This window comes from Coregonus lavaretus, assembly GCF_964263955.1.
Source record: "Coregonus lavaretus genome assembly, chromosome: 9".
Lineage (NCBI taxonomy): Eukaryota > Metazoa > Chordata > Actinopteri > Salmoniformes > Salmonidae > Coregonus > Coregonus lavaretus.
This window is the reverse complement of record NC_139996.1, coordinates 45754939-45827027: the sequence shown is the minus strand read 5'-3', so window position 1 is coordinate 45827027 and position 72089 is coordinate 45754939. Positions and strand designations below refer to the sequence as shown.

The 72089-nt window shown below is 41.9% G+C and overlaps 1 protein-coding gene across 3 annotated transcripts; it reads right to left on the bottom strand.

Annotated features, from left to right (window-relative positions):
• Nucleotides 1–14855: 14855 nt before the first annotated feature.
• On the bottom strand, nucleotides 14856–44848 carry LOC311135154 (ceramide kinase-like). Of its 3 annotated transcripts, XM_084169052.1 has the most exons (14): nucleotides 44569–44848; nucleotides 36672–36716; nucleotides 28578–28712; nucleotides 28328–28450; nucleotides 27997–28122; nucleotides 27258–27324; nucleotides 26522–26667; nucleotides 24888–24962; nucleotides 24012–24164; nucleotides 23799–23904; nucleotides 23539–23624; nucleotides 23216–23421; nucleotides 22623–22834; nucleotides 14856–20928 (listed from the first exon to the last, which is right to left on the bottom strand). In XM_084169052.1, the coding sequence occupies exons 1-14, from the start codon at nucleotides 44717–44719 to the stop codon at nucleotides 20841–20843; spliced, it is 1719 nt and encodes a 572-aa protein (XP_084025178.1). In that variant the 5' UTR covers nucleotides 44720–44848; the 3' UTR covers nucleotides 14856–20840. The 3 variants fall into 3 exon arrangements, with proteins under 3 accessions (XP_084025178.1, XP_084025179.1, XP_084025180.1); XM_084169053.1 differs by lacking the exon at nucleotides 36672–36716; XM_084169054.1 differs by lacking the exons at nucleotides 36672–36716; nucleotides 44569–44848 and adding an exon at nucleotides 43802–43838.
• Between the last annotated feature and the right edge of the window lie 27241 nt (nucleotides 44849–72089).

Genomic DNA, 72089 nt, shown 5'->3' with positions numbered 1-72089 from the left:
GACAGGTGTTTTCTCCATCTACTTAGCTATCATACTCTAATTCCACTGATTTCAAAACTCGAACTCTCGGCATGTCCAGCCCACTCATTATCTCAGACAATCAAGGCTAGCGGGAAGGTTGCTGTCTTTTTCTGTGGCTAAAATCAACTATGCTCGTAATTTAACAATTTCACATATTTACAGATGGCATACAAGTTTGTTATTAAGGCACATGAAAGTTCACATGTTCCAGAAGGCGTTTCTGGCAAAAAACGCATTCTGATAAAAAAAAGTTTACGTTCAAATGGCTCTCCTGTGAAGTAGTGACGCGCGACATATGCCTAGAAATTAGTCATATATGTGTGTGTTTGTGTGTACATGTATATTGCATATAGAAAACAATGTGCAACATATCTTCCAGCTTTCCTCTCATCTGCTTCTGGTAATGTGTCTGTGTTTATTTCTAGACTATCACTATGATATATGTCTGGCCCCTTGTATCACTTTAGAGACCCATATAGTGAACTCCCCTCAAACGCCTGCAAGATAAATGGACCACAACCCCTACAGGTGTGATGTTCCCTTGTTTCCCCCCCAAATAGCTCAACTAATGTGGGTGTACAGGAGGCATGGTGGATGGGTGAATGTATTGCTCAGGGGGGTGTACCCAACCTGCCTTAGTGTCCCCCAGGTGATTACAGTACTGCAAGCCCACCAGGTGCTCAAATAGGAGAGAAGAGGGGAAGAGAGGTTGTTCTCTTTGATTTATATCTTTATCCTAGATTATAACTTTGGTGTTAGAACAGTTCAAACACAGCAATCTGTGATCAGCGTGAAGGTTATAAAGTGGGGGTAATGTACATGGTAGGAGGCTGCTGAGGGGAGGACAGCTCATAATAATGGCTGGAACAGAGCGAATGGAATGGCATCAAACTATGTGTTTCATGTATTTGATACTATTCCACTAACTCTGCTCCAGCCATTACCACTAGCCCGTCCTCCCCAATTAATGTGCCACCAACCTCCTGTATTGTACATGTAGTTCCATGGAACATGCACTAACATGTCACAATACCTGGTACTTTGGTTCTGGATCATGGACCAACCACTCAGGCAGGTAGCAGAATTTGTTTGTGCCAGGGTTTATACAATCTTGGAACCCATAACCAAATCTAGCTAGCTAACTCAATTTACTTCTGGGGGTGTGAAACATTAAGCATGGATCAGGGTACCAAACACTCCAGGATCCAAATTAGAAAATGCCCTAAATGAATATATTTGCTTCTCTCTTGTCTAATCAGTGTTCCCTAGGGGTGCTTGGATTGCTCTACCCAATTGAGCAGCTTCTTCCTCCAAACCCTGTTGTTTATATGTCCTCCACATGAGTCCCCATCAGACTGCAGCCAGCCTCCTAGCTGCAGGGAGACAGTCTCCACTAGGTCCTGGAACACTGTGTGGTACATTACATTTTAGTCATTTAGCAGACGCTCTTATCCAGAGCGACTTACAGGAGCAATTAGGGTTAAGTGCCTTGCTCAAGGGCACATCGACAGATTTTTCACCTAGTCGGCTCGGGGATTAGAACCAGCGACCTTTCGGTTACTGGCACAACGCTCTTAACCACTAAGCTACCTGCCGCCCCACCTCATCAAGGCTCCATCTGTCACTCACACTGCACCACTGTGTCCACAGAGGCCTGAAGATAATAACTGGGCGACCTCCTTTTCAGAAACCCTCGCTCGCTGGATGATGGAGATAACTGGACCACAGCCTCTGCACTGTTGTTTGTTGTTTAGGGCCTCATCCATTCAGGCAACAGATAGAGACAAAATGGCAGGCAATCATGGCAGGCAATGATGTCTTTCATAATTTCGAGTTTTTTAGAATTAGCCGTTAGCTAATGGGCTGGTGGCTGTTTTTCTCCTCATTCTATCGCCGTGGTTGCAGAGGCTGGACTGCCACCTCCTGTGGTTTTGGACTAAATGGCAGGTAAGTCAGGTCACTTAAATGTGCCCAGCAAATGTCCCTGGCGGCTCCCAGACATGTGATTCAGACTGCCATTTGGCCACGCTCCTAGAACTTTTCTGTGACACTGCCACCAGGGCCGGATAGGGAGGACAGCTGGTGCCAATGACAAGGGGTGTTTTTGTTGTTGTTGTTCCCCGACATCGGGGAGCTACTCTTCAGCATCTGGACGAAATCCCAAATTCTCCTCGCTTTGGTTTTGGCTGACTCCGGTTGACCGCCTCTGCCACGTTCCAACTATTCTACATACAGCCAAGAGAAACAGTCATTTCTTCTTAATCTCTATTACTCCCCCCCATTAGGGACTCTACTTTCCCTCCCAACACCCTTCACCTGGAAAGTCAAAATAATCTGTGTGCTCTTGGATTGCAATTGGAGTTCATATGGGAAAGCTGTTTGGTTTCGCAGGCTTGTGACATTGACAAAAAAAATGGTGGCTAAAAGGCATCACTCCCTGAGGATGGTTGTGTGAAACCATAACGTGAAACCATAACGCTTTGGCCATAGATGGAGATATGATCGAATGTGCTTATACCTATCCTATCATTTCAAATCTAGTGCCTAGGACTGGGGTGTCAAACATACAGAGGGGGTCCAATCTGGCCCGCGGGTGGTTTGAGTTTAAACAAATTAATATATACTGTACATACTGTATATATTTTATTTATATTTGTGGGTTGGTGCAAGGAAATATAACACATTTTCAGTGAAGACCGAATGCGGCCCCCGGGGCAAAATCTGTTTGACACTCCTGGCCTAGGAGGTAAGGACCGGGGGTCGATTTTAGATTGAGTGACAGCGATTGACCTACAAAGATGATTGACGACCGATGTCTGCCTGGAAACACACAGGATGTATGACTGAGATCTGAGGCAGGACTGCAGTGATATGTGAGTAGAAGATAAAAGAGGGGAAAGGTGTTACGGCTCCAGGGAGGAGACCATGGGTCGGACAGCATGGAGGAGAGATGGAAGAGGGGGTTAACAGCACAGGTCTCCGCTGTCAGAAAGGGTCAATTTCCCGGTTTTTATAACACTGAAGATGAAATAGCAGACATGGAAAGACGTCAATGCAATGCAGTAGGGAACATGTGTCACTGAATTGGACAAATCATTCCTTCCCAGCATCTCCTCTATCATGTGAAATACTCCTGCACACAACTGACAAACTTGATTTGGGATTCCACAATCTTTATCTGAGCTGAGTTAAGCAAGGCTTCTGTTTGTGGGAAACATGTTCCCTAATAACAATTTCAGTTAGACGATTTGAATGAATATTCAAAAATGTTAGAGTGAAACATCAAACAGCAAATTATTGTAACCCAGTTAGCACAAGACATTGAAAAGACATAAAAGATATGTTGTTTCAACGTCTTGTGCTCATAGGCTAAGGATTACTGTGGTAATTTAGTGGCAATAATCAAACTGTAAATGACTTTGCTATTCCTACTACATGTAATAGAAATGCTACATGGCCACTTCATTATTTGTAGTGGCAGTTTAGACCCGAAACAGACACTTATCTTCGCCACACACTAACTTCTCAGAATGTTAGCTAACATTAGCGAATGTTCGTAGCTAACACAAAACAAATGGAATATGTAAGGTAACGTTAGCTAACATTCACAAACTATTTCCCTTGTTGAACTCACCTCTGGAGTTCAGAGGATGGAGGTTAAAGTGTCTCTCATACTAAAAAGCAAACAGAGAACCATTTCAGTAATTCCCCACTAGACCAGAAGAAGTCACAGTGCTGGAGTCCCTAAATGGTGTGTACAGTATGTGTGTGTGTGCATGCATACACAGGCTTGTGAGTGGGCATTCACAAGTACTAATCAGTTTGCACACACAAATATTGAATCATGAAGGGCTCTCACTCTTGCAAGCTCTCCTTTGTAATTGTATTGTATGGAGATCAAAGACCTTGAGTGAAAAATGTTCCATTGGGGCACAGAAGCCAGAACTATCCTTGTGCTGTTCGACCATAGAGGCCAGGTGGTGGTCTCACAATGCTCAGGCGGCAGCACTCCTTTGTGGGTTTATCACTAGCATTAATGGGGTCTCCTGGGCAGCCCATTCACTCTCCAATGGCACTGTCGACCGCTGTAGCTATGGCTAATGGAACATCTGTGAAGGTTATACTGTATTTTGTTTACTGTCCTTCTAAATGAGATTTGTGTTGAAGTTCAGAAGGAAATCGACTGGCTGTATTTAATACAGCACTGTGGGGGTACTGTGTGGTGAGCAGGTTTAGATTTTATGGCTATGTTCCAATTCTCTGAAATGTTTTCTTACATGAAAGGACTGGGACTGTTTTTCCCCTGTTTTTCCCCTTTCCCAATACATACCCTTATTAGGCTGGTTTACAATGTTTCGTTCCTGTCACGATCGTCTTGAAATGAAGCGGGCCAAGGCGCAGCGTTGAATGCGTACATATTATTTATTAAACAGATCACACGATCAAAACAACGAACGAAACGAGAAGTCCTTCGATACACACAAACCAAAAGGAACAAGAAACCACAACCACAAAGTGAAAACAGACAGTTTAAATATGGCTCCCAATCAGAGACAACCAGAAAACAGCTGACACTCGTTGCCTCTGATTGGGAGTCACTTAGGCCAACACAGAAAACAACAACCTAGAAAACCCAACATAGAAACAACCCACACAGAACGAACACACCCTGGCTCAACATACAGAGTCCCGGAGCCAGAGCGTGACAGTACCCCCCCCTAAAGGCGCGGACTGCGACCGCGCCTCAAAAATAGCAAAACAGGGGAGGGCTGGGTGGGCATACTTCCTCGGTGGCGGTTCCGGCTCCGGGCTTGACCACCACCCCTCCATAATCCCCCCGTAGCGCCCCTGGTCCGGTCTGACCCCGCTGGCTGGATCTGGACTGGACATCGACGGAGCAGATTGCTTAAGCTCCGTTGTGGAGCAGCTGACCTGTACCTGATCAGGCACCGGACTGACGACGCGCACCCCTGGCTTGGCGCGTGAGGCAGGAACGGACCGGACCTGGCTGACGATGCGCACCCCTGGCTCGGTGCGTGGAGCAGCAACGGACCGGACCGGGCTGACGATACGCACCCCTGGCTTGGTGCGTGGAGCCGGAACGGGCCTCACCGGACTGACTACTCGCATCCCTGGCTTGGTGCGAGTAGCAGGAACAGGCCGGACCGGGCTGGCGACGCGCACCGTAGGTTTGGTGCGAGTGGCATGAACAGGCCGGGTCGGGCTGGCGACGCGCACCGTAGGTTTGGTGCGAGTGGCAGGAACAGGCCGGGTCGGGCTGGCGACGCGCACCGTAAACTTGGTGCGGGTGGCAGGAACAGGCCGGACCGGGCTGGTGACGCACACCGTAGGCTTGGTGCGTGGAGCAGGGACAGGCCGGGCTGGGCTGGCGACGCACCCTGTAGGCTTGGTGCGTGGAGCAGGAACAGGCCGGGCCGGGCTGGCGACGCGCACCGTAGGTTTGATGCGAGTGGCAGGAACAGGCCGGACAGGGCTGACGAAACGCACCACAGACTTGGTGCGGGGAGCAGGAACAGGCCGGACAGGGCTGACGACACGCACCACAGGCTCGATGCGAGGAACAGGAACAGGCCGGACCGTACTGGGGACACACACCACTGGCCCTACGCAGGGATCAGGAACGGGCCGGACCGGACTGGTAACACACCCCAGTACCTCTCGCCGTGCCTCCACACTTTCCCTCTCTTCTGTGACCGGTGGCCCCCTTAACCTGGCGGCCCTCTCTGCCAACCTTCTGCACCACTCTATCCCGTACTCCTGCTGCCCCGTCGTCCACGGCGTGAGCCCCCCCCTAAAAAATTTCTGGGCTTGTCTCTCCCCCGTGGACCAGGCCTCCATGGTACTCGTCCAATTCTCTCTCCACTTTTCGTAATTCCAGCCTTTCTCCTCATCACGCTGCTTGACCCAGTCGTGGTGGTTTCTTCTGTCACGATCGTCTTGAAATGAAGCGGGCCAAGGCGCAGCGCTGAATGCGTACATATTATTTATTAAACAGATCACACGATCAAAACAACGAACGAAACGAGAAGTCCTTCGATACACACAAACCAAAAGGAACAAGAAACCACAACCACAAAGTGAAAACAGACAGTTTAAATATGGCTCCCAATCAGAGACAACCAGAAAACAGCTGACACTCGTTGCCTCTGATTGGGAGTCACTTAGGCCAACACAGAAAACAACAACCTAGAAAACCCAACATAGAAACAACCCACACAGAACGAACACACCCTGGCTCAACATACAGAGTCCCGGAGCCAGAGCGTGACAGTTCCCTGAAACGGATCTTTGCCTGACTGATCTTCGCTTAGAAACTGTCGTTTCTTAGAGCTACAACATTACAACTGCAATACACACATTTAGTTCTGAGGGCCCAAACTAATAGTTGAAATAAAATAAATAAAGTAAACAGATACATCTAGATACAGAAGAGAAATTATAGAGGAAAACCCAAAAGCACTGTGTAATTAAACCTAGGCAATACTCTTTAATATTTTTATTAGGGGTTAGAGCAGCTTTAAAATTGCATATAGATTGTGGGTTCTATCAAAGTAATTGTCTGCATAATTTCCAATCCCTCATATACACTACCAGTCAAAAGTTTTAGAACACTTACTCATTCAAGAGTTTTTCTTTATTTTTACTATTTTCTACATTGTAGAATAATAGTGAAAACATCAAAGCTATGAAATAACATATGGAATCATGTAGTAACCAAAAAAGTGTTAAACAAATCAAAATATATTTTATATTTGAGATTATTCAAATAGCCACCCATTGCCTTGATGACAGCTTTGCACACTCTTGGCATTCTCTCAACCAGCTTCACCTGGAATGCTTTTCCAACAGTCTTGAAGGAGTTCCCACATATGCTGAGCACTTGTTGACTTCTTTTCCTTCACTCTGCGGTCCGACTCATCCCAAACCATCTCAATTGGGTTGAGGTCGGGGGATTGTGGAGGCCAGGTCATCTGATGCAGCACTCCATCACTCTCCTTCTTGGTCAAATAGCCCTTACACAGCCTGGAGGTGTGTTGGGTCATTGTCTTGTTGAAAAACAAATGATAGTCCCACTAAGCCCAAACCAGATGAGATGGCGTATCGCCAATTCTCCAATTTGGACTCCAGACCAAAGGACAAATTTACACCGGTCTAATGTACATTGCTCGTGTTTCTTGGCCCAAGCAAGTCTCTTCTTCTTATTGGTGTCCTTTAGTAGTGGTTTCTTTGCAGCAATTCAACCATGAAGGCCTGATTAACACAGTCTCCTCTGAACAGTTGATGTTGAGATGTGTCTCTTACTTGAACTCTGTGAAACATTTATTTGGGCTACAAGACCGATAGTGTATATAAAAAAGTCCTTCTTTATTATTTTCCCCTAACTCTACCACCCCTCCCCTAATTGGAGTAAACTAATGGACAACAGTACTTAGACTTCTACTTACAGCTTATACATACCATATACATTTTACAGACACTGTATATTTTACATTATAAACTGGGTGGTTCGAGCCCTGAATGCTGATTGGCTGACAGCCATGGTATATCAGACCGTATACAATGGGTATGACATTTTTACTGCCCTAATTATGTTGGTATACAGTTTATAATAGCAATAAGGCACCTCGGGGGTTTATGATATGGCCAATATACCACGGCTAAGGGCTGTGTCCAGGCACTCTGCGTTGCGTTGTGCATAAAGAACAGCCTTAGCCGTAATGTGCTGTAATGTTTCACAAAAGGTCTGAGTCTTTCTATTCTCATAGTTTCTACATATTGTAAATTAAAGATTAACATTTTTATTAAGATAATATTCTATTATTGATCGATTGACTATGGTTTTTCAAGTCACTCAGCAGTGCTATTTGCAGCGTTAGCTCCAAGTAAATGTTGCAATTCTTCAGCCATTCCTGAACCTGCGACTAAAAACAAGCTATATTTGGGCAGTACCAAAACAAGTGATCTAATGATTCTGTCTCTTTGCAGCAAAATCTGCAGAGCTGGGATGGTTGGATCCCCCATATACATAACATTATATTGGTTGCAGGAAGTTTGTATAATAATTTTAATTGAAAAAATCTTAAGTTTTGAATGCGGCGTTGTTTTGTGTATCAGTTCATAAACCATGTGCCATGGAATCGACACTTTGAAAATCTCTTTACAACTTGTATGGCGCAGCTGTCCATTTTTGGTCCTTAAATGAAACTGGTATACTTTTTTATTTAGCACAATTGTCTTTTTAAAAAATGGTTCTTTAATGTAGGGCCGACAGACAAGTTCCTTACCTTCTCCCCCTTCCACTTGCCGCTTCCATTTTTGTGGTAATGCTGCAATCAGTTGGTTGTAATTTTGGAAAGAGCTGACTTTTCCATATATTTTTGTTAGCTACATGTGACACAACTCCACCAGTCCTATTTATGATATCATTAACAAAGATTATAAAATATTTAAACATTTCTTCCTAAAATATATACACTGCTCAAAAATATAAAGGGAACACTAAAATAACACATCCTAGATCTGAATGAATGAAATAATCTTATTAAATACTTTTTTCTTTGCATAGTTGAATGTGCTGACAACAAAATCACACAAAAATTATCAATGGAAATCAAATTTATCAACCCATGGAGGTCTGGATTTGGAGTCACCCTCAAAATTAAAGTGGAAAACCACACTACAGGCTGATCCAACTTTGATGTAATGTCCTTAAAACAAGTCAAAATGAGGCTCAGTAGTGTGTGTGGCCTCCACGTGCCTGTATGACCTCCCTACAACGCCTGGGCATGCTCCTGATGAGGTGGCGGATGGTCTCCTGAGGGATCTCCTCCCAGACCTGGAATAAAGCATCCGCCAACTCCTGGACAGTCTGTGGTGCAACGTGGCGTTGGTGGATGGAGCGAGACATGATGTCCCAGATGTGCTCAATTGGATTCAGGTCTGGGGAACGGGCGGGCCAGTCCATAGCATCAATGCCTTCCTCTTGCAGGAACTGTTGACACACTCCAGCCACATGAGGTCTAGCATTGTCTTGCATTAGGAGGAACCCAGGGCCAACCGCACCAGCATATGGTCTCACAAGGGGTCTGAGGATCTCATCTCGGTACCTAATGGCAGTCAGGCTACCTCTGGCGAGCACATGGATGGCTGTACGACCCCCCAAAGAAATGCCACCCCACACCATGACTGACCCACCGCCAAACCGGTCATGCTGGAGGATGTTGCAGGCAGCAGAACGTTCTCCACAGCGTCTCCAGACTCTGTCACGTCTGTCACGTGCTCAGTGTGAACCTGCTTTCATCTGTGAAGAGCACAGGGCACCAGTGGCAAATTTGCCAATCTTGGTGTTCTCTGGCAAATGCCAAACGTCCTGCACGGTGTTGGGCTGTAAGCACAACCCCCACCTGTGGACGTCGGGCCCTCATACCACCCTCATGGAGTCTGTTTCTGACCGTTTGAGCAGACACATGCACATTTGTGGCCTGCTGGAGGTCATTTTGCAGGGCTCTGGCAGTGCTCCTCCTGCTCCTCCTTGCACAAAGGCGGAGGTAGCAGTCCTGCTGCTGGGTTGTTGCCCTCCTACGGCCTCCTCCACGTCTCCTGATGTACTGGCCTGTCTCTTGGTAGCGCCTCTATGCTCTGGACACTACGCTGACAGACACAGCAAACCTTCTTCCCACAGCTCGCATTGATGTGCCATCCTGGATGAGCTGCGCTACCTGAGCCACTTGTGTGGGTTGTAGACTCCGTCTCATGCTACCACTAGAGTGAAAGCACCAGCATTCAAAAGTGACCAAAACATCAGCCAGGAAGCATAGGAACTGAGAAGTGGTCTGTGGTCACCAACTGCAAAACCAGTCCTTTATTGGAGGTGTCTTGCTAATTGCCTATAATTTCCACCTGTTGTCTATTCCATTTGCACAACAGCATGTGAAATGTATTGTCAATCAGTGTTGCTTCCTAAGTGGACAGTTTGATTTCACAGAAGTGTGATTGACTTGGAGTTACATTGTGTTGTTTAAGTGTTCCCTTAATTTTTTTGAGCAGTGTATATTTTCTTATGAATAAAAATGAGTTGTAATATTTGTTCTTTATTTTCTGGTGGATAAACTGACATTTCAACCAGCTTTCTATGGCTTGTTTTAGAAATAGCGATATTCTGGAGATTATTTCATTTTCAAATAACCGAAAGTGAGAGGTTGTGCTCTGAATAAAGGGAAAAGGGCCATTTTTGAACATGAGGAGCCATTCTTACTAATCTGCTGGAAAACCAGTTTGGATTTAAGTACAACTTTTGAATGACTGATGCCTTTAGTGAGAGGTTGGTTCAATGCTTTAACATTTAATAATTTCAGCCCTCCTTAATCCTATTTATTATATAAATAGGCCTGTTTAATTTTATCTGGCTTGCCGTTGCAAATAAAGTAGAATATTTATTTGCTCATATCATTAAATAACAAGTTGTTCGGTGTAGTGAAATAAATAGGTAAACTGGGATATGACTAAAGAATGTATCAGGGTGATTTATCCACAAATAGCAAGATCTTATCTATTTTTGCTAACTTTCTAATAAAATGTATTCTAGTGAGATCGTTTCTTTCTTTCGGGATATGAATACCAAGTATGTCCACTTTGCTGTCAGACCATTTTATTGGTAAATGACATGGTAATGTAAAAGTTGTGTGATTTTGCAATCCGATACGTAATATGGTACACCTATCATAGTTCGGTTAGAGAAATTATCTAGATCCTCTATGAGACTGTGCTGGGATCCAAATTGCGGATTTGTTTTTAAGCCCCGGATTTCTAGCCCATTGATATTATTGTTGGATATAATTTTAATAGCTAACATTTTGATGGCCATAATAAATAGATATGCCAATAATGGACAACCTTGTTTCACTCCTCTTGACAATTTAACACTTTCTGAGAAGTAGCCATTATTTTCTATTTTACACCTGGGCAATACTCTTCGTGATGTCAGTCTGGGGCGCTCTCTGGAGCAGCAGAACTGAGATTGGCTGTTGGGTTGAGACCCACACAAGAGGAAGAGGAAGTGGCAGAGAATATATTACCTGCATGTTTGGCATGATACCCTCTGCAACCTCGCAGATTGGTGTTTGCTGAAAACAGAGGGTTCCACTGATAATGGTATGTGTGTGAGGTTCAGTGATGTAGCTGAGGGAGTTTTGTTTCATTGCATTTTGAGATTTGTGGTGAAAGGTTCATTGCTACAAATTATATATATTTCTTAAGAGTTTATTTCCAAAATGCTATATAGACACATTTTTCACATTTATGTTTTTTCATCTGAAATGAATGCTTATGAGTACCTTTGTGTCTTTAAAACATTACTGTTCTCAGATTTGTTATTTATTGGCTATATATCCATTGTTTAGCTGGAATGGAATGTGCGTATCCTGTGTATTTTATATACAGCTCTCATATTACTGAATGGATACATTATTTTAAATATTAAAACATATATATTGATGTCACATGATTCATTTGCATAGTTCTTTATTAAAAATGTAATTGTCACATTTGACTGTGTAAAACCATGCAGTGCTACTTTTTTAACTGAGAGTGAGGTGGATACATAGCGTTTTGCAACAACATTTGATTGTTTGTCTCTCTGAAATGAAACCATTTAGTGATAGATTTCAAACAAATACATGTCTGTCATTTAACAACCCCATGCCATGATTAGCTGGCAAAAAACACCAATCTCTTTCATAAGTAAAAACAAAAGTAAGAAGAAATTAATAAGAAAATTGATATATACTGTTTCGGAGTGAAACTCTTCATTTCTATTTAGTTACTGCAACTTCTATGGGTATGTTGTCTTCTACAGCATTTTTTACCGCATATTGGTGAGAGTCAGAGGGCAGAGAGGAAATCTGTTTTTCATTGGCTGAGTGGTGAGAGGATGAGCTTTTGATTGGTCTGGGGTGAGAGGAGATGGAGAAAATTGATCTTTCATTGGTTGAGAGGAGGTGAATTGACCATATAGCTTATTCACAAGCATCTCTTCAGCAGAAACAGACCCTTTAGCAGTTTCAATGAGAAAAGGAGTAAATGGCAGCACAGGCTTTTCATGAACACTGTTCCCAGTGGATGATCTCCCCAAAAAATCTTGGATCCAGTCGATTAGACCCGCAGTGGGACACAACCCATTACAGATGCGTATGAGTATGTATGCTTAGCCATATAATTTACAGGAAAGTGTGTGTGAGTGTGTAACAGCAAGCATTACTGGAATATCTTACAGCATCATTAGCTGTGCAATACCACCTGCATTTAGCAGTGAAACAGTCCAGTTGCTAATTTCTCAGCATGATGGTCGATTTAGCATATCCTGGAAATATTTTCACTGAAAAATCCATGTAATAACAGTAAATGGCAAACAAAACTGTTTACTCATGTTCCTGTTAGCGTACGTGGATTTCTAGATAAGCTCTGCATTGCAATGGCTCAGTGGGTTGACTGATTGTATGGAGGGATAGTGATAGCAGGAGGGGGGTGGGGGAGAAAGAGCAAGAAGGAGAGGTAAGCAGGTTTCTGACTGAGTTGAAAGACAGAATTCTGCCAGTTTCTCCATGTGACCCCCGCCAAGGCTGGCGGGGAAGTGAACTGCTGCTTTTTCATCTGCCTAAACAGCACCAAACACTAACTGCAGCCTGGCTGGGATATCTTGCTCTCTCACCAGGCACACTCTGAATCTCGCCATGGCTGTTACAGTGAGTAAGGGCTCTATTCAATCTGTATCGCTGAAGTGTTACAGATTGCGCAATGGAAATGTAAAGGTCATTTCCGATTGAGCCCACATGTGCAGCGCTTACCGTGTTTGCAGTCTCCGCTAACGCGGGAACATTCAATCATGCAGTTACGCTTAACTTCCGCGATACAGATTGAAGAGCCCTTAGTGTGGGGGTTGTGGAGTGGATTATGCACACACAAACACACACATGCTTGCGTGTGTTTCTAGCTAGGTTGTGTGTGTGTAGTGAGTGAGATTGGAACCCATTTTGCAGATGCCACAGCGAGTGGAAAATGACCCAGCTTCATTGTTAGACTGGTCCAGATAGTGCAGTAATGTATGGCCGGTATCATAACAGTGAGAAAAGACGGCGGCTGGGAGAGGAAGAGAGCAGAAAAATCTCCCCATCATGCCAGGGGCAGTGGCATAAAAGCGCTGGTGTAGCTTTATATTTCTCCCTGCTGTCATTTTTATGTAACGACCCATTAAACCGGGTGGCGTCTCGTTTGTCTACTCCCTCACAAATGTGTGTTCGTCAACAAAATGGGGAGTGTGCCAACGTTTGGTGTCATTGAAGGTCCAAGATAACAAGAGGGCACACACTGGCTTTGAGTCACATATCTGTATTGATAATAGAGCTGTGAGCTTCAGAGACAGGCTGCTAGCTTTCATCGACTTGGTAAAGCCTTGTATCGAGGAACCCCCCCCCCCCCTAAGTTTGTAGACCTGCCATTTCAAACATATTTTATCACTAACAAATTGCTTTTAATTTGTGGCACAAAATACCTTTATATTTGTTGTGATATAAACTGTAGCCTACATCCTTTCTAATAGTAAAGGCTTATTGATTTCCCCTTCTTGTGTAAGCTTCATTCCATGGCACTTGATACTGATTCTAAACGAGCAAGTAAACCCCAAATGAATTTGGCACATACTGTAATACATTTCTCAGATATGGCCCAAATATAACTTGTGTTTTTCAGAACATTGCTGGTGATTTTGCAGCCGAGGCTCAATTCAATTCCCAATCCCTGAGGACATCTAACCACATAACCTGGTCCACAGCAGGGCCTGGGGGTCCTGAACCCTCACAGGTGAAATTCCCCTACATTGACTAACTCCACAGTCTTGCTTGACAGGGCATCTTTTTCCAGAGGCAGCTCAGTGAAAAAAGTGGCTCATTATATTACCTAAAGGTCCATGTCATCACCTTTCAACTGCCCTGGTCCCTCCACCTTATTAGGTTAGGCACCATTATTTTAATGCAGGTATCCATTTTCTCCCAAGTGTATTAAAGTACCCTAACCTTTACTTCCTTCTGACCTTGTCAGTTAACTGGAAGTTAATCAAGTTCAGTCACAATGACACGGATAAGACAAATCTCTTCCGACCCAACAGCATTTCATATAGTTGAACATCAGTGATCACCTGCATTTCCAATGTATTTAAATTAAAGTGGCAATATGTAACTTTTTGAGCGACGTGACCAAATTCACATAGAAATTTGTGAGTTATACATCTATCATTCTACTTGAAAGCAAGTCTAAGAAGCGATAGATATGTTCTATGTGCGCTATTTCTATGCTTCACATTCTTAAGTTTTGTTTTACTTTCGGTTTTGTACACCAGCTTCAAACAGCTGAAACAACAATATTTTTGGTTATGGAAAATATATTTCACAGCGGTTTAGATGGTAAAATGATTATCTACACTATACTAGCTTATTTTGTCACATAAACTGAAATTAGGCAAACTATTAGAGTTTTAGCAAGCAGGAAATGGTGGAGCGATATCTGCAAAGAGCAACGTTAATAATCATAGGTTCCTGTGTGTGTTTTTGTGAATTTGTGGGATTTGATAATGCCGCTGTGTGAAAGAGCCTATAAGTCTGGTATGCAAAACGACCTCAACCCTCTGACAACTAATTCTGACTACTGAATAGACAATGTATTATTGCATTATAGTGTTGGAAATGAATGTCCTGCAAACCATCATTACATTGGCCGATTGCAGCAGGCATAACACAGTCAATAACATGTCCACACAATTATTCCGAGGTTTAAATACTCTTTATTTACTTAGAATGTTCCACTTTCAACCAAAATAGACAGACCTCCACATAATTCTTCATACATATCTGTAACATCTTGAAACCTGCAAGATCACAGAGGGGGTTTCTGTTGTACGCTTGTTTGGGGTTTTATTGGTAAAAACGTACAAATATATCAGGATCTCAGTTGTAACCTAACGAGAGAGTGCTGTGTGTGTGTGGTGTCATTACTCTTGCACTGAGAAACCTTACAAGAAAGAGTTGATCTGTGCTACACAGTGCCGAGCCTCATTAAGCCTCATTACACTGCACTTCCCACAGCGTTGTATTGACACCACACACGCACACACACAACACACTCCGTAGGGGTGACGGCTAGGGCCCCACAGCTTCTAGTGGAGTAATGGCCTTTCAGACACACACACTGCTCTCCCCTCCATAGGGGAGCCGCACTCTGCTACAGTCAGCAACTCTCAGCACTCCTATACTGTAAAGTGGGTCGGCATAAATGAGGGGGGCACCTCCAAGATTAAGAATGTACCATTAAGAGTGGCCCCGCTGATACAGAGAGTTCTAATGGGCCTGGAAGTGAACCAAACTGCCGACACCAGAGTTCAAGAGTTGAAGGGGTGACTAGTGTTGGTGGAGGGGTGGTGTCACAGTGGATGATGAATCAGCGTAATTCTGTTCTGCCGAGCTAAAGGATCTTGGATGGATGGACGACCATCTGTCTGATAGCTGCCTGGTAGAAAATTCAGAGAGGTGAGTGCATGGTCAGAAAGGAATTGTGAATGCAGGCAAGATTCCTCACAAATGAGGATGCCAAAGTAGATGTTCTAATTTCAAAAGGAGAGGGGTAGGGATTGGTCAATGTGCCCCCTGGCTAAAATATTAGTCCTTCTGCCACTCGTTTGTCTCTTTCCTTGTCCTAATTTAGGCCAGACTGCATGTATGATATAAAAGAGCGCTCTCATCTCCAAGTAGGGGACGTGTGACTGCATCTCAATCTGCAGCAATGTCCTACTTATGCACACCCAGATAATTTAGAGTGAGTGAAAAAGAGGTCCCACTCAAACATGACATATAGCTAACTAGGGGCAAATCTTTTCACATCACTTTAACCTAGTGGATAAGGCCATCTACCCATAAAAAATATCACTCAACCTTACAACCAGCACTCAAACTACAGCATATTCCATACTACTCCTTTTCAATTCAGGAAATGAATTGAGAAACTAGCATGTTAGGAATTATTCTTGCACAATTGTTCTACTGTACCTCTCCTCATAGAAAATGTAATTCAAGAGGCTGACAATGTACACTACTACACTTTGTACCCCCATCCTCAAGGATCTCATGAAAATCTCAAACTACCGTTAGACAAACTGAATGTTTAAGGATTATCCTTTATCTCAGCTGCATGAATAAGACCATTCTGAGACTGGATTTGAGGGAAAACTAGACAATGAACAAACTTTAACAAAGCTGTGTCTTTGAGGAATACACAGAGGGAGACAGTGGATTGGGGATTGGAGTGATGGTGTCATTTGCTTTTGAAATGACAAATCAGGATGTCTCTTAGTCCCTTGACAAACATGCACAATCTGACAGAACGCAGCCTGAATTTTTGCACGGATGCCATGTCAAAACTGTTCAAACAATGTTATTTCACACTAGATAAAGTCATACTGAGAAATGGCTCAAGAATATGACAGTGATGAACTGACCAGCTTTAGTGACACAGCTTCTGAAACAAACAACTCTAACCACACTTCAAGGGAGAATTCTAAAAGAGTATGCTACAATGTACTCAGTCTTTGATTCAGTTTTACAGCAGCTACATTGTTACATATACATAAACATATACTTAAATATGTTTCTATGTGGCACAGCAGAAGTAACATGTCCTTAGATTAGAATACAGATGGCTTGTAATTCTATCCTTCCAAAATCAAGGAAGAGTAGAGTTCTTCAAAAGCTAATCTTCTATTGTTCAAGACACGTCTCAGATCAGCATCACAATATTTTACTTTCAGGCAGACAATGGGGATGCTATGTGGGCTCTACTACTAACTGCGATGTTAAGTCAATGGCAAAAGGGAGTATAACGGATGTTTTAGTCAAAATCACTGCACAATGAGTCTAAACCAAGCTACATCACCGTAGCATACAGCAGAGACTCGTATTTTGGTCAGATGGGGGAAAACAACAGCCGTTTGCTATTCACTGTTGTCACAGCATATTCATGTTCAGCACCATGAACTGCTACAATTTTCCATGAACGGAGCAGCAAGACCAGCGTGACAGTGTGGAGGGAAATGACACCCAGCATAGTATGTGCAGCAGGGGATTATATGATATGCAGGGCACCAAGCGCACACACACATAACTGTTTTCTGATAGCTTTTCCATTTTTTGTCATTTTAGCAGACGCTCTCATCCAGATTTTTCAACTAGTCTGCTCGGGGATTCGAACCAGCGACCTTTTTGGTTACTGGCCCACACTCTTGAAGGAAAACTCCACCCAAAAATGATCTTTTAGTATTTGTTTCAGTAGTCCATTGTTTGATATAGTCCCAAAATATTTTGCATGTCAGCAATCAAGTTAAGATATATAACTTTCAAAATACAGAAATACAGCCGTTATGATGCAAAACGCAGCATGATTTGATGCAAAATGCATCATACTGGCTGTATTTCTGTATTTTGAAAGTTATACATCTTGAAAACTTGATTGCTGACATGCAAAACATTTGGTACTATATCAACAATGGACTAATGAAACAAATGCCAAAAGATAGTTTTTGGGTGGAATTTGCCTTTAACCTCAACCTGGAATGACATTGCAGCAAATGGCAGAGATAGCTTGGTAAAATGTGCCTATTGCTACTTTTTTCATGCTACCAAGTCACACGTTTTAGTGCATAAACAGTGTTGATGCGCTACATTGTTGAGTTTTCAACATCCCATGTGAATCTAGCCAATCTGGACATTTTGTGTACCATTAGATTTGGTGATGGTTTGTTTCAATGTCACATTAAAGGAGAATGTAGTTTTTTTTTGTCTCAATTTTTTACCCCAACCAGCGATTCAATTCCTCATCCTTGTTGTGCAGTACGGGGGCTCTGAAAAAACATGAACAAATGCTTAAAAAACACCCAAATATGTCCTTTTAGAAACTGAAAAGCTCCCAGTATAGTGATGCAGGTCTTTAGATGTTGTTAGGAATTGAAAACTGTTCAAGGTGTGGATAAATGCTGGATGCAAAAGATGAGGCAAACAACTTCTATATTTAAAGGTTTAATAGAGAGACATATGGATATGAAGAGACGGACACGTTCTTCTAAGAGATTCACAGCAAATCTACCACCAGAGGGGAGGGCAGACCCAAATACTCTTGCCTTATCTGTTCGCTGTTTCATCCTTCCATGCCTGGTGCCAAAGCATTAAATCAAGTCTGAGACCTTGGGGTTGAATAGACTATATACATTTGAAACATCTTAAATCGCTTAAGGACACCCATGGCCAATTTTATGGCTCAAGGGCCCAGATAACAGTTACTAAGACCTGCTTTACGGTGACCTCTGGCCTTAGTGAGGGTACCTAGAAGCCAAATTCCAATATTGTACACATGAAATTGTGTCATTCTGAACTTTATCCGCAACGTTATATTCCATTTTGTTGCGACTGGAGTGATACCTCTCCGTCCATTCTAGCAGCAGGCTACATGGAGAATGGAACAGCTGGATGGGGGAAACTCGAGTCGCACAAAAAGGAATATAGCGTTGCGGAAAAGATCGGAATGACACAATTACATGTGTACAACATCTAAAGACCTGCATTACTATACTGAGAGCATTTCCGTTTAAAAAATCACGTATTTGGGTGTTTTTGGAGCATTTGCTCATGTTTTTTCAGAGCCCCCGTATTGCAAAACAAGGATGAGGAAGTGAATCGCTGTTTGGGGTAACTTTCTCACAAACACGTGAAATCGCAAAAAAGTGTCTGGACCCTTGTAGAACATTCCATTTACATACAAAATACAGATTATGTTTGTAAAAAAGCTAACTTCTCCTTTAAGGTGAGAGTCTGGATGGTATCTGGTACCCCTGGAGCAGTGTTTCCCAACTCCTGTCCTCGAGAACCCCCAACAGCACACATTTTTGTTGTAGCCCCAGACAAAAACAACTGGGGCCTCATTTATCAATGTGCGTGCGCACAAAAAAGACTAAACCTTGCATGCAGCAGTTTTCCCGCAAAGATTGGTATTTACCAATTTTGAACTTGATGGGAAAGCGTGCATAGCTCCACGCAAATCTCAAACCATACAACTTCTAGTGGTTGATCTAGTGGTATTGCAAGCAAATTATGTTATTTTGGGGGAAATGGAGGTGTTTGATGCACAGGAATTATAAGAATGTTAGGATAACAAAAACATTAAAACGTTGGTCTAATGATAAAACAGATGCATTTGCCGTTGGTAAGAAGATCGCATAGCAGCATGTTGCCTAATATATTCATTTTACTTATATAGACCTAAATCATATTGCAGGACATCTCTCCTTTTCTGACGACTGGTTTATTCCCGCTACGCAACAAATATTAGGCTACCATTTATCCATCACTTATTCAATAACCAACCATGCTCGAAAGTAAATAGGTATATGACAGTATGGGTAGGCTACAGTATTAATGTGCGATAGGAGTGAGACATAATAGCCTATTAATCTCAGAGCCTATACCAAGGCAAGAGATAGAAACACAATCATCTATTGATTAACAGAATATTGAACAACAATTAGTATTTTGCATAGAAGTGTGGGCTGTAGCATTTACTTGTAAATTGTTTGAATGGACAATCAATCTTGCAGTACGCGCGGACAGTGTTTGCACTCGCTATAGGTGGCATATGTCACTGCAAAAGATTGAAATGTGATAGAATTTGCTATTGCGATTTATTTTAGACACGATCATGGCCCAGCTCCAACATCTCAAAATCATACAGCAAATGAGGGCATTGTTGTTACCATAAAAGGTGAATGGAGGGTGTTTTCCAGGTCGGGTTGTAGTGCTCGTTCACAAGCCCACAAATATAGTATGGCTCTGATTAAAGCATGAAAACATGCGTATATGTTGCGTGCGACAGTTTGATACATTTGTTGTGCACGCAAATCCTAGAATCTCCACGTACGCCAGAACTAAGTAAGAAATGCATGAACGGTTGATAAATGAGGCCCCTGGTTCAACTTGTCAAGGGCTTGATGATTAGTTGACAAGTATAATCAGTTGTGCTTGTTCGGGGCCACAACAAAAATATGTACTGTTGGGGGCACTTGAGGACTGGAGTTGGGAAACACTGCCCTAGAGAGTTCTCTGGTTCACCCAATATCCGATCATCCATACAAATGTATTCAAATTCATGCTTTTTAGGTGCAGGGAAATAACTTCCAACAACGCATTACTTAAAAGGTCAAAATGCATAGGGCCTATTTGAAACAAAAGTGCAAGCAGCTAGTAAAATTCAAACATCCTCTAATTAAATGTTTTCTCCAAATGCATAAATAAACAAAATGTTGTAACAGTTATTCATAATTTGGAGCATCATACACTGTAACACGTGCAAAGAGGAGTTCTACAAATGTTGAGCAGCATGTTAAGTGCTAGGTTAACATCGCTCTATTGCAAAAGGAGAGTCGAAAAGGGGGAAAGGCTACATTCAATAATGTTTAGTATTTTCATGATTTCTTCTTCAGTATAGTGGATGTGGATAGTGAACCTCTCTGTAAGTGTACCAGCACCAGCACTCTTTGAACTGTGAACTTGTGAACTCTAAAATGTGGCGGAAAAACAAAAATGGCTCCAGGTAAAAAATGTCTGAAACACCTAAAAGTACATCAGAAAAAGGTAGTGCACAGGGCGACATCCTTTTTTAAAAATGCAGTAGGACTGTTCCAGTGACTTTGATAAGGTAGGGCAGCAGAGGGGGATCTATATTGCACACGGGTTGGCAAGGTCCTCAAACACAGGCTGCTCTTCGATCCCTCGCGCAAACAGCTTGATCAACTGGCAGTGCACTCTGTAAGAGCAGAAGACAAAAAAGAGATTGTTTGCTTAAAACAAAGGCAAGAAATCAAAATGTTGATTTTTTGCACTGCGCTTTCAGAAGTGGGTTACAGTGCATTCGGAAAGTATTCAGACCCCTTCACTTTTTCCACATTTTGTTACGTTACAGCCTTATTCTAAAATTGATTAAATCGTTTTTTCCCACTCAATCTACACACAGCACCCCATAGTGACAAAGCAAAAACAGTTTTTTTCTTCTAAAATAAACCAAATAAAAACTGAAATATCAAATTTACATAAGTATTCAGACCCTTTACTCAGTACTTTGTTGAAGCACCTTTGGCAGCGATTACAGCCTCAAAGCTTGGCACACCTGTATTTGGGTAGTTTCTCCCATTCTTCTCTGCAGATCCTCTCAAGCTATGTCAGGTTGGATGGGGAGCATCGCTGCACAACTATTTTCAGGTCTCTCTAGAGATGTTCGATCGGGTTCAAGTCCGGGCTCTGGCTGGGCCACTCAAGGACATGCAGAGACTTGTCCCGAAGCCACTCCTGCGTTGTATTGGCTGCATGCTTAGGGTCATTGTCCTGTTGGAAGGTGAACCTTCGCCACAGTCTGAGGTCCTGAGCGCTCTGGAGCAGGTTTTCATCAAGGATCTCTCTGTACTTTGCTCCGTTCATCTTTCCCTCGATCCTGACTAGTCTCCCAGTCCCTGCTGCTGAAAGAAATCCCCACAATATGATGCTGCCACCACCATGCTTCACCGTAGGGATGGTGCCAGGTTTCCTCCAGACGTGACGCTTGGCATTCAGGCCAAATAGTTCAATCTTGGTTTCATCAGACCAGAGAATCTTTTTCTCATGGTCTGAGAGTCTTTAGGTGCCTTTTGACAAACTCCAAGCGTGCTGTCATGTGCTTTTTACTGACGAGTGGCTTCCGTCTGGCCACTCTACCATAAAGGCCTGATTGGTGGAGTGCTGCAGAGATGGTTGTCCTTCTGGAAGGTTCTCCCATCTCCACAGAGGAACTCTGGAGCTCTGTCAGTGTGACCATCGGGTTCTTGGTCACATCCCTGACCAAGGCCCTTCTCCCCCGATTACTCAGTTTGGCCAGGCGGGTCTTGGTGGTTTGGCTGAGTCCTGGTGGTTCCAAACTTCTTCCATTTAAGAATGATGGAGGCCACTGTGTTCTTGGGGACCATCAATGATGCAGACATGTTTTGGTACCCTTCCCCAGATCTGTGCCTCAACACAATACTGTCTCTGAGCTCTACGGACAATTCCTTCGACCTCATGGCTTGGTTTTTGCTCTGACATGCAATGTCAACTGTGGGACCTTATATAGACAGGTGTCTGCCTTTCCAAATCATGTCCAGTCAATTGAATTTACCACAGGTGGACTCCAATCAAGTTGTAGAAACATCTCAAGGATGATCAATGGAAACAGGATGCACCTGAGCTCAATTTCGAGTCTCATAGCAAAGGGTCTGAATACTTATGTAAATAAGGTATTTCTGTTTTTTACTTAACCTGTTTTCGCTTTGTCATTATGGGGTATTGTGTGTCGATTGATGAGGATTTTTATTAATTTAATCCATTTTAGAATAAGGCTGTAACGTAACAAAATGTGGAAAAAATGAAGGGGTCTGAATACTTTTTGAATGCATTGTATATTTGCACAGCAGGTTATAGGGAGTGGTGACGTACCCGACTTCAATGGCTGCATGGGGGAGGATCTCGCCGTCACAGTTCCAGCTGCTGTAGGCAGGGCTGCAGCTGCAGGCCGGGTGGTCTCGGCAGATCTGGCTGAAAAGCCGCTTGCCGTTCTCCCTCAGGTCCAGCTCTGAGTCGCTCTGGCAGTGGCGCGGCGTGAAGTGGAAACGCCGCACACGGTGCACTTCTACAAAGGTCATGTCAAACTGAAGGGGAAAGAGACAGAAGGTCACGTCAAACTGAAGGGGAAAGAGACAGAAGGTCACGTCAAACTGAAGGGGAAAGAGACAGAAGGTCACGTCAAACTGAAGGGGAAAGAGACAGAAGGTCATGTCAAACTGAAGGGGAAAGAGACAGAAGGTAATGTCAAACTGAAGGGGAAAGAGACAGAAGGTCATGTCAAACTGAAGGGGAAAGAGAGAAGGTCATGTCAAACTGAAGGGGAAAGAGACAGAAGTGAGAGAGTGAACTCCCTGATACAGGGAATTGAAGTGTTAACCATCTCATGCAAACACTCCTATGGACCCGGGTTGGAGTAGCCATAAAAAACATGACATCATTGCAATAGCCCCATCCAGTGTGGTTACCTGGTCGTATTTGCTGGTGTGGCGTAGCAGGTGGCGCAGGAAGTTGAATCGGGAGCACTTGCGCACGAGGATGAGGTCGGTGGTGCCGTCAGCGAGGTGGGCGGCGGGGGACAGGCCCTTGGGGCTACGGGGACAGGCACAGCTCATACTGGCCGCGTTGATGGCCAGGAATTTCCCTCTGATCACCCGCCATCCCCCTTCGTATTCTGGGATAGAGCAGAAATAGAGGTTGGTGCTTTGAGGTAAATGCATAGTGTAGGTTTTTGTAGAGACCCATGGTGTGTGGGCTTGAGGTTAATTGGTGTTCAGCCAGAAATACTTACCACTGTCTGAGACATCTGGATCAGTCTTGCAAATCTCTGGGGCGTCCTCGGAATACAGCTGTCCGTTGTGTTGGCATATGAAGCACCTGGAAATCAGGGATGGAGTGAGGACAGGGGAGAATGGAGTTGGCTAGCCAAATGAGCAATTTGCTTTGCACCATCTAGATGATATTTACATAGACAAACATGGGTATAATACTAAACTACACAATTGGTTGTGGATATTATTGGACAGGTTGCATTTGTCCAGTTGTACATACCCAGCTCTACACCTGGTCTTGTCTCGTGGTGTTCCCAGTATGTCAGTTGCTGGTAGAAAAGACACAGTCCCTTCATAGTAGTGATGTGTGAGAAACGTCTTAAAACCTGCACAAACAATAGCATACAATATCATTAGCAACCAATGGCAACAGTCTACCGCAACAGTATCAAAGTGATGTTTCCTAAGTGTTAAAGCTACTCTTCTGACCTACCTGAAAAGTCGTATCTGGCTGGTCCCATCCATCGTTTCCTCTCGCTGTCTGCCAGCACGTCGCCATAGAAACCGTACCCAAGCAGGGACACAGAGTACCTCAGGAATGTGTTGTTGTGATGGACCGAGCACACGTCCATTGGCTGGGCATCTCCTGTGAAGACACGCCCCAAAGTCTAGTATGAGTGATCCTCCACAGATAATGTGTGTAGTACAGTGTCCTACAAAGGTTGTGACGGATTTGTGTATTTTTACTATAAACATACACACCAGTGGAGGCTGGTGTGAGGAGCTATAGGAGGACCGGCTCATTGTAATGGCTGGAATGGAATAAATGGAACGAAGTCAAACATGTGGCTTCCATATTGTAAATGAGCCTGTCCTCCTATAGCTCCTCCCACCAGCCTCTACTGATACACACCAGTGCTTGAACACACCCACCCACATGCGCTCAAACTCTGTAGCTCAATTGGTAGAGCATGGCGCTTGTAACGCCAGGGTAGTGGGTTCGATCCCCGGGACCACCCATACGTAAAAATGTATGCGCACATGACTGTAAGTCGCTTTGGATAAAAGCGTCTGCTAAATGGCATATTATATTATATTATTAACTCACATACACGCCCACTCATACACACACCTCCAGCAGTTTCCTCTTATCAGCTGAGTGTGTGGTAGGGTTAGCATAGAAGTAACAAACGTGACACACATTTCTATGCACAATAGAGTCCTGGGGAATTACCTGGAACAGTGATAAAGGTGGCTTACGCTACTTATCGGTGCAGTATAATTTCAGTTACACTTCCTTTAGAGTCACTTTTAAAGGCATTTTAATGGGAAGTGCTGCCAATATTTCAATATGGTTAACTGCACTCACCCACTATGATGTGTAAGGCTGAGGTCACAGGATCATTGATGCCTACAGTTGCATAGCAGATGCAGTCCGTCGAACCTGGATAACACACACAGAAACAATGGTACCTTATGTTTCTGACTACACAGAAAAAAACTCTGCAGTGTGTGTGCGTAGAGCAAGACAGAAAAGTGGAACGTGGAAATCAACACACATAAGATACCGTAGTGTACATGAAATGGACCTCATCGTTGAAGTATTCGTTTGTAAACAGACACAGTCAGGTCATAAACCGTGACATGATAAGATGGGGCAACTTGTCAACATCAGCTATTGATAGCTTATGATGTGATCATTGCCACGGCCGGTCCTGGCCGTTCTGCTGCCCTAGATGATACAAATGAAATTGCTGCACCTACAAGAATAAGCAAAATGACGTTGAAAAGACGTCTAAAAGACGTATTCTTCCAGACGTTGAAGGTAGGTTCATTTTCGGTTCTGAATGAAAGTTGAAAATAGGTATTTTCTGGGCGTTGAAAATACATATTTTCCAGATGTTGAAATCAAGTACATTTTCGGTTCTGAATGAAAGTTGAAATGATGTAATTTATAGATGTTTAGGCCAAATCAAGGCTGGTCCATACCGGCTAAAATCTGAACCAAACATTAACATCTATGATTGGTTCATCATGGTTCAGAACGGACCAAAAATAAAAGTCAGTGGACGTGGAAATCAAGGCCGGTCGGGAATGAACAAAAGAAAAGTCCAAAAGATGTCAGCATCGTTCCGTGCTTACTGAGGTATAGCCTACAGCAGGGATGGGCAACTCCAGTCCTCGGGGGCCGGAGTGGTGTCACTTTGCCCATCCCTAGTCAACACAGCTGATGAAACTAATTGCATTCTAAACTGAAGCTCATGATTAGTTTATTATTGGTGTCAGTTGTGTTACCTGGGGCAAAAGTGTGACACCAATCAGGCCCCAGAGGACTTGAGTTGCCCATTCCTGGCCGTACATTTAATTTTAGGAATGCCCATCTATGTGGTAGGCCTACAGTTTGTAAAACACCCAAAAAATAGACAGCAGGTCGAGACAGAACCAAAAAAAGACGTCGGTGTCGGTCAGCGCTTACTGGGGTGTTGTCTACCATGTCGGCCCCAATGGAATTTTATCAATGTCCATCCATGTGGTAGGCCCATTTTATCTCCAGCCTGTAGGCTACAGAAAAGGCCACATACTATTTCTACCATACGCTATATCTGCTACATGATTTATGTTAGATACTTTTTTTGACAGAATGTTGGTGGAGCGCCGCAGCAATGCGACTCTCCAACAGCACCCTGGAGAAGCGCGCTGGGAATGGACAAAATCAATATTTTGCGTCCTTGTCTTTGACAAAGTGGGCACTGCTTATCATAGGGCGGCATCAGCGCTCACCTAAAAAGCCCACATGCCACTGGTTGAGAGAAATTGTCATTTTTGGGCAGAATTATGTGAGGTTTTATGTGTTGTTGTAGGTGCTTCTTGGTCAGTTTAGCTCAGAAAATGCCGCCCTCGTCAAACTCATTGGCGGCCACCTAACGCTGCCTAATGAGCGGGCTGGCCCTGATCATTGCTGTGTCAAAATAGTGGTATGTGTGTGAGTGTGTATGCTCTAACCTGCGGGTATAATGCCGATGCGCAGAGTGCAGGGTACCAGCTTCTCCTCCGGGCTGTTCTGGTCCACGCCGTTGTCCCTCTGGGTCCGGGAGACCAGGCCATGAACTATCTCACTGAACATGCCGTCCCCGCCCACACACACCACTCTGCATTGAGGTCAAAGGTCAGGTCGCACACAGAGGTCAAAACAACAACACTAATGTTTTTGTTTGCTGTTTGAGAGGAAGAATATACTGGGCCTGGGGTGGTTTTTAGTTCAACTCTGAATTTGTGACGTTTGGGCTGAAAGCCAGACTACAAAGAGGGGCTTCCCAGATATACTTTTGATTACTATAGCGACAATTACATTGAGAACCTAACAAACCGGGAACATTATCTCTAGTTAGGGTTTAATTTAACATTAGGATGACAACATCCCAAAAACATTCAAATATTGTTTTTATTTTTTCCAGAATATGTTTTAAATTAAATATGTGCACAACATATGTAACAACAACCACCACAGAACATTCCCTTAATGTTCTTATTAGGTTTCTAGGTAACGTAATAACAAAAGGTTTTCTGGGAAAGTTCTTGCAACATCAGGCGAATATTTTTATACAAACATTGTATAATCATCAGCTCAACTGGACAGTTTTTGTGTTATTAGAACTTTTGGGCCAACCAAATGAATAATCTGGGAACATTCACAGAACCAATTTTGGTTTGCTGGGAAATGTCTCCAACCATGACTCACCCATCATATTGCTTCAACTCAGCCTCTGTCCTCAGGTGGTCCCTGGCATGATTGGCATGCTCTGTAACTATGACAACCAACAACAAGGAAGGCGTTAGATATCTCAGCATGATTTACATTTTTCTTTCAAGTGCTTCCTGTAGATGGGATACACTTGAAAAGTTATGATTTTCAATCAATACATTGAACAGGTTTACAATCGACTAGATGATATCGCTTGACGTTTTTCTAATTTGCACTATAATCTGCAATATTTTGGACTATGGGAGTAATCATTCACTAGCTTGGAGTAATATATCAACTAAGCATTTTCCCTAAAGAATTCTAGTCCCAAAGCAGCAATTTACTTTCTCTAACCATTATAACAATTTGTAGCTAAAGGAATAGTTTGATTTCATGATTTCGTACCCACCTTGCTCAACTATCAATATCTTGATATCAACCCAAGCTTCTATACTGTTGGAAATACAATTGGTCATAATTTGTGACTATGAAATTACTATGTCCACAGTGGTTCTCCAGTCTGAGAAGTAAAACGGATGTAAAGTAATCCAGTATTCATCGACCATCAGCCTTTCCATTAAGGAACTGGGGTGATGGATGGCGGCCGTAAATGATGTCATAATCCTGTGCGGCCTGAGAGAGCTTGTGCCCATTTGCCTACAGTGAGAAATGTGACTTGGCCCATAAACACTCATCTTTTATTAAAGCATGGTTAATGTTGTTGGTGGGAACTCACCAATCACGTCCGTGGAGATGGAGGCACAGGTGAAGAGAGGGGCGACTTTCTGCTCGTAAATGCACTTGCCTTGCTGCTTGCCCCCATAGGGGTTGATGTACACCAGCAAATGCTTGGGTCTGCTGGCTACAAAAAGTAAAGTGAAAGATGTTACTGGTTTGTCCAGAGAGAAGGGCATGTGACATGGTAAATGTAGGCTGCAGGCTGAGTAACAGTACAGACTGAGGCCCATACTCATTTCTGAGTTAGCCTTGCAACTAGACTTCACAAAGCATATTCAGTGAACGTAACAGTGTACACTGAATACAGAGTCAGTAATACTCAGCCATACTCAGTGCTGCGAGCTGCCCTCTGATGGTCTGGACCCACTGCTGACACAGTGCCCCCTCTAGACAGTGGAAGGTGACATCACTACACCGCCAGCGGTGCTGCCAGGCTCTCTCCACATAGGACACTGTGGCAGGGGGACACAAAGGGAGTGACGGGAGAGAGGCTTAACAGAATATAGATATACTTTGCAGTATCATCTACCATATTGAATCTAATATCGGTAGATTGCTCAAGATCGTCAACATTCTTACCTGTGAATGCATATGGATAGGCCTCAGTCGATTTCTGAGGCATTTTCTGCCACCTGCCGTCATCTTTCGTCTTGCTGTCCACATCGAGCTCCCTGACTGCTAGGATCTCAGACACTGACACACTGTGGCTGGTACCTGTTAAACACACACCAAATCAATCCGTCACAATGTGGTAAGAACCAGAGATGTACCCTTTATAAATTAAAATCTTAGAGAAAGGGAAAGCACACACACACACACACACAGATAACGATCTATTTTCAAGCCTTTTTTTAAATCATCCCAGCCAAACAAACTGGTCTGGCTGTATCAACTACAGCTTGGAAAGCGTCATTCTAATTAAGTTTAATGTGATGAAATGGGAGCTTTAATGGACTAATTAACAGTTTGATTTTAGCATTAGGGTGGAGTAGGGTTGTGGCGGTCATGATATTTCGTCAGCCGTTGATTGTCAAGCAAATAACTGTCGGTCTCACGGTAATTGACCGTTAATTAACATAAACACAAGCCATTTTAAAAAGTCTAATAAATCCATGTAATATAGCCTACACCTTCACAATAAATGCATTATTTATTTTAGACAGGTCTAAAGAAGCATGATATGAAGAAAATGTAGTCTATTTCAGAAGAACAGAATAGCATACTCTGAGTTGTCCTTATTTTAGGTCCTGATGTGGCTATGCCAAATGGCTGTGGGCTACACTAGTTCATTTAGCAGACAAGATTTGATTATAATTCGTGGAATTATTTTATAGTATGAAGAATATAATCAAACAAAGATGAATAAAATATACATATTTTCTCCAAATTATTTGAGGGAGTGCGCACATGCAGCAATTCTATGTAGAGCGGTTAACAAATAAATAGGTACTCCTCTATGCTAAATTTAAAGTTAAGGGCTATAAACATTGGGCTATATGTTTTGATTTGTAATACATTGTAAGGCTGCATAATGAGACTAATGATGATTTGAAAAAAGTCGCTTGAAAGGCATGAGCTCTGCTTAGTTTTTTGCTGTACACACTCCAATAGTCTCACATTCACAATTTGACAAGCACTTCATTATGCCTCGAATTTCACAGCGGCATCCCCTTTGTGGCCGTAATGCATCCTAAAATAATCCATGCCTTTTGCGGCCCGGAGTGCTGCGTTGTGCCCTTCTCCTAGAGTGTGCTGCGCAATCCAAAACGTCTCTCACTCACACGGCTCTCCGTCACTTGATCGGGTCTTTCTCACAGAATACAAGTTAAGACACACCGGGGACGCAAATGTGCGCGTCCTTATCCAATTCCAAGGTGCATATTGAAGATGTTGAAAGAACTGTCCACATTTACTTTCGTCAGCCAACAAGATGAGTAGGCCTAACGAACAACAAAATACTAGCCTATGTCAATCCACTATCCCCCATAGTACAAAAGTTGACATATTCTATGCTGTGCAATAAATAAATATTCCAAACATAGTCTGGGACAGTTGTGGGACGCGATAGATCCCAAACTAATACAACCACTAGCATCCCAATTTTTTTTTAATGCAATGTGGCTGACGCAACAGGTTAGAACCTTTAGCTTAAAATGTTGATAAACTATTAGGCTATTTCTTCACATTACAAGTGCAGCAATGCTTACATGGCATTAGGCTATAAGCGGCAATGTTCCATTAGCGGGAAAACACCATTATCAAAAGTGACCGCAAATGCAAATATGCATGTAATGCTTTTATTATAAAGGTGCATTTTTATGGTGTAAATTATCTTCCCTAAACTTGAAACTCATGTGGCGCTTATATATGCCAGTTAGGCTCTACACCCCTTGTAAAGCAGATGAATATGCTTAATTTTAAGAAGATATTTGGCCACTTTAGTTGTGATTCAAACCTTATTAAAATATATAGGCCTATAGACTAGGCTACATGAGGTGTGCGACTATGACTCGAACAAGTCGCAAAAAAAAGCCATTGTTTCTTATGCTGGGCATCATTCACAAGTGATAATAATAATACTTTTTAATGGAATATCTACATAGGCGTACAGAGGCCCATTATCAGCAACCAGCAGTTCTGTGTTCCAATGGCACGTTGTGTTTGCTAATCCAAGTTTATTATTTTAAAAGGCTAATTGATCATTAGAAAACCATTTTGCATTTACGTTAGCACAGCTGAAAACTGTTGTGCTGATTAAAGAAGCAATAAAACTGGCCTTCTTGAGACTAGTTGAGTATGTAGAGCATCAGCAATTGTGAGTTCGATTACAGGCTCAAAATGGCCAGAAACAAATAACTTTCTTCTGAAACTTGTCAGTATATTCTTGTTCTGAGAAATGTAGGCTAATCCATGCGAGAAATTGCCAAGAAACTGAAGATCTCGTACAACGCTGTGTACTACTCCCTTCACAGAACAAGGCAAACTGCCTCTAACCAGAATAGAAAGAGGAGTGGGAGGCCCCGGTGCACGTTATTTGTTTCTGGCCATTTTGAGCCTGTAATCGAACCCACAATTGCTGATGCTCCAGATACTCAACTAGTTTCAAGAAGGCCAGCTTTAATGCTTCTTTAAATCAGCACAACAGTTTTCAGCTGTGCTAACATAATTGCAAAAGGGTTTTCTAATGATCAATTAGCCTTTAAAAATGATAAACTTGGATTAGCAAACACAATGTGCCATTGGAACACAGGACTGATGGTTGCTGATAATGGGCCTCTGTACGCCTATGTAGATATTCCATAAAAAATCAGCCGTTTCCAGCTACAATAGCCATTTACAACATTAACAATGTCTACACTGTATTTCTGATCAATTTGATGTTATTTTAATGGACAAACAAATTGCTTTTCTTTCGAAAACAAGGAAATGTGTAAGTGACCCCAAACTTTTGAACGGTAGTGTATGTGTATATATATATATATATATATATATATATATATATATACATACATACATACAGTGGGGAGAACAAGTATTTGATACACTGCCGATTTTGCAGGTTTTCCTACTTACAAAGCATGTAGAGGTCTGTAATTTTTATCATACTGTGAGAGACGGAATCTAAAACAAAAATCCAGAAAATCACATTGTATGATTTTTAAGCAATTAATTTGCATTTTATTGCATGACATAAGTATTTGATCACCTACCAACCAGTAAGAATTCCGGCTCTCACAGACCTGTTAGTTTTTCGTTAAGAAGCCCTCCTGTTCTCCACTCATTACCTGTATTAAGTGCACCTGTTTGAACTCGTTACCTGTATAAAAGACACCTGTCCACACACTTAATCAAACAGACTCCAACCTCTCCACAATGGCCAAGACCAGAGAGCTGTGTAAGGACATCAGGGATAAAATTGTAGACCTGCACAAGGCTGGGATGGGCTACAGGACAATAGGCAAGCAGCTTGGTGAGAAGGCAACAACTGTTGGTGCAATTATTAGAAAATGGAAGAAGTTCAAGATGACATTCAATCACCCTCGGTCTGGGGCTCCATGCAAGATCTCACCTCGTGGGGCATCAATGATCATGAGGAAGGTGAGGGATCAGCCCAGAACTACACGGCAGGACATGGTCAATGACCTGAAGAGAGCTGGGACCACAGTCTCAAAGAAAACCATTAGTAACACACTACGCCGTCATGGATTAAAATCCTGCAGCGCACGCAAGGTCCCCCTGCTCATGCCAGCGCATGTCCAGGCCCGTCTGAAGTTTGCCAATGACCATCTGGATGATCCAGAGGAGGAATGGGAGAAAGTCATGTGGTCTGATGAGACAAAAATAGAGCTTTTTGGTCTAAAGTCCACTCGCCGTGTTTGGAGGAAGAAGAAGGATGAGTACAACCCCAAGAACACCATCCCAACCATGAAGCATGGAGGTGGAAACATCATTCTTTGGGGATGCTTTTCTGCAAAAGGGGACAGGACGACTGCACCATATTGAGGGGAGGATGGATGGGGCCATGTATCGCGAGATCTTGGCCAACAACCTCCTTCCCTCATTAAGAGCATTGAAGATGGGTCGTGGCTGGGTCTTCCAGCATGACAACGACCCGAAACACACAGCCAGGGCAACTAAGGAGTGGCTCCGTAAGAAGCATCTCAAGGTCCTGGAGTGGCCTAGCCAGTCTCCAGACCTGAACCCAATAGAAAATCTTTGGAGGGAGCTGAAAGTCCATATTGCCCAGCGACAGCCCCGAAACCTGAAGGATCTGGAGAAGGTCTGTATGGAGGAGTGGGCCAAAATCCCTGCTGCAGTGTGCGCAAACCTGGTCAAGACCTACAGGAAACGTATGATCTCTGTAATTGCAAACAAAAGTTTCTGTACCAAATATTAAGTTCTGCTTTTCTGATGTATCAAATACTTATGTCATGCAATAAAATGCAAATGATTTACTTAAAAATCATACAATGTGATTTTCTGGATTTTTTGTTTTAGATTCCGTCTCTCATAGTTGAAGTGTACCTATGATAAAGATTACAGACCTCTACATGGTTTGTAAGTAGGAAAACCTGCAAAATCGGCAGTGTATCAAATACTTGTTCTCCCCACTGTATATATGTGTGTGTGTGTGTATGTATGTGAAATTTGTTTTGATTTAGAATGGACCATTATCATGCACCTGTATCGAAACGGGCAGCGGGAAAAAATACATGTCATCTATGCACTTAAATAGCGAATGGAGGACGCGTTTCCCCGTGGTTTATTTTCATGCCAGCCAGGTAGGCTATACTCCTGTTGTAAATATAAGCAATGTGCTTAATATTAGGTAAGTTGAGAAATAAATATAGTAGGCCTATAGAAAGTTGATGGGATCCTCCTCTTTTTAATAGAGGCCATCACTATGTTTTCTCCCGCAATTGCATAGCCTATAGAAATGTTGCTCAACATCAGCTTATGGGCTCTCATGAAGTGTTTGATTAGATTTTCGAACACATTTGCATTGATGTCAGATTGATTAGAGGGACAATATTCCTGAGTACCAGGTAGTTATCAAGTATTGTAGGCTACTAATGACCAGCAGCAGCATCAGTGCTTGGAGAATACGGTCACCGCAACAGCTGTAGGGTGGAGCTAGTGTTGGGCTAAGAAGGCAGGGAGTGGGAGAGCCATTAGTCTTGTATGTCTGACGACCGCCCCTGCCATAGAAAGCACTATTGATGGATAACAACACAGCAGGGGAGATTATTTGAAGGAAGATGAGATCTTTCACTATAGACCAAACAATACCATATTGTTAGCGCAATGCCTACATTAATGGTGCCTCTTACTACCAGCCTATGGCCCTTTCCTGCAGTCATCATCATGATCATGATCCGAGTCTGCATTCATTTGACTTTTGCCTACTTCCAAGCGCAGTTCTATAACTGCTCTATAGGAAATCAGAGCAACATGAATGACCTCTGAGTGACTTCTATGTTGATCATTCATTAATGCACTCCATAAAATGGCCTGCTGTGGCACGATAGAGGCCATAAGAGTTACATTATAATAAAAAATAAACTAATTTTCTGCCTGCATACCACAACCCAACTAGCTGAACTCGAATGCAGTTTGTGTGCTGAATTAAGTCACTTTTCAGCTTTCAAGACCTGTTTATGACATGTCACTACTATGATATTGTCCCCTGTAAGCTCAGTTGGTAGAGCATGGCGCTTGCAACGCCAGGGTTGTGGGTTCATTTCCCACGGGGGGCCAGTATGAAAATGTATGCACTCATTAACTGTAAGTCGCTCTGGATAAGAGTGTCTGCTAAATGACGTAAATGTAAAATGTCATATAGTTTGATGAAAGTCTACCATTGCCGGACGTGCCAAAAACCCCATTGGCTGAGGAGCGTAAATAGAGGCCACTACAGAGGAGAGGTATGGTGCAGTGACTTGGCTCAACAGGCTGCGAGGCACTATCCGTGTATCTTTATACACAACCCTGAGGACACAGATTATGTGACAACAGGCAGGGCGGGAGAGGGGTTTTTGGAGAGGTTTTAGTGTGAGGAATAATTAAATACACAGATGAGTGATAGAGAAACTTCAAAAATCCTGAAGCCCTTGTCATACAACATCCATGGAAGAGTTACGTTCACAGATGTCAAGTTAGGATTCAGGCCAGGGTGCTAAGACAGACAGACACTAAAGGGCATGACTCCAGTCACTTTTATGTGTATGGCTTTTTCTTTGCACAAACTCAAGTCACGAGCATAAAACTGATCTGGCTAATGATTACCTCAAAGAGAGACTCAGTTGATGGTGCTAGTCCTGACCTCAATGTCACCCAGGACCTAACTGAGAAACACGGCACAGAGGGAAGGCCAACGGTAACAACATGCTGGAAACAGTCACCAGAGAGCAATTAAAGGGGCAATCTGGGATTGGTAAATGAACTTTTGGACTTCATGAAGAATATAACGTATCAATGACTTGAGCTTAGATAAACAATATTTTTTACAACTTTTTTGTAAGCAATATAATTGTAAACAAGAGCTGTATAGCTTCAAACATGGTTAAAACTATACTTTTGATCTATAATATCTCATGGATGGTCAGTCTTTGCATCCAGAGCTGTATACCAAAACGGTGTTAATGAAAATGAAACAATGTGAACCATTTCTGTCTGGGCCTAGACACACAGCAGTGTATGTATGAATCACTGGGATGATGCCCCATGCATTTACATAACTTACCCACCGAGGGTGCAAAAGCCTCAGTGAAATCTCACACTGTTGCACAATGGGATGAAAATGCTACACAATAGCAGGAGGCCAGAGCAATACAAAAGTGGAATGACATGGCAAATATCAGTTTATATTAGCACGAGAGAGAGAAAGAGAAAGAATGAGAGGGAGATAGAGAGAGAGCTCTATAAGAACAAAGGATAATTTCAGCTATAAATTCAACTGCTCTGGTTCACGGGCCCTGAGGGTGCCAGTAACATAAAGCCGGTTCGAGACTAAGTATCACATTGGTCACGTTGCAATGCACAGCCTATTCACATTTAATGATGAAGCAAAGTGGCAACAACAGGACACAGGAGTGTCATTGATCTGTTTGCTACAGGTTGTTAACAACAGATGGCTCTCCTACCCCGGTGGACGTATGGAGAGGCCAAATGAAAACCATAAATCAACTGTGATGACTCAGCATATTGTAGGTGTTAAACACACACACGCGATGCAAATAACCAGATCATTTTGAAGTCATGAGCATTAAACCGGGTCCAATGGCTCCAAGTTGAAAGGAGACATAGCAGCAACAAAAAAACAACACCTTAAACAGAACCGTGCGAGATACAAAGAGCAGGGACAGGATAGACCTATGATATTACATTACGGAGAACTGAACCCCCATTTGCAGTCTATCTCCTCACACTGCAGAATGCCCTAAGGGCTGCGATCCCTTTTACAAACCAGGTCAGGTCAAACCAATTAGGTCAGAGAACATTTTATGTTCACAATGTTCCCCCTTTTTCACACAAACATGCTGCAGAGAATGTGGTTCATCACGTCACTTTTCTTTAGATATTGTACCAACACATCTCCATAAGACTTCCTTGACCACACGTTGTACATACTTACCAAGATCGTGAACGTACAGAGGCATTCATGATGTGTGTGTGATTCCCTGTGGGAACATCACTGTTGGCTGAGGGCAAGAAATCACAGCACACTCCACTACAGCTAGGAGCACTAGAGTCACCACTACACAAGCAGCTAACTGTATTTGATGTAATAATAATAATAATATGCCATTTAGCAGACGCTTTTATCCAAAGCGACTTACAGTCATGCGTGCATACATTTTTTGTGTATGGGTGGTCCCGGGGATCGAACCCACTACCTTGGCGTTACAAGCGCCGTGCTCTACCAGCTGAGCTACAGAGGACCACATAGGCCTACATAGGCTAAATAGGAAGTTCAGGAGACTTCTTTTCATAGCAAATGTTTTTAATTTAATCTTGCCAACTTTTCTGTCTTCTAAATGTGATCTGATCTAGAGGAACATTGATTGACTGATGGGGGACACCAAATACAGCTGGCAAAAGTATTTCAAACTACTCACTCTAGCGAACATATTTCGCCCAACTCTTTGACCACATTGTGGTAAGTGCTCCTACCTGACTCTCCTTTGCCTCTGCGGTGAAACTTAGGAAAACAGAAACCTGGAAGGGGAACAGTGGAGTTATTGTGGTTGGTTGCACCAAGATGAGCAAATGCTTGATATTTCCATTTTCCACACAGGAATATTTACATTTTTCAGCAGAATAAAACTTTCAGAATGTCCTGCATTGACTTGCTTTACAGCTTAGCCAGGGGAGTTCAAAGTTAAGCGAGCGTTTTTCTCAGTAAACCACAACCATGGCGCCACAATGAATTCATTGGAGGCCAAGATGCAGCAGATTTTGTCGCTGAAGTCAGTAATGTGTTCGAGTTATGGAGCCAGCATTTGATTAAGCAATCTCTACTCCGAGATAAGGTCTTGCATCATTTGATCCCTTTCAACTAGAGAATGGAAAAACATAATCTTATGAGAAAGACTTCATTCCCTTTTCATCTGGAGAGATGATCATTTCAATAACGCTCCTTGCGATTGCTCATTTTCAGGACTTATGTCCTTGGAACATCCAGATATCTCTGAATTGAATGCTCTTTTTTCAGCTCATGAAATGAATAGGCTCGACTGCAAAGCCCATCCATTCTGAAATAAATGGAGAGACCTTTGGCAGCCTCATGATGTAAGATGGCAGATAGAAGGCATCCAAATGAACTAACACGATACAGGGAGGCTACTAGTCTATCTCTAGGCAGATACAGTGCATTCGGAAAGTATTCAGACCCCTTCCCTATTTCCACATTTTGTAACGTTACAGCGATATTCTAAAATGGATTAAATAAATAAAAAATCCTCATCAATCTACACACAATACCCGATAATGACAAAGCGCACATTTTTTTTTTTTACAATATGCTATGAGACTCGGAATTGAGCTCAGGTGCATCCTGTTTCCATTGATCATGCTTGAGATGTTTCTACAACTTGATTGGAGTCCACCTGTGGTAAATACAATTGAAATGGACATGATTTGGAAAGGCACACACCTGTCTATTTAAGGTCCCACAGCTGACAGTGCATGTCAGAGCAAAAACCAAGCCATGAGGTCGAAGGAATTGTACGTACAGCTCCAAGACAGGATTGTGTCGAGGTAGAGATCTGGGTATCAAAACCATCCTTCTTAAATGGAAGAAGTTTGGATCCACCAAGACTCTAACTAGAGCTGGCCGCCCGGCCAAACTGAGCAATCGGGGGAGAAGGGCCTTGGTCAGTTCCAGAGTTCCTCTGTGGAGATGGGAGAACCTTCTAGAAGGACAACGATCTCTGCAGCACTCCACCAACCAGGCCTTTATGATAGAGTGGCCAGACGGAAGCCACCCCTCAGTAAAAGGCACATGACAGCCCGCTTGGAGTTTGCCAAAAGGTACCTAAAGGACACTGACCATGAAAAACAAGATTCTCTGGTCTGGTGAAACCAAGATTGAACTCTTTGGTCTGAATGCCAAGTGTCACGTCTGGAGGAAACCTGGCACCATCCCTACAGTGAACCATGGTTGTGGCAGCATCATGCTGGGGGATGTTTTTCAGCGGCAGGGACTGGGAGACTAGTCAAGATCGAGGGGAAAGATGAACAGCACAAAGTACAGAGAGATCCTTGATGAAAACCTGCTCCAGAGCGCTCAGGACCTCAGACTGGGGCGAAGGTTTACCTTCCAACAGGACAACGACCCTAAGCACACAGCCAAGACAACACAGGAGTGGCTTCGGGACAGGTCTCTGAATGTCCTTGATTGGCCCAGCCAGAGCTCGGATTTGAACCCGATCAAACATCTCTGGAGACCTGAAAATAGCTGTGCAGCGACGCTCCCCATCCAACCTGACAGTGCTTCAACAAAGTACTGAGTAAAGGGTCTTTCTTTACTTATGTAAATGTAATATTTAAGTTTTCAATTTTTTATAAATTTGCAAACATTTCTAAAAACCTGTTTTCGCTTCATCATTATGGGGTATTGATGAGGGGAAAAAAACTATTTAATCCATTTTAGAATAAGGCTGTAACCAAACAAAATATGGAAAAGGCACTGTATTTCGTCCATATAAGAAGCCATTACATAAGTATTACAGGATAATTTGATTTTGTTCTAATAACTTACAGCTATTGCTATAACAATGTCACATAGGTGTTCCTTTTGTCAAGGTGGGAAAGGTCAGTGTGGAGTGCAATTGAGATTGCGTCATCTGTGGATCTGTTGGGGCGGTATGCGAATTGGAGTGGGTCTAGGGTTTCCGGGATGATGGTGTTGATGTGAGCCATGACCAGCCTTTCAAAGCACTTCATAGTCATTTAGGCAAGAATCCAGGTGAAAGCTATGATCCCTTACTTATGTCACTTGTTAAATCCACTTCAATCAGTGTAGAAGGGGAGGGGACACGTTAAAGAGGGGTTTTTACGCTTTGAGACAATTGAGACATGGATTGCGGAACACTTGACACCTTGTAAAGTCCATGCCCCGACGAACTGAGGCTGTTCTGAGGGGGGTGGGCAACAAAATATTAGGAAGGTCTTCTTAATGTTTTGTACACTCAGCGTATATGAGGCAATTTAGCAATTAGGATTCGTTATCTGTAATAGCTATGATAAATCAGGCATTGTTTCGCACCGTTGGCATATAGATAAATGCAACATATTTTTTCCAGTGCAGGCAAAATAGCTTATTTTTTCCCCCATTTCAGTACTCTAAAAGAAAATATGCGAGTACTTGAACAGTCCAAAAATGTCAAATGCCCATCCCTAGTATAATACAGTACATTATTGTGTACTCAACTCTAGTGTGCTCTACTGTGTACTGTTCTGAAGTGGGGTTGGGTGGTTTCCAGATTTTCATATCATCATACCGTCCTTCTCTCATTCCGGGATTTACGGTATTACTGTCTTAGTACACAAGGGGGACCCCAAAAAAACGTAAAAAAGAACCATTGGGCATCTGTTACCAGAATGCTAACAAAGTTAGCTCAAGTACTAGAGAATTTCCATGGAGGCTGCTACTGAATGTCATTTTTGATGAGTTTGGACATTTATAAGCGAATGAACAAGAGACACTGAACAAAATAAAAAAGTTCACACATGCTTGTCTGCTCTGAAGCAGTATGTGTACACACTGTGTCTGTATGGAGTCGCTAGGGCAATGGGCCTGCCTGCTCTGCTCAGAGGGGCCTGCCTGCTCTGCTCAGAGAAGAGGGGGGAAGCAGACGGGCCGAGAAAGGAGAAGAGAAAAATAGCAAGGAAATCAAGATAGTGGCAGCTGTACAGATAACTCCTCCAAAGAGCTTTGACTTCTCAAACACGGCAGAAAGCTTACACAATGATGCACCGTCAACTTATTAATTTAATAACTTACTTAGATAAGTAGCAATTTTTCACGCGGGAAAAACACGTAAGAAATATCTTCCTGCATTTTGTAAACGTAGATCTAAACTGCTTCTTATTGTAATTTCTGCTCGGCATCAGACAAATTATGTGCTTCAGTTGCACTTCTCCACTTGGATGAGAATTCACAAATGGGCATTCCATCAGCAGACAGCTCTCTGACTAATGTGTAGCTTTTTTCTACCTTTTTCTCGTTGTAGCCAGCCAGCCTACTTATCTACATTTACATTTACATTTTAGTCATTTAGCAGACGCTCTTATCCAGAGCGACTTACAGGAGCAATTAGGGTTAAGTGCCTTGCTCAAGGGCACATCGACAGATTTTTCACCTAGTCGGCTCAGGGATTAGAACCAGCGACCTTTCGGTTACTGGCACAACGCTCTTAACCACTAAGCTACCTATCTCCGGTAAAATTCAAGATTACCTTTAAGCAAAACATTAGAAAATGTAGCTGGCTACATTCTTTCTATGATAAACATTAGAAATATGATGGCCATGCATAGTTTTTGCAAAAAAGACCTTGCTTTTTCATTGTAAGCTAATGTACTGTGTCTGCCTGTGAATGAGAGCCTGATGAAGTGTCTACTGTACTATGTGCTCTCCAAACTTGTGAAACATAGAAGTCTATGACTGATTCAGATTTGGTCTGGTCTGGACCAAATCTGAACCAATCATGGACGTCTGTGTTTGGGCCAAATCAAGGCTGGTCCGGACCAGACCAAAAATCTACATCTGTGGACGTTGAAATTAAAGCAGGTCCGGACTAGGGCTGTTAGGGTGACCGTATTACCTCCACACCGGCGGTCAAGAGTCATGACGGCAGTCAAATTCCACGTGACCGCTTAGTCACGGTAATTAGGCTTCTCCACGCTCTGATGCTGCTGATGGTCATTAGTAGCCTACCAAAAGTGCTAACTGCCTGGTACTCAGCACTCTATTGTCCCTCTCTGACATCAATGCAAATGTAATCGAAAATCTAATCAAACACTTCATGAGAGTCCATGAGCTCATGTTGCGCAACATTTCTATAGGCTATGCAATTGCGTGAGAAACCAGAGTGATGGCCTCTATTAAAAAGAGGAGGATCCCATCAGCTTTCTATAGGCTAGGCCTCCTATATTTATTTCTCAACTTTCCTAATATTAAGCACATTGCTTCTCTTTACAACCGGAGTATAGCCTACCTGGCTTGCATGAAAATGAACCACAGGAAAAGCGTCCTCCATTCGCTATTTAAGTATTTTCACTGCCTCTGTTTCGAGACAGGTGCATGATAATGGTCCATTCTAAATCAAAACATATATTAAGATAAGATTAAATCAACAAGTGTGATGGGTGACAATATATCACTTGTGAATCTTTTTTGCTACACCCACAATAACATCTGCTAAATATGTGTATGTGACCAATAACATTTTGATTTGATGATATATTATCACTTGTGAATGATGCCCAGCTTAAGGCAAGAAACAGCGCATGCTTTTTTTGGCTACTTTTTTAAATCATAGTCGTACACCTCATGTAGCCTAGCCCATCGGCCTATATGTTTTGATAAGGTTTGTATCACAACTAAAGTGGCCAAATAACTTCCTAAAATGATTAACATGAATCTGCTTTACAACAGGTGTAAAGCCTAACTGGCATACATACGCAGTGTGTGAGTTTACATTTTGGGGAAGATAGTTTTCCCCATCAAAATGCACCTTTATAATAAAAGCATTACATGCATGATCGCATTTGTGGTCACTTTTGAGAATGGTGCTTTCCTGCTAATGGCGCATTCGCGCTTATATTGTGAAGAAATAGCCTAATAGCCTAACAGTTTATCAACATTTTAAGCTAAACGTTCTCATCTGTTGCATCAGGCTCATTGCTTAAAACAGGTTTTTTGATGCTAGTGGTTGTATTAATTTGGGATCTATTGCATCCCACAACTGTCCCAGACTATGTTTGGAATATTTATTTCTCGCACAGAATAGGTCAACTTTTGTACTATGGAGGATAGTAGATTGACATAGGCTAGTGCTTTTGCTGTTCATTAGGTCTACTCATCTTGTTGGCTGACGAAAAGTAAATGTGGACAGTTCTTCCATTATCTTCAATATGCGCCTCGGAATTGGATAAGGACGAACGCAGTTGCGTCCCAGATGTGTCTCTCTTCACTTGTAGCCTGTGAGAAAGACCCGATCAAGTGACAGAGAGCCATGTGAGTGAGAGGAGCTTCGGCACGCAGCCGGAAGAAGGGAATTATAATTATTATATTCAGCCCAAGGGCACAATGGCCACTGGCCACAAAATGCATGGATTTTTTTTAGGGGGCATTACGGCCACACAAAGGGGATGCAGGAGGGAAATTCGAGGCTTCAAGTGCTTGTAAAATTTTGAATGAGAGCCTGATGAAGTGCGTACAGCCTGCTGCACAAAAAAATCTAAACATATAGCCCAACATTTGTATCACAACTAAAGTTACATAAATAACTAAATTAAGCATATAGGAGTACCTGTTTATTTGTTAACAGCTCAACACCAAATAGCCACATGTGCGCACTCCTTTCTATTTTAGTCAGCCATGTTCAATTGTATTCTTCATACTATAAAATAATTAAAATAATGCCACAGAATTCTAAACAAATCTTGTCTTCTAAATGAACTAGCGTAGCCCACAGCCATATGGCATTGCCAGATCAGGGCCTAAGATAAGGACAACTCAGAGTATGCTATTCTGTTCTTCTGAAATAGACTACATTTTCTTCATATCATGTTTCTTTAGACCTGTCTAAAATAAATAATGGATTTATTGTGATGGTGTAGGCTATATTATATGGATTTATTAGACTTTTTAAAATGTAGATGTTCCAAAGGCCTGCATCAGTGGCTTGTAGGCTATGCGTGGAAGCCAAGAGATGCTAAATGTCTTTATGTTGATTAACGGTAAATTACCGTGAGACCTTCAGTTATTTGCTTGACAATCACCGGCTGACAAAATTCTATGACCGCCACAGCCCTAGTCAGGACCGCACCAAAAAACTACAACTATGGACGTTGGCGGACTGACACAATTTCAACTACTTTTCAACGTCCATGGACGTCCGGTGGATAAGGATGCACTTTACAGTAAATGGAAAGAGGGGGCTCATGCATAGGTGTCATTTAGACCCGGGAGAGGTGACATTAACTGGAGAAAGAGAGAAGAGAGAGGCACACTTGTTTGACCAGAGGACAGAAAGAGAAAACTGTTGAGGTGAACATAAGAGCCTAATTTTGAGTTTTAATCAGTTAATAATTCATAAACCAAATAGATATCAGCAAAAACACTAACTATGTGATAGGTCTAACTTTACTTGTTACATCTGTGCCCTTATTTTAAGTGTTTCTAAAATCCCCTATGGGAAAAATGAATGTGGAAAAACGATTGAAACCATTTCCTTGTTTGACCGCTAGGTTTTATGGTTATTATGACTCATACTGTGGTTCTCTATATGCTTTGCCCCTCATCTGAATCTCAAGTGACAAGGGATTTGCTATGTAGCCGATTGTTTAGACATGTGGGCCTATGTCAAACAGTAGGATATAGTTACAATTTCATTGATATGATTCTCAATAAATAACTTTAAATCTTATTATAATACATTACAGGCTAATACATACATACCAGCCTACAATTATGATGCTTTGTGCGTTTATATGCAGTGCCCATAGACTGACAACATCAATACAGTAGCCTAAAACATTAAGGCTAATTTGCAAGGGCTATGTTGAGTTATTACCGTTTGATGTGATGAAAAATGTCAACCAGCTCATAAAGAAGAACTCCGAGGCCAAATTGCGTGCCATCCAATTGACCCGACATAGAGAGGCTATCCAAGCCAGGGCCGCAGCCGCACTCCACGGACCAGCTGTCAAACAATGAACAGCTCAGAATCGGCTTGCGTTCATTTAAAATGAAGCTGGGCAATGGATAGAGGACTAAACTCCACTCCATGGTGAAGGAAGTTTATGATGAACTTCACCAACGTCCTGGAGCCGAGACAAGGCTTTGAGGACTCTAGCTCCGATTAGTTCTTCAGAAACTTCCTTCACCATGGAGTGGAGTTTAGTCCACTAGTCAATGGATAGTCTCGCTGTTATAATACACAAGTATATATAGAAGAAAAATAAAAGACTACACTAAACTGCCAATGTTCTAGTTATCGGTGTCGGATAGGCTATGGGGCAATTGACTACATCGACCATATACATCTAGGACTAACTTAGGCTATATCATTCCATGTCATTCGTTGACAATAACAATAGTGTATTGTATTTCATTAGCAAAAATGTTAAGAGCATGCAACGATGAATTTATATTGCCTATTTAATAACCTTCAGAGGATTATGTGCATGCGCACGTCATCTGTTTACGCGAATGTGGATAGCGGATATACCCAACAAAGAAAACAGGCTAAATGACCTCTCAACATCCTTCATCGTGCACGGCGGAATATTTTTACTAACATCTTTGCACTTCATAACCAGTTTATGTTTTGACACTTACCGACTTTAAATGGGTAATGTATGCCGCCCGAAACGCGTTTTTTCTTGGTCGGAATCTCTTTCCACGTCAGAAGCACACCGTTTAACGACACTTCGAAGAAGCTGTTTTTCAGTAGGAGTTGGGATGCCAACAACCTCGGTTGTTTTTCCATGTCTTCACCAAGAAGCCACCGCACTGGATAACTCTTCAGTAATTTACCGGGTTGTCGAGGCCCCTTTGTCTACAGAAGGAAACAATGTTGCTGTTTTCGACAATGGCAGTGCCACAATTGGATAGCGGATTCTTCATTCACCATAGGGGACGGACTGAACATTACGCCTAGCGTCATGACGTTTTCAAATGTTGGTGCTGGAGAGAGATTTTGAAATGACCGAATGCTTGCTCTGAGAGCAAATATTCAGTGGTGGAAAAAGTACCCAATTGTCATACTGGAGTAAAAGTAAAGTTACCTTAACAGAAAATGACACAAGTAAATGTGAAAGTCACCCAGTAACATACTACTTGAGTAAAAGTCCAAAAGTATTTGATTTTAAGTATACTTAATTGTCAAAAGTAAATGTAATTGCTAAAATATACTTTAGTATCAAAAGTAAAAGTATAATTATAAATAATTTCAAATTCCTTATTGTAGTTTCCTGCAGTCAAATGACAAATCGCCCTCTAGTGGCGTCATTGGTGGAACGTTATTAGTATTTTTCATAATTTCATAATTAATAAACATTATTTAAAACCCCCCGAAAATCCAGGGATTTGTGACCCTGATTTAGCCCACTGCAGTAAAAAGGTTATTAAGCAAACCAGACAACCAATTATTTTAGTATAAAAAAAAAAAAACGGATAGCCAGGGGCACACTCCAACACTCAGACATAATTTATAAATGAAGCATTTGTGTTTAGTGAGTCCACCAGATCAGAGGCAGTAGGGATGACCAGGTATGTTCTCTTGATAAGTGCATTAATTGGACAATGTTCCTGTCCTGCTAAGCATTCGAAATGTAATGAGTACTTTTGGGTGTCAGGGAAAATGTATGGAGTAAAAAGTACATTATTGTCTTTAGGAATGTAGTGGAGTATAAGTAAAATGTGTTTAAAAAAAATATGAATAGTAAAGTAAGTTACAGATACCCCCAAAAACTACTTAAGTAGTACTTCAAAGTATTTTTACACCACTGCAAATATTTCAATGAAATAAAATGGAATCAATACGATTGTATTAGGTGTACAGCTTGATATGTGGGTAAAATGTATACAATTAAAGTGTTTTGTATTTTCAAAACTTCAGAATAACAAACATATTGACCATATTATTTCAATGTCTATCCCTTATATCAGTACTTGATGTTTTGAAACATGATGACTTACATTACTTCAAAATAAGAACCTCCTGAAAAGACTGGATGACTCCATATTATCCTATCTTGATCAGTAGCTAAAATTAACTTGGTTTAGTGGTTGCTGAGATATCTGATACATTGGGTGAGATATGCATTCAATCCACTTAACCTCCAACCTTGATGGATTTAACAAAAGTGGCGCCATACAGTACTAACTGTTTAACTGTTCTGTATTGTGTCAGGTATTTTATGTTTCGTGTGAACCCCCCAGAAAGAGTAGCTGCTGCATGTGCAACAGCTAATCGAGATCCCAATAAACTAAACAAAGCAGTACAGAGCAACTGTTTATTACCTGCTTGACCTGAAAATGAGGCCTCAAACAAGAGTCCTTGAAAATGAAGAACAAAACTCAGACTCCAGGGAAAATTAGTAGTAGTGTTTAACATGATTTTTGAATGTACCCCACACATACAATTATCTGTAATGTCCCTCAGTCGATTAGTGAATTTCAAACACAGATTCAACCACAAAGACCAAGGAAGTTTTCCAATGCCTCGCAAAGAAGGGCACCTATTGGTAGATGGGTAAAAAATAAAAAAGCAGACATTGAATATCCCTTTGAGCCTGGTGAAGTCACAAATTACACTTTGGATGGTGTATCAATACACCCAGCCACTACAAAGATACAGGAATCCTTCCTAACTCAGTTGCCGGAGAGGAAGGAAACCACTCAGGGATTTCACCAGGAGGCCAATCGTGACATTAAAACAATTAGAGTTTAATAGCTGTGATAGAAGGAAACTGAGGAAGGATCAACAACATTGTAGCTACTCCACAATACTAACCAAATTGACTGAGTATAAAGGAAGCCTGTACAGAATAAAAAAAAATCTAAAACATGCATCCCGTTTGCAAGAAGCACTAAAGAAATACTGCAAAGAAAAATGTGGCAAAGCAATACATTTAGGTCCTGAATACAAAGTGTTATATTTGGAGAAAATCCAATACAACAGTACTGAGTACCACTCTCCATATTTTCAAGCATAGTGGTGACTGCATCATGTTATGGGTATGCTTGTAATTGTTAAGGACTGGGGAGTGTTTCAGGATAAAAAGAAACGGAATAGAGCTAAGCACAGGCAAAATCCTAGAGGAAAATCTTGTTCAGTCTGCTTTCCACCAGACGCTGGGAGATGAATTCACCTTTCAGTAGGACGATAACTTAAAACACAAGGCCAAATCTACACTGGAGTTGCTTACCAAGAAAACAGTGAATGTTTCTGAGTGGCCAAGTTACAGTTTTTACTTAAATCTACATGAAAATCTATGGCATGACCTGAAAATGGTTGTCTAGCAATGATAAACAACCAATTCGTCAGAACTTGAATAATTTTTAAAATAATAATGGGCAAGTGTTGCACAATCCATGTGTGGAAAGCTCTTATAGACTTACCCAGAAAGACTCACCGCTGTAATCGCTGCCAAAGGTACTTCTATAAAGTATTGACTCAGGGGTGTGAATATTTACGTAAATGAGATATTTCTGTATTTATTTTTCAACATTTGCAAAAAATATATAAAACATGTTTTCACTTCGTCAATATGAGGTATTGTGTGCAGATAGATGAGACATTTTTTAATTCAGGCTGTAACACAACAAAATGTGGAATAAGTCAAGGGGTATGAGTACTTTCTGAAGGCACTGTATGTGCCAGTTACTCACTGCGGTAAAAAGATTCAGGTAAAAACACGTTTTTAAGGGCCAGTACTGTATAATTAATGATCTCCTTAACAAAGCCTCATTCGTTTAATTGGAACAGAAGACATCTGTTATGTAGTGGCTGTCTGAGTCACTAGAGAGGAGATGTACACAACTACATGTAGCCTACAACAACACCATGAGCACCATAACAATGACAGCTTTGTCAGAGTTCCATTACAATGAACTGTGAGTCTGTTGTACAATTTGAAGCATAGAAGATGAGTAGAATGCTATCTTGGAGTGATGTCATATCGGATCATGGTGTCATAATAGAATAGAAATCCTCTTGCCTTGAGGATAGAATCGTAGATGGGAGAACGTTCAGTGAGAGGGTTAGTTAGAGAAAGTCAGTTTAATTGGTAAATACTGTTTTAAAAAAATGCAAAAGTTATGGTGAATCTACTATAATGGAAAGGATGGTTTTAGGCAAATATGATAGATTTTCATATCACATTGCATAGCCTACTGCGAGTTTCAAATTCGTGTCTGATGTTTAAATGAATATGTTTATGGTTAAATATTTGTATGCATTCATTTATCTAAACTGATTACTCTATAATCTGGATTCCTTAATCTCAGAGTGATTACTGATTAGTTGATTAGTAAGGTCTCAAAACAAATTTGATGCTGTATTTTGTTTTGAAAATGTTTAAAGTAAATGTATTGTATAAAGAGAAGTTTGCTTAATATTTGGTTGGTCACAGCTTGTTTAGTTTGGATCAGTAACGGTGCGTGGGTAAATCAAATCACTGGGGAAGCCCCCCTCCCCCTAAAAAAAAATCCATATTAGAACTTGTTTGCTCTATAACCTGTTAATTCATATGCCTTGCGACTGTGATATATAAGCCTAAAAGCCGAGACAATAAGAAGACACAGTGGCAGAATAAATTCAACCACACATTTGTTTTATCACAAAACCGGATAGCAACCTCTGTCCAGTGAAGTCCACAAAGCATAACAGACAGTTATATGACCTACAGCACGGTCAAGCAAGTTAATGTTTCCGACATTTTCGGACCACTAAACAGCTAATGATTTAGAACCACAGAGAGTTACTGCAAGTCGCAAAGAAAACAGGAGGTGCCTCCACTATTCCAGCACCATTTCAACATCATCAAATCACCTCTGCTTAGTCTAATACAGTGACAACTATAAGATACCTAAAACAATTTAGCTACTGCCTCTGATCTGGCAGACTCACTAAACACAAATGCTTCGTTTGTAAATGAATGTCAGTAATGGAGTGTGCCCCTGGCTATCTGTAAATTTAAAAAAAAGTTACAATTATTGTGCTGTCTGTAAATGTTAAGGACTGGGGAGTTTCTCAGGATACAAATGAAATGAAATAGAGCTAAGCACAGGCAAAATCATAGCGGAAAACCTGGTTCAGTCTGCTTTCCACCAGACACTGGGAGCTGATTTCACCTTTCAGCAGGACGATAACTTAAAACACAAGGACAAATCTACACTGGAGTTGCTTACCAAGAAAACAGTGAATGTTTGTGAGTGGCTGAGTTACAGCTTTTACTTAAATCTACTTGAAAATCTATGGCATGTCCTGAAAATGGTTGTCTAGCAATGATAAACAACCAATTCGTCAGAACTTTAAGAATTTAGAAAATAATAATGGGCAAGTGTTGCACAATCCAAATGTGGAAAGTGCTTCTACAAAGTATTGACTCAGTGGTGTGAATATTGACGTAAATGAGATATTTCTGTATTTATTCTTCAATACATTTGCCAAAAAATATATAGAACATGTTTTCACTTTGTCAATATGAGGTATTGTGTGCAGATAGATGAGAAAAAAAACATATATTTAATCCATTTTTAATTCAGGCTGTAACACAACAAAATGTGGAAAAAGTCAAGGGGTATGAGTACTTTCTGAAGGCACTGTATGTGCCAGTTAGTCACTGCGGTAAAAAGATTCAGGTAAAAACTTGTTTTTAAGGACCAGTACTGTATGAATTATGATCTCATTAACAAAGCCTCATTGGTTTTATTATACTCGTTACATTTTGACAGGAAAATTGTCCAATTCACACATTTATCAAGAAAACATTCCTGGTCATCCCCACTGCCTCTGATCTGGCAGACTCACTAAACACAAATGCTTTGTTTGTAAATTAATGTCAGTGATGGAGTGTGCTCTGGCTATTCGTAAATATAAAAAAAGTAATAATTATTGTGCCGTCTGGTTTGCTTAATATAAGGAATTTGAAATTATGAATACTTTTACTTTAGATACTTAAGTATATTTTAGCAATTCCATTTACTTTTGATACTGAAGTATATTTAAAACCAAATACCTTAACACTTTTACTCAGGTAGTATTTTACTGGGTGACCAACTTTTACTTGAGTCATTTTCTATTAAGGTATTTTTACTTTTACTCAAGTATGACTTTGAATACTTTTTCCACCACTGGGCACTGCATAGGGTAAAAGGCTTTAATTTAGTGATATTCAAGAAGGTTAGAGTAGGCATGGAAATATAATTACTAGAATGGACATCCCTATTCAAGTCAATGTGGTATTGATGGGTGAACCCTTGGCCAGGGAGTAGAGACTTCAATTTGTGCTTTAACTTAATTGACATTACAAACAAATTAAGGAAAATTCCATATTGCCATTCCAATTCAGCTTCAGTTGATGGAACATTCCAATACAATGGCAATTGTGCATCACACATTGTCAGCTATACTGAGCTAGTGTCCTCATGAGGTTGCAGTCAAATTGCCAAGGTTTGAGGGGCTGTGTCTATTGTAGCAATTCAATTTCTATGAGAGTGGGCTAGATATCAGAAGGGTTTTAGAAGTTTGCACAGAGACAGAGAAGAGGTTGGGTGAGTAAAATATACTAAATTGTTTTCTATTGATAATCTGCAGGGGAAATTGTCAGTTATTTTTTCCATTTCATTTAATTTGACATTGACACCCCCCCCCCCCCCCCCCCCCTTACTTTTTACTTGAGTTTTACTTTAGAGACTTGGATGGAGGATGAAGAGGGAGGAGGAGAAGGAGTGTGTGAGAAAGTAAGGGAAAGAGGAGAGAGCTCTTGAAGGAAGAGGCAGAGACAGATTGAAAAGAATGAGAAAGCTAGAGGAGAGGGAGGAGGAGAGGAAGAGAGACATTGAGAATCGGCTTAGAGATGAGTTGAGAAAAAGAGAAGAGAGAAAGCAAGAGGAAGGAAGGAGAATGAGAACTGGAAGACACAGAGAGTTGGAGGAGATGATGACAAAGAAGACAGCATGCGGAGCAGACAAAGAGTGAGGAGGAAAAAATAATGGCGGAAAACACATTGAGTAAGAAAGAGGACAAAAAGACAACCATGAAAGTGTGGGAATTTCACTTTGGAGGTGATGACATTTCAGAGACTGACAATAGCGAAGGTGAGGAAACACCAGACAGTGAAGATAATGCAATTTGCAAAACAGCCCAAAAGGTTGAGAAGGAAAACAGTGCCGGTGAGAAGAAAGACAACACTCTGGGGGGACGGCCATATAGTGACAAATCTGTGATTGAGGAAATCAACCCAGTGGATGAAGAGAGGGATGGGGACCATAATGATGGCACCAAGAGTAATTGGATGACATACACAAATGATGCAGAATGGTCAAATGGTGATGACGGTAAGTGTCAAAAAGCACTAAAAACGACAGAAGCCACCCTGACTGATGAGGAAAGGACTGATTGAGATGATGATGATTTTACTGAGATTAAACACTAAAAAGGAGAGAGAAACATGCTTGCAGAGGAGAAGGTAGCTACCAATGACTGAGAGAGTCTATATCACCTGCCAAGTGCAAATTACTTGGCAGGTGATATAGACTGGTCAGAGACTAAATACAGTGAGATTGAGGAAAGAACTGACAGTGACAATGAGGGCCAAAGAGGATAATGAAGAAAACAGACAGACATGTTTCCTAAACTTAAACCAAACATGAAGAAAGACAAAGACATGTTTAATGAAGACAATACAGACAACACCCATGAGAAAGAGAAAACAAACCAAAACAATGAAAAGAGAGAGCAGGGTGAGAGAAAAGATGGTAAAAGCCAAGACACAGAACATACAAAACTGATGGAGCAACAGGATCTGACGAGCTCACTTCGATTCTTGGAGAGTGGTCAGATAGCAATGACAGTTAGAATGTCAAATCCAACAATGAGAAAGAAGAGGAACGAATAAAGGAGAGTTAGAGAGTCAGCCTGAGGAGGAGAAGGATAATGGGATCTTTGCTGTTGTGGAGGGCTTTCCCTCTCCCTCAGCATCCTCAGGAAGACAAACAAGCAACCCGCAAAGGTAAAAAGACAGTTGTTTGACAGCATGTGCAAATTGTCACTGATCTTTTATTATTGAAGTAAATTCCACTGATATCAATAACACTTGTCTTCGCTTTAAGATTTCTCCATCTTTGCTGAGGCAGAGGTTAAGACTCAGGACCCTCACAAGGGCCAGCCAGCAAAGTGCAAAGGTAAAAAGGAGAGTGTATAGACAGAGAATAAAGTGTGATGTGTAAGGTTAGCTTCAACACCTTCACTTATACTGTCTATTTCCCACCTCCCTCTCTCCCAGATTTCTCCATCTTCTCAGCTGGTGCTGAGGTCAAACAGACCCAGTGCAAAGGTAATCTTTGTTTACAGTTGTTTTGTACATTTAAAATGTTACACAACGGCAAAGTACTGCAATATAAAACTGCAAAACACACCCCTTTCGGGATTAACATCCTCCATTTTATTTTTTCTTGTCAGATATCTCCATGGTTGCTGCAGTTGAGTCAAAGACTCTGAACCCTCAGGAGGATGGTCCAGAAAAGTGAAAAAGCCAGAATGGTAGCATATTGATATAATGATGAGTGCTGAGCTAGTTTGAAAGCATGTTCAAGGCATTTCCTTATTTATGTTTTTCTGTGTGTATTAATGCCCCTTCTCTCTCTTCTCTTGTCAGATTTGTCTGAGTTTGCTGCAGCTGGAGGAAAGACTCAGGACACTCAGACAGACCAGGCAGCAAAGGTCAAAGGTGAAAAGAACCTGGACATTGATATAGACTGGTCAGAGAGTAAAAGAGAGATTGAGGAAAATATAGCTGACATTGAGATACAGTAGAAGAGGAAACAGACCAACCAGCAACGTGCAAAGGTAAGAAGGCAGTCAGTTGGAATTATAATGAGGAGTGCTGATCTTGTTTGACAGAATGTGAAAATTGTCACTAATAGGTTATAATTGTAGTAAACTCCACTGGTATCAATAACACTTACCTTTTCACACCCTTTTCTTCTCTTTCAGATTTCTCCATCTTTGCTGCAGAGGAGGTTACGACTCAGGACCCTCACGAGGATCAACCAGCTAAATGCAAAGGTATATGGGGATAGACAGAGAAAAAAGTGTGATATGCAAGGTTAGCTTTAACACCTTCTGTTATACTGTCTGTTTCCTACCTCCCACTCTCACAGAATTCTCCATCTTCTCAGCTGGTGCTGAGGTCAAACAGGCCTAGTGCAAAGGTAATCTTTGTTTACAGTTGTTTTGTACATTCAAGATGTTATAATTTTAAGGTTGTATTGCGGCATATTAAATAATTACTATGACCTGTTGGTTCATTGATATGTAAACTTTTCTTGTCAGATGTCTCCATATTTGCTGCAACCAGGGAAAACACTCTGAACATTCAGTAGGACAAGCCTACACAAAGTGCAAAGGTAAAAGGAGCTGGGCAACAGTTTAAGTCAGAAAACTAGCATATTGATACAATGTGCTACCACCACAAATTGCGCCGACAGACACAGCCACCCTGTTTCTAGCTCCTAGCCAGCTTTGCAGTATTTTGTTTTTCTTAGTGTTTTTTCTTTACTGGTATAATTTCCTATAACCGTCCATACAGCCTGTTGTGTTCTCCGTACATCGCGCGACAGGACGAAATAACTGTCCGGGAAAAGTAAAGGTCAAAGGATATCTTTCATGATTAATAACTCATGGTGTGATTGTGGTAACTTACAAAAAAGGAAGACCTTTAGCTCTCCTCATCTGGAATACCTCACTGTCAAATGCTGAACCCCTTACCTCCCAAGATAATTCTCATCGGTTATTGTCATGGCTGTTTATATCCCCCCTCAACTACATGGGAAACTAAAAACCGCATATCCTGAGGCTGGAATTGTTTTGTAGCTGGGGACTTTAACAAATAAAATCTGAGGAACATTCCACCAACATATCTCCTGTGTTACACGCGGAGAGAGGACGCTTGACCATTGTTATTCTCCCTTCCGGGATGGCTACAAGGCCCTCCGCCGCCCCCCCCCCCACCCCCCCCCCGGCAAAATAGATCACGCCTCCATTCTGCTCCTTCCCGCCTATACTGCCCTACAAAGGCAAAACACAGTAACTACTCCAACAGTGAAACAGAGAAAAATGGCTATGTTGTAGGTAGATAAAGAAATTGTACACAGCCGTGCTAAAAAAGTTGTTTAGCACGGCTGTGCTACGGTCATAGGTACGAGGAGGAGCCGGGTGAAATCCTCATAGCGGACCAATGCTGCGTCTATTCCTCCCCATTCGGCGTTGGCCCACTCAAGCGCTCTCCCTGACAGACAGGAGATGAGGGCGGACACGCTCTCGTATCCCGAGGGAGCCGGGTGGATGGTCGCCAGGTAGAGTTCCACCTGGAGCAGGAAACCCTGGCACCCGGCAGCCGTCCCATCATATGCCCTCGGGAGCGAGAGCCGAATCCCACTGGGTCCAGGTGACGGAGGGGTGGACATTGGAGTGGGTGACCTGAAGTGGATGGGGTTGTGGGAAAACCCCCTCTCTCCCATTGCTCCATGGTCTGCAGCACGCGATCCATCGCTGTGCCGAGATTCTGGAGCATCGTCGCATGCTGCTGGACGTGCTCCTCCACTGGTACTGGAGGACTGGCTGCACCTGCTGACTCCATATTGGGGTGCGTGATTCTGTCATGTGTCAGTGTGCAGCGGTAGGACGGAGTCAGGCGCAGGACACAGAAGTGAGTAATAGACTTTACTTGAAAAGCAACAAAATCTAATTTCCACACAGGGAAATACATAAGCTCACAGCAGACATAAACACCAAACAACGAACAATCACGCAAAACACCATGAGGGAACCAGAGGGTTAAATAGGGAAACAAATTAACATGATGGGAACCAGGTGTGTACAATACAGACAAAACAAATGGAAAACAGAAACGTAGATCGGTGGCAGCTAGAAAGCCGGTGACGACGACCACCGATAGCCGCCCGCACCAGTTTCTGACTTGGTGTACACAGAGAATACTGTAAGAAAAGCCCATGTTCTGAATTCTGTTGCTGTCAATTTCAAAAGTGCTGAACAAATAGGCATATCGACTACGTCCGTCTTAGCTCGCTCATTAATATCTTAATCGAAATTTCCGCTTGCCTCTTATCTGTCTTATCTGCTCATCGTACCCTTATGCCATAGTTTGTACATCTTATAGTTATATTGCTTATATAGGTCTATCTCAGTATCTTATTCATAATTTTAGGCAATGTTGGAACAATGAATTTCATTGTTTTCCTTACTTTGTGTATTATAATTAGCTCATGTGCTTTTCTCCACGAGGAGAGGATACTATATAATGTTGTTGGGTAACCATGTTTGCCAGTGACAGTCTCTTCCCCCAGAAAATGCAACAAAAAGTTCAGTAATAAACTCATGTAATTCCAGTTGGTATTGCAAGGGTTGTTTTATTTGCACAATGTGCTGTCCTTCCTTTGTAGACCACATAGGCCTAATAATATATTTCAAATGGTAGGCTAACCGTCTCTCTCTCTCTCTCTCTCTCTCTCTCTCTCTCTCTCTCTCTCTCTCTCTCTCTCTCTCTCTCTCTCTCTCTCTCTCTCTCTCTCTCTCTCTCTCTCTCTCTCTCTCTCTCTCTCTCTCTCTCTCTCTCTCTCTCTCTCTCTCTCTCTCTCTCTCTCTCTCTCTCTCTCTCTCTCTCTCTCTCTCTCTCTCTGTGTGGTGACTTAAAGAAGAGTTAAGGTAAGGCCTCAACATCTTGCTGAATTGATCTGAACTAACTTCTATTTATATTGCTGTCGGTGTCCATTTTGAAAGTGCTGAACGAATAGGCATACCTTGTCGCAGCTTGTTTGCTTGCACTTGCTTATACTTAGAGCTAAGTGTTAATGATATAAGAACAAACATTATGAATTTACTGAACATAAATGTAATAATGTTTGTGTATGGTTCAAAAGTCAAAACTCATGTCGGCATTTGTTATTATTGAAGGAGAATGCGGTTCTTATCGAGTTACACAAATCCACAAGGAGTCAGTAGAAACAATATTTATCAGCCATATCAGCTATGGTTTTTAAAAAGGCAGTTTCGCTGCCAAATGAGGCTCCACCGATAGCCAGGTGTAGCGGTGGTAAGGATTCACTCCATGGTGCTGAAAGGAAAGCTCTGCTGTTGGGACAGCTTTATGTAGGCCCTAACAGTTTGTGGGCACCGTTTGTCACTGTTATAGTGCAATTCATGTAATTTTTTGTGTTGTGTAGTGGCTGGCATACAGTGCCATCTGTATGCCAGCCGTTTTCCAGACGTTTTCCACATTTTGTTAAGTTACAGCCTTATTCTAAAATGGATTAAATAAATAAAAAAGCTCAGCAATCTACACAAAATACCCCACAAATTTTTTAAAACAGTAATACCTTATTTACATAAGTATTCAGACCCTTTACTATGAGACTCAAAATTGAGCTCAGGTGCATCCTGTTTCCATTGATCATCCTTGAGATGTTTTTACAACTTGATTGAAGTCCACCTGTGGTAAATACAATTGATTGGACATGATTTGGAATGGCATACACTTGTCTATATAAGGTCCCACAGTTGACAGTGCATGTCAGAGCAAAAACCAAGCTATAAGGTTAAAGGAATTGTCTGTAAAGCTCAGAGACATGATTGTGTTGAGGCACAGATCTGGGGAAGGCTACCAAAAAATGTCTGCAGCATTGAAGGTCCCCAAGAACACAGTGGCCTCCATTTTTCTTAAATGGAAGAACTTTGGAACCACCAAGACTCTTCCTAGAGCTGGCCGCCCGGCCAAACTGAGCAATCGGGGGAGAAGGGCCTTGGTCAGGGAGGTGACCAAGAACCCGATGGTCACTCTTACAGAGCTCTAGAGTTCCTCTGTGGAGATGGGAGAACCATCCAGAAGGACAACCATCTCTGCAGTACTCCACCAATCAGGCCTTTATGGTAGAGTGGCCAGACGGAAGCCACTCTTCAGTAAAAGGCACATGAGAGCCCGCTTGGAGTTTGCCAAAAGGCACCTAAAGACTCTCAGACCATGAGAAACAATGATTCTCTGGTCTGATGAAACCAAGATTGAACTCCTTGGCCTGAATGCCAAGCGTCACGTCTGGAGTAAACCTGGCACCATCCCTATGGTGAAACATGGTGGTGGCAGCATCAAGCTGTGGGGATGTTTTTCAGCAGCAGGGACTGCGAGACTAGTCAGGATCGAGGCAAAGATGAACGGAGAAAAGGACAGAGAGATCCTTGATGAAAACCTGCTCCAGAGTGCTTAGGACCTCAGACTGGGGTGAAGGTTCACCTTCCAACAGGACAATGAACGTAAGCACACAGCCAAGACAATGCAGGATTGGCTTCGGGACAAGTCTCTGAATGTCCTTGAGTGTCCCAGCCAGAGCCTGGACTTGCACCCGATCGAACATCTCTGGAGAGACCTGGAAATAGCTGTGCAGCAACGCTCCCCATCCAACCTGACAGAGCTTAAGAGGATCTGCAGAGAAGAATGGGAGAAACTCCCCAAATACATGTGTGCCAAGCTTGTAGCGTCATACCCAAGAAGACTCGATGCTGTAATCGCTGCCAAAGGTGCTTCAACAAAGTACTGATTAAAGGGTCTGAATACTTATATAAATGTGATATTTCCGTTGTTTATTTTTTATAAATTAGCAAAAAAGTATAAAAAACGGTTTTTGCTTTGTCATTACATTTAATCAATGTTAGAATAAGGCTCTAACGTAACCAAATATGGAAAAAGTCAAGGGGTCTGAATACTTTCCGAAGGTGCTGTATATAGGGTATACAACTATCCGAGCTCTGCAGATTTTGCTGCGAAGAGACGGAATCATTAGATAATTTGTTTTGGTACTGTCCATACAGTATGTAACTTGTTTTTGGTTGCAGGTTCAGGAATGACTGAAGAATTCCAACATCTATCTGGAGTTAACTCTGCAAATAGCACTGCTGGGTGATCTGAATAGTAATCGTCAATCGATCAATAATATAATAATACTCTTAGCAAAAATGTTTGTCTTGAATTAACAGTCTGTAGAAACTATGAGAATAGAAAGGTTCAGAACTTTTGTGAAACATCACAGCACAGTTGAAAAATGTATGGCAAATAGAAGTCAAAACTGGATGGTCTTCAGAGATAGATGAGGGTAGCTGAAGGATGGGACTAAAAACAAACAAACGATGAGTGAGAAAGTGTTATTGACATCAGTGGAGTTTACTACAATTATAACTTATTAGTGACGATTTTCACATCCTGTCAAACAAGCTCAGCACTCAAAATTGTAATACCAACTGACTGAGTTACCTTTGCACGTTGCTGGTTGGTCTGTTTCCTCATCAATCTCAATATCAGCTATATTTTCCTCAATCCCACCAGCCCATTTCAATGTCCAGGTCCTTTCCCTTTGACCTTTGCTGCCTGGTCTGTCTAAGTGTCCTGAGTCTTTCCTTCAGCTGCAGCAAAAACAGACAAATCTGACAAGAGAAGAGAGAGAAGGGGCATTAATAATAGACGTAACACTGAAATAATAGAAAAACACTTGGAACTAGTTTAGCACTTACCAAAATTCTAATCATCAAATCAAAGTTTATTGGTCGCATACACATATTTGCAGGTGCTGTAGCAGATGCAGTGATATGGTTATTGTACTCTCTCCAACAGTGCAGTAGAATGTTTCCAAATACAAGAAAAAACCAGAAAAATAATCTAAACAAGAAATCAAGAAATAACAATCCAGAGTATAAATATGTGGTGTATTTGTCATGTGGCCACCCTAGCCATAGCTAGCTATTTTGACACTGGGTGTTATGCACTAAAGAAGATTCCTGTTCTGATGAGTTGGCTAATCAAATCAAATCACATTTTATTTGTCACATGCGCCGAATACAACAGGTGTAGTAGACCTTACAGTGAAATGCTTACTTACAAGCCCTTAACCAACAATGCAGTTTTAAGAAATGCAAATAGTCCGGGTAGCCATTTGATTAGCTGTTCATGAGTCTTATGGCTTGGGGGTAGAAGCTGTTCAAAAGCCTTTTGGACCTAGACTTGGTGCTCCGGTACCGCTTGCCTTGCCGTAGCAGAGAGAACAGTCTATGACTAGGGTGGCTGGAGTCTTTGACAATTTTTAGGGCCTTCCTCTGACCCCGCCTGGTATAGAGGTCCTGGATGGCAGGAAGCTTGGCCCCAGTTATGTACTGGGCCATACGCACTACCCTGCGTAGTGCCTTGCAGTCGGAGGCCGAGCAGTTGCCATACCAGGCAGTGATGCAACCAGTCAGGATGCTCTCGATGGTGCATCTGTATAACCTTTTGAGGATTTGAGGACCCATGCCAAATCTTTACAGTCTCCTGAGGGGGAATAGGCTTTGTCGTGCCCTCTTCACGACTGTCTTGGTGTGTTTGGACCATGATAGTTTGTTGGTGATGTGGACACCAAGGAACTTGAAGCTCTCAACCTGCTCCACTACAGCCCCGTTGATGAGAATGGGGGCGTGCTCGGTCCTTCTTTTCCTGTAGTCCACAATCAGAGGTTGTTATCCTGGCACCACACGGCCAGGTCTCTGACCTCCTCCCTATAGGCTGTCTCATTGTTGTCTGTGATCAGGCCTACCACTGTTGTGTCATTGGCAAACTTAATGATGGTGTTGGAGTCGTGCCTGATCATGCAGTCATGGGTGAACAGGGAGTACAGGAGGGGACTGAGCACGCACCCCTAAGGGGCCCCGGTGTTGAGGATCAGCATTATAGGCATCACCGAATGCACTGTATATCTCACTAGGTCAGGATAATTAAACCTCCATATATCCACTAGTTCCAATATATCCATGATATTTGGGATTTCTTTAGGCGCATAGGGTGATAGTTTGTAATGTGATTTCCTTTACAATCCATTGAGGATTCCCAGTGACTGGCAGACCACCCCTGTCCAGCTGGATCCTAGGGCCTTTGCGAGATTGGGACCCATCCTTTAAAGAGAGTACACAGTGCCACCCACAGAACAGAAGCAGATCAACCGGCAAAAGCATTTCCAATGCCCTCACCTAGATTGTATTGTTCACAGTTATTTAAAAAATACATATACACTACCGGTCAAAAGTGTTGGAACACCTACTCATTCAAGGGTTTTTCTTTATTTTTACTCTTTTCTACATTGTAGAATAATAGTGAAGACATCAAAACTATGAAATAACACATATGGAATCATGTAGTAACCAAAAAAGTGTTAAACAAATAGAAATAGATTTTATATTGTTCAAATATCCACCCTTTGCCTTGATGACAGCTTTAAACACTCCTGGCATTCTCTCAACCAGCTTCACCTGGAATGCTTTTCCAACAGTCTTGAATGAGTTCCCACATATGCTGAGCACTTGTTTGCTGCTTTTCCTTCACTCTGCGGTCCGACTCATCCCAAACCATCTCAATTGGGTTGAGGTCGGGGGATTGTGGAGGCCAGGTGATCTAATGCAGCACTCCATCACTCTCCTTCTTGGTAAAATAGCCCTTACACAGCCTGGGGGTGTGTTGGGTCATTGTCCTGTTGAAAAACAAATGATAGTCCCACTAAGCCCAAACCAGATGGGATGGCGTATCGCTGCAGAATGCTGTGGTATCCATGCTGGTTAAGTGTGCATTGAATTCTAAATACATCACAGATAGTGTCACCAGCAAAGCACCCCCACACCATAACACCTCCTCCTCCATGTTTTACATTGGGAAATACACATGCAGAGATCATCCGTTCACCAACACCGCGTCTCACAAAGACACAGCGGTTGGAACCAAAAATCTCAAATTTGGACTCATCAGACCAAAGGACATATTTCCACCGGTCTAATGTCCATTGCTCGTGTTTCTTGGCCCAAGCAAGTCTCTTCTTATTATTGGTGTCCTTTAGTAGTGGTTTCTTTGCAGCAATTTGTCCATGAAGGCCTGATTCACACAGTCTCCTCTGAACAGTTGATGTTGAGATGTGTCTGTTACTCTGTGAAGCATTTATTAGGGCTGCAATTTCTGAGGCTGGTAACCCTAAAGAACTTATCCTCTGCAGCAGAGGTAACTCTGGGTCTTCCATTCCTGTGGCGATCCTCATGAGAGTCAGTTTCATCATAGCGCTTGATGGTTTTTGCGACTGCACTTGAAGAAACTTTAAAAGTTCTTGACACTTTCCGTATTGACTGACCTTCATGTCTTAAAGTAATGATGGACTGTCGTTTCCCTTTGCCTATTTGAGCTGTTCTTGCCATAATATAGACTTGGTCTTTTACCAAATAGGGCTATCTTCTGTATACCCCCCCTACCTTGTCACAACACAACTGATTGGCTCCAACGCATTAAGAAGAAAATAAATTCCACAAATTAACTTTTAAGGAGGCACAACTGTTAATTGAAATGCATTCCAGGTGACTACCTCATTAAGCTTGTTGAGAGAATGCCAAGAGTGTGCAAAGCTGTCATCAAGGCAAAGGGTGGCTATTTGAAGAATCTCAAATATAAAATACATTTTGATTTGTTTAATACTTTTTGGCAAACAATTATTGTGATTCATCCTATATTGTCCCTAACATCATTACCCTATAGCAACAGATGTTGGATACGTACACATACTCTCCTCACCCTTCCCTCACAATCATCCACAAGCTCAGATGTTTAACAGTTGTTCCGTCCCCAAGCCCAACTCAAGAGAAGACTTGATGTGCGAATGCATATACAGTTGTAGCTGTTTGAGAAGGCAGGCAATTATTGAGCAAGAATGGGGAGATTTGCTTAACCAATGTCAAGTCCTAGCTGATGGAGCTCAGATACACCCCTTTCCTCTGAAACACACACACGCTGGTCCCCCGTTGTGATCATTTTCCCAAGCATCTCTGAGCAGTCAGACCTTTTGATTATTTTGTGCTGCCAGAGGCACAATAATTTGCCCCTTCTGTGATTGTCCGAGTGTGACTGCAGCTAGTGTTTACAGCACTGCCACTACCTGGGTGGGGGTCTCCATTGGAATTGCCACCGGCTAGGTACAAGGTCACCAAGGTTCTCATTAGCAGCTTTGATAAATTCATTTTATATTATGCTCACCCACCCAGGGGCTTTGGCTTTGTTGGACCAACCCTACCAGGCAGGCTCAGACTCGTGAGGGGCGGTGCTGCTTTAGTGAGTCTCTGACAGCATGTATCTTTCTGTCTTGGCTACGTATAAGCTACTAGCAGTAGGCCTATAAAACAGATAAATATTTCTCCGCTCAGGTCGGTGTCTAGGGTCTAGGGTTTGGGAACGCTCCATCATCATAGGACAATAAATAAATAGACTATATTTGTAATTTATTTTAAAATGAAATCCCATATCTGCACAAAATTGAAAACTCTCTCTGTTACAACTCCTGCTCGCAGACACACATGGGCTCTGGCATTTGCAACTATTTTCATTTTTCACTCAGTTAACTCACCACACCTATCCAATCACAAAAACACACACCCCATCTTCCATCACAACCACACACCCCCCACATATACACCCACACATACTGACATTCTGTGCCTTCAATGTCCTCTGTTTGCTGTGTTTTTATCTCTACCATGTTGATTCCTTCCTAATTTCGGGCTTTTTAGTACTTTTGTGTTCCAGTTCCTTATATTTGAAAATGTATTATTTCAATAATTGTCTTTCTTCTACTGCTGTCTTTTATCTATTTATAAATACTATAAATAGAAAGTCGAATATTAATTATTTTACAACATTCCCTATCTTGAATGGTATATTGTATTTGTGGTTTATTTCTTTATCAATTGTTGTATTTGATTGTTTTCCTGTTTTGTATTACAATCCCTACCATGGATAGAGTTGGGTGTTCCATTATTCGACTCCTCTATGGGAACTTTGTATTATTTAGAATAGCCATGGAGTAGTCTTGGTGTCTCGGAACAGTTGGTTATCGACTACCAGAGCTATACGTTTCCCTTTTAGTCTATTTATTTTGAAGAGTGGGTACAGAACTTTGCGCCGTTCTGCAATTTACTTCGGGAACTGATCATTCACGCCTATTTTCGTGCCAGTGAGTCTTTTGCCCAGGCTTTTATCCATTATTTTATCCTTAAAGAATGCACATTTGGCAACGATTGGGTGATCGATTGGGTGATTCCTCTCTGTCCGAAACGATGTACACGTTCGAGTTTGATTTTATCGACAGTATCTCCTGGCATCTGTAGCACTTTAACCAGGAAATCTTTCACCACACTCTCTGGATCTTTACCCTCATTCTCTTTAATACCAGTAAGTACCAGATTTTCTTTTGGGAATTGAACATGTTTTGGTGTTGACTGTGTTGGTAATATTGGTCGATACATTTCTCTAGCCTTATCATTTGTTTTGTGTTGTTATCCAGATTGAAGGTTATTGCCCATGAGAATATGAGTATGTGGAGTGAAGCGCTAATATTTAGTCAGATTCACAGATATTGAATATTACGTTTTCATCTTGATGCATTCTGCCACGCTGTCTTCAATCCGCCATTGTTCTCTCTAAATTAAGTGTTTGATGGTTATGCTAATGAAAGTAGAGAACCTCCTTTGACACTATCTGTTATGCAAACTTTGTAAGGGAATATGTCAGTAATGAGCTGCCCTGTGAAGAGATCATTGTGCATTTCCAGTATCTTAATGTTAACTTGTTGCCAGAAATTACTGTGAATTTGTCATTTCTTAACTGGAAACTACTTGTCAGTAAGTTATTGTAAAAGTCACAATAACTTACTGGCAAAATATTGCCAGTAACCTACATGACACTCTCTGCCACTAGCAATCTTGCCAGTAACCTACTGTGCCTTCACTGACTCTTCTGTTGACAACATGCACAGCACTTGCTGATTGGCAGCATACTGTAACAGCGCCAACCCATCAGAAGATTACAGCCTTGGTTTATTTGAGGCGTGGCTTTCAGCTTGCTCTTTTTGGTCTCCCATAAGCGGGAATGTCATCCCAGTTAACATGGTCTGTTGATAAACATGTCAGTTCTGCAGCCTTGTTAAAGGCTGATATAAGTGCATGTGATACCAAAGAACCATATGCTGTTTCATTTATAGCTAGTCACCCTGCAATTGTAACACTCACTTCCCTACCAGACCATCAGGTCAGTGAGTGTGATAGATTAGCTGCAAAAAGTTAATGTGAATTTCACAATACCCCACATGTAATTAGTTGATAGTAAGTTATTGAAAATGAAACATTTACTTAATGTGAACCAGCTGCATCAACATAATGATAAAATAACTTTAACTGGTACAACATTTCCACTGAAAGTTGGCACAAATACAATGTATTTTTGACCCCCCCCCCCCCCCCCCCCAATTTGTTTTGTGCAAATGAGCCCCCATCAGCACATTGCCCCAACTATATTTTAAAGTGCAGTAATGATTGTACATAATGCTACATTCGTAACCAAGTGTGAAGTGGAAATGTACCACATATGACTGGGAAAAATCCACTTGAACGGCCCTCCAATTGGTAATTACTAGTGGGAAATGTGTTGATCATCCCTGAGCTCCAACTTCTCCCACATGCTGACCTCTGACATCAACTATTAAGGAAATGACCTCGATAACAGCATTTTCGGCAGGTAAATGTAACATCAAAACATGATTTATAAAAAACTATCTATTAATATGGTTTTTGAACTCCATAGTTTGTTTTTCAAGCATGATAGCTGTACTTTTAGTTTATGGTTGACGCAGCATGTTGGCCATCAGCCAATTGGCGTTTCCCAACAATTTCAAAACATATGTAACTACATAAAATATACCCCCCCCCCCCAGCATTTGAACTCTCAACCTTTGGATTTGGGGTATGCTGATCTTTCTGCTGTGCCACAAAGTCTGTAGCATACCCCTAAACATTCATGACCTATAATACATCTCTGCACACAAAATAGTGCCATATGCAATGCTATTTTAGTTATTATTAATAATTACTGTTTAAAAAACATACACAATGTTGTCATGTATGTATGAAAGTGCTGTGTGTTGTATCGTAATGGCTCATTTTTGTTTGTAAGGCATCACCTGTGAAATCTCATGTGAAAATTTGAATCCATATGTGAAAGGTTATGTGATGACGTGAAACTTCATGTGAAATATCATCACATGTGAAGTGTTCCAAAAACGCATGGTTTCACATGTGGATTTTCTATAAGGGAGGAAACATCAGCAGTAGGTGGCACCTGAGATAATGATGCCAGCAACCCTCTAGTTTCCAGCTCACTCCCCACCAGATTCCCCCTGTCAGCATTGGGATTTAAACTAGCAACCCTCTGGTTGCTGGCCCAGTTCTTTAACCCCAAGCCACTGCTGCAAAATATAACTGCAAACACACCCCTTTCGGTATAAACATCCTCCATTTTCATTTATCTTGTAAGATTTCTCCATGGTTGCTGCAGCTGAGACAATGGCCTTTTATCAATTAGATTTGCTCACTTCCTGCGTCCTCTCTCCTCCATCCTCTCTCGCCTCCTTTTGAAAAAGGTCAAAGTTAATCAGGGAGAGTCAGCGAGGAGAGTGAAAGTGGATGGAAATGCGCTTGCTTGAAAAAAGACGGTCCTTCTCCACTCGTGCGTCATTAGGCAAATTATTTTTACAGGGGTGGATCCCTCAAAAAATGTGTAATGTGCTCAAAACAAATTAAGTTAGTTGTGCAATACATTTTATAGATAAAACGATAAGTAGCATATTGTTTTTTTAAACGTGTGCATGATTTTCTCCTCCAACAATACAACAGCTGATTCAAAGGGGGTGTGGCAGATATCAAAACTCTTCCGCAGTAGGATACACTTGTGCTTCCTTGTCAAAAGGAGGCTTTTGAGGAGGGGAGGACCTACTGTTTGCCTACTAACGAATTGACACACTCCTCAACCACTCATCAGTTTCCGGATCACGGAGGAGAGAGGACAGACTTTTGCCCAAACGAGAAAACCCCAAAGACTCTGAACCCTCAGGAGGATGGGCCAGCAAAGTGCAAAGGTGAAAAAGCCAGAATGGTATCATATTGGTATAATGATTAAAAGCATGTTCAAGGCGTTTCTCTTATTTCTTGTTTTTCTGTGTGTATTAACGTCCCCTCCCTCTTTTTTGTCAGATTTGTCTGTTTTTGCTGTAGCTGAAAGAAAAACTCAGGACACTCAGACAGACCAGGCAGCAAAGGTCAAAGGTTAAAAGGACCAGGACATTGACGTAGACAGGTCAGAGAGTAACTATAAGAGTGATGATGTGATCATGAGTGAAGAAATAGAGAAAGAGAAGAATGATGGAAGGAAAGATGCTCTTGAACTCCAGAGGGATGGGAATACAAATGAGATTAATGGAGAATACCAGATAGTGATGATGTTGACAGAGACAAAATAAACCAAGAGAAAGACGAGAAAGAGGAGGATGAAAAGAACGAGGTCCTTCAGGAGAACCTGCCAGCAAAATACAAAGGTAAAAATGAAAGAGAGATATAGAAAAAAAGAAAGAAAAAAAAGACAGGCAATAAGTGTTAGAAGTTATTTTTATTTTTTTCCTGTTTTGAATATTGTACCAATGTTTTTGAATATTTTACCTATAACCCCCCGCCCCCAAACAATTTGGTCACAAAAAAAGAATTTGAGGTCAGCTTGAACACCCTCACTAATATGTGTATCTCTCACTTTCCCACTTGAGGGCAGCCATTTATATGTTAACTGCAGAATGTTTTCAAATAGCAATGGTTAAAAGGCATTATTTGGAGTTGCCGCATATGGATACAGTTATGAGTGCTGAGCGTGTTAAAAACCATGTTCCCGTCTATATTGCTTTGTTTTACTATCGCTTGAAAGTCCATTTAATAACACTCCTGTTTCTCTTGTCAGATCTCTCTATTTTTGCTGCAGCAGGGGATAGGACTCAGAACCCTCAGAAAGACCAGGCAGCAAGGGTCAAATGTGAAAAGGACCTGGACATTGATATAGACTGGTCAGAGAGTGACAGTGAGATTGAGGAAGTAATCAAAAGTGACAATGAGTGCATAAGTGAAGAAATAAAGGAAGGTTGGAACTCGGTAGAGAGTGCTGCAACCGAGGACAGACAATTTTTACACGCTTCAGCACTCGGTGGTCCCGTTCAGTGAGCTTGTGTTGTTGCTCCTAGACGTTTCCACTTCACAATAACAGCACTTACAGTTGACCGGGGCAGGTCTAGCAGGGCAGAAATTTGTCGAACTGACTTGTTGGAAAGGTGGCATCCTATGACGGTGCCACGTTGAAAGTCACTGAGCTCTTCAGTAAGGCCATTCTACTGCCAATGTGTGTCTATGGAGATTGCATGGCTGTGTGCTCAATTTGATATACCTGTCAGCAACGGGTGTGGCTGAAATAGCCGAATCCACTAATTTGAAGGAGTGCCCACATACTTTTGTATACATAGTGTAATTTGTAATTGATTACATTTTTATATTTCTCCGTTTTTTAAAAATATTTTATTAATTAGTTAATGATTAGGCTCTATATTGATATGTTTCCGATGCCGCCCCACATCTCTGATTCTCTGCTGGGCGCGCAATATCAAGTGTGCCTATAGGTTACTTAGTGTAGTCTCAATCAAATGATCCATAGTCTATAGGCTATGAAGTGCATGCTCAGAATAGCACAGAGCAAAGTTATATTTCTAAGATAGCTGCTGGGATGGTGTAAATACAACTAGGCTGCACTACACACTGAAATGGATATTCCAACCCTGAGCTCTGCTCTGCTCTTGCTGATCAAAAACGTTTTTGTGTGCTGCCTAACCAATGGCTGTGCTGTATAGCCCTATAGTGGCAGTTCATGAGGAGAGTCAAAGGCTTCTTCTGCTTATAGTCAAAAAAAATTGCGTGCGGACTAGCCTATAGCCTATATTCTGTTCAGTTTGAGAAGGAGGACCGGAGGTCAACTTTGATAGCTTGCTACTACTATAATTGATTTGTATTAAAAACAATATGTTTCTTGTCCATGATGTAGGCCTATTTATCAGAGTTATTGACCTCCCAATTAGCCAAATTCGAGTAACTTAAATTGTAGTGCTGAAACTTAAAGCAGCAGCCATGGGCACAATCAATCAGAAATGGACAGCTCATGGTGCTGAAAGTAGGCACATTTGAGAAGTCTTCATTTTAATTAGACTTTACAAAAAACAGGAGGGCTTTGTGTTAGAGCCTATTTCTTCCTATTTAAGAAATAAGAGGTAGGCCTATATCCATAGATTTGTCGGTCAATTCCTCCACTCACCATGCACTCTTTAAATAGCCTACCTCTATGTAAGTGAAGGGCTGTTAAGTTAAAACCAAGACTCGACTTGAGGGGGTATGGGATGGTATGCCATATGTCTACTTTTTATTAAAGAAAATGACCAAAAAGCACAGGCCTACCACTTGTTAGCTTAAGATTTTCAAGAAAATAAAACGTGATCTATAACAGCGCTTTGGTCCACGATGCTTTATGCTAGAAACAAGCTGTAAAATATCCGGGAAATACGTGACTCTGATGCATATGGGGATATCATTGTTTAGTTTCTTTGACATTCAGAGGCTGAGCTACACCCTTCTATAGCTGAGGAGACAAACATTTACTTTGCTTGGGAAGTAATCTAATTCTGTCACTATCAATTGATAAAGCTGTTCACTTTCTGTGCAATAGAAGATGTTTAAAACCAGACAGCATTTAGGGAAACACTTGTGACCTGCTCTCGCTGGGTTAAGCCACGGAAGAAGAGTAGCCAGCAGTTAAGATTACATTTTTCTGCGTCGGTAGGCCTACTCTGTCTGGGGTGGAAAGGTAGGTAGGCCTAACTTTTGAAAGTACCATGCTCAGATTCCTAATGACGTCTCAGGTTTAATTATTTGCAAGCACAGACAGTTTTGTTGCAAACAAGACACACTGATTTGGCATTGGAGAAATATGATAAGATGAACACATAGGCCTATCTCTCTGTCTATTCTTGGCCTGTCATTTCGGTAATTTGTTTGGTATTAAAAAATATTCTGCTAACATGTAAAATGATGTAGAATTGCATGAAATGTTTATTAAAGGCAATTTTTTCTCAAACCTGCAAATATGATGATAGATTCATGCAATGCTTTTACTATAAAAGAGATCTTTCTACCCCTACTCTTGTCCACGGTGGTCTGTGAACCCACAACCTTCTGACCCGCAGCCCCGTGCACTATCAAAATTCCTGCGTTAGCATGTGATGCTAACAGGACTAAGAACAGTTTCTAAAACTGCATATCTAAGGCTCTGGTCTGTCCAAGAAGTGAGGGTAAACGGTAACCATGTTCTCTGCTATCCACTTTATGTTTTAATTATTATTGGGTATAGGGGAGGGTCACTTTTTTCAAGTGTTCAGGGAGGGTTTTGGTCAAATATATTTTGCTGATGGAAGGCCATCCATTTTCATTTCAAAGAGGTCCAATTTGTATTATTATTATATATAACGTTCACTCCCTTACTGAAACTCCAAATGTCATCCAGTTGTTATAATACATTTGAAGCAATAGCCTACCCGCGTGTGGACAACTATTTCAGCACCGTTTCGTGCTGCTTTGAGACAAGCGTGGGGACTCGTCCTGATAAATCAACCAATGTCCGATTTTTCTTTTCATTGAATCTCCGTTTGGATATTGGTTAGGTTACAATTAGGCTGTAGAAATGTTAGCTAAGTTGAGGTGAGCACTGCTAATTTATTAGCACTGATCAGAACATTTTCCCAGCATGTTATTTAGCTTAACAAGTGGATTATGGTGGTCCTCTGTAGCTCAGCTGGTAGAGCACGGCGCTTGTAACGCCAAGGTAGTGGGTTCGATCCCCGGGACCACCCATACACAAAAATGTATGCACGCATGACTGTAAGTCCCTTTGGATAAAAGCGTCTGCTAAATGGCATATTATTATTATTTTGCTCTTCACTCGCAGTCGCTTAGTAGCCTAGGCTTACTCCCGACCAAAAGCCTGTGACTCGTCTTAATCAATCAACGTGATTTTGTTTCACAGAATCTCTATCTGTACATTTTGTTAATTCTCTGGCTGGGCAATTAAGTGGAGGTGGTATAGCTCATTTATTCGTTTGCTCATCTATCACTGATCAGAAACATTTAGCATGCAACAATGTAGTCTAAATGTAGTGTGGTATCTGAACAATTTAGGACTTTGCTAATGGTTGCAAATGGTCTTAGAGGATGTTGACTCAGCTTAAGGGAGCATCTGGAGAGTAGTTCTATAGGGGCACCCTAAAGCAGAGGAAGTATGTTAGGTGGAGTCCTGGGATTGGTCTGTAGGGGAAAACACCCATATCAGGTTACATAGGATATATACTATGGTTTGGGACAAAGGACGGGGAGAATAATATATTAGAGATTAGAGCCGGTTATTCTCCAGATGTCGGCAGATATCTGTAAATTGACGCTGGAATCCTTTGATGTAATAAACCTTTATAATCAAAGTACAGTGTCAGCGGATTTCCTTGTTCTCACAGCATAATTAGCATCATTTTCTCGACACTACAGTAGGTCTATTGTTTTGCTAGATCACTTAAAAGCAACTCTAAAAGCCCACGGAGTTTCTGAAATATGAACACCAGACTCACATGCTTTTGAAATATAGATTGCTATCATTTTCTATTGGTATCATGATGAATATACTATTAATGTACGACCCTACCACTGCTCCCTTACAAAGCCGATTGAGTGTAGGAAAGAGATTAAACGTGGATAAAAAAAAGCAAGGGGTTGATTTGGGCTCTGTTTCAAAATATCACATTTTTTATATGACCACGATTCCACACGTTGCCGTGACGCAAGTTGTTTAGGAAAAATATTATTTGTATTTTTTTCTGTTATATTTCATTATATTCTTACTACAGAATATCTGTGTGTTGGTTGTGATGGGGGTAGGTGTGTCTGTTTAATGAATCCTCAACGCACCCGTGCGTCAATCTACATTGCCTTAGGAAAGTATTCAGACCCCTTCACTTTTTCCACATTTTGTTAGGTTACAGACTTATTCTAAAATTGAATACATTGATGGAAAAAAAACAATCTACACACAGTACCCCATAATGACAAAGCAAAAATAGTTTTTTAGAAATTTGTGCTAATTTATAGAAATAAAATACTGAAATATTACATTTACATAAGTATTCAGACCCTTTACTCAGTACTTTGTTGAAGCACCTTTGGCAGCGATTACAGCCTCGATTCTTCTTGGGTATGACACTACAAGCTTGGCACACCTGTATTTGGGGAGCTTCTCCCATTCTTCTCTGCAGATCCTCTCAAGCTCATTCAGGTTGCATGGGGAGTGTCGTTGCACAGCTATTTTCAGGTCTCTCCAGAGATGTTCGATCGTGTTCAAGTCCGGGCTCTGGCTGGGCCACTCAAGGACATTCAGAGAATTGTCCCGAAACCACTCCTGCATTGTCTTGGCTGTGTGCTTAGTGTCGTTGTCCTGTTGGAAGGTGAACCTTCACCCAAGTCTGACGTCCTGAGTGCTCTGGAGCAGGTTTTCATCAAGGATCTCTCTGTACTTTGATCCGTTCATCTTTCCCTTGATCCTGACTAGTCTCCCAGTCCCTGCCACTGAAAAACATCCCCACAGCATATGGTGCCACCACCATGCTTCACCATAGGGATGGTGCCAGGTTTCCTCCAGACGTGACGCTTGGCATTCAGGCCAAAGAGTTCAATCTTGGTTTCATCAGACCAGAGAATCTTGTATCTCCTGGTCTTAGAGTCCTTTAGGTGCCTTTTGGCAAACTCCAAGCGGGCTGTCATGTGCCTTTTACTGAGGAGTGGCTTCCGTCTGGCCACTCTACCATAAAGGCCTGATTGGTGGCGTGCTGCAGAGATGGTTGTCCTTCTGGAAGGTTCTCCCATATCCACAGAGAAACTCTGGAGCTCTGTCAGAGTGACCATGGGTTTCTTGGTCACCTCTCTGACCAAGGCCCTTCTCCCCTGATTGCTCAGTTTGGATGGGCAGCCAGCTCTAAGAAGAGTCTTGGTGGTTCCAAACTTCTTCCATTTAAGAATGATGGAGGCCACTGGGTTCTTGGGGACATTCAATGCTGCAGAAATGTTTTGGTACCCT

What these genes read in the sequence shown, in the direction of transcription:
- LOC311135154 (XM_084169052.1), bottom strand. Translation starts at nt 44,719, where the DNA reads ATGGAAAAACAACCGAGGTTGTTGGCATCCCAACTCCTACTGAAAAAC. An exon ending in AGGGCAGCTCGCAGCACTGA is followed by an intron (nt 28,123 to 28,327) that starts GTATGGCTGAGT and finishes TACTTTTTGTAG; the next exon opens with CCAGCAGACCCAAGCATTTG. An exon ending in AGCCTTACACATCATAGTGG is followed by an intron (nt 24,165 to 24,887) that starts GTGAGTGCAGTT and finishes GTGTCTTCACAG; the next exon opens with GAGATGCCCAGCCAATGGAC.